Genomic DNA, 72,089 nt, shown 5'->3' on the forward strand with positions numbered 1-72,089 from the left:
TCTGTCATTTTTCAGGTGGTCATTAAAAAAAAGAAAAGTGCTCCGTCAGTAAATGTTTCCATATTTTGTCAGTAAAAAATGCTGCAGGAGATTTGGCAGCACCGCTTTGCTCACCTCGTGACTTGCTACAATGTTTCAATGTTGCAGTCTGACCACTGATGGAGGGGACATTTCCCCCTGCCTGCAGCAGACCGATGAGATCATTTCAGCCTAGGCAGAGTCACTAGACTGGAGATCAGTGTTGACTTTTTTTATTGATAATATTGATTGAATATTTATTGATATTAATAAAAGGAAAAAATTATTTTGTGACAGATCAGGAATGTACTCACGCCGTAAAATTAACGAGAAGTCGGCTTTAAATATTTTCTGCTGGCAGGGTGGTTTCCGGTAAATTTTGACTGGTCACCCTGCTAAACTCCAATACCTCGCGCTATCTCGGCCTGCCACCAGCTGCTGGTAACATATGGCGTCGGGGTGGCAGGTGGAAGATATGCTGAAGGAATGGAAACGGAGAGAAATATTATGCAATAAGCACAGTGACAGAAGGGGCGAGGACACACACGGGGTATTGATAGAGATATATACGTCTCTGGATCTTGCTGATGGCTTCAGCTTCTGATGCAGGCATTTATTAATAAAACAGCAGGTCATGCAAAACTGTTTTGGAAGGAGACAGCAATTAGAGCCGCGTGGAATGTTACCTGTGCGTAAGAAGGGATTTATGAAAAACTGCAACGGTTGCCTAACACAAAAAAAAAAAAAAAATCTGACTTCTTCATTGGAGTTTGGCGTTAGGGTTCAGCGTTCAGGTTATGAGCGCGGTGCTTTGGTTCAGTCATAAGGGGTCATGTCTTTACCTGGGAACGGTGATGCTATAACTCCGAGTCTCTGATTGTATAAATCAGTGGGCTCCAAACAGTGGCCGGGGGCCAGATGCGGCTCTTTGCTTGCTTTTATCCGGTCCTTGGGGCATTATTTCATCCACTGATACCAACAATGGGGCAGACCCCCCCTCCCCCACTGACCCCAATGAAGGTGCACAATTCCTCCCAATGACACCAACAATGGGCATGATTACCCACCCCCCCCACTGACCCCAATGAAGGTGCACAATTCCTCCCAATGACACCAACAATGGGGCATGATCCCCCCCCACTGACCCCAATGAAGGGGTACAATTCCTCCCAATGACACCAACAACAGGGCAAATTCCCTCCCAATGACAGCAACGATAGGGCACAATTCCTCCCTAAGACACCAATAATGGGGCAAATTTCCTCCCAATGACACCAAGGATAGGGCACAATTCCTCCCAATTACACCAACGATAGGGCACAATTCCTCCCAATGACACCAACAATAGGGCAAATTCCCTCCCAATGACACCAACGATAGGGCACAATTCCTCCCAATTACACCAACGATAGGGCACAATTCCTCCCAATTACACCAACGATAGGGCACAATTCCTCCCAATGACACCAACAATAGGGCAAATTCCCTCCCAATGACACCAACGATAGGGCACAATTCCTCCCAATGACACCAAGGATAGGGCACAATTCCTCCCATTGACACCAACGATAGGGCAAATCCCCTCCCAATGACACCAACGATAGGGCACAATTCCTCCCAATGACACCAACGGTAGGGCACAATTCCTCCCAATGACACCAACGATAGGGCACAATTCCTCCCAATGACACCAAGGATAGGGCACAATTCCTCCCAATGACACCAAAGATGGGGCATGATCCCCCCCCCACTGACCCCAATGAAGGGGTACAATTCCTCCCAATGACACCAACAATAGGGCAAATTCCCTCCCAATGACACCAACGATAGGACACAATTCCTCCCAATGGCACCAATAATGGGGCAAATTTCCTCCCAATGGCACCAAGGATAGGGCACAATTCCTCCCAATGACACCAACGATAGGGTACAATTCCTCCCAATGACACCAAAAATGGGGCATTGTACTTTTCCACTGACATCGGGACCTTTTCTACTCACATTGCCAATAGTCCGGTCCCCCCAAAAGTCTTAAGGACAGTAATCTGGCCCTTTGTTTGGCGATCCCTGGTATAAATCATTGGACTGAATCATTTAAAAAAGCAACCAATACTTTTTTTCTATCAAATGACCATATTTCTTCTATGCAGTGACAGGACAAGATCATCCAGTGCCCAGGGCAAAGTTGCCAAATTGTGTGAGCCCATGAGGAGGAGGGAAAGAGAGAGAGCACAACCTGCACCTCCTCCCATCTCTCTCTTCCCCTCCTTGCAGCTTACAGCACTGAGCTGACAGAAGTAGTGATCTCACTGTCACTACTCCTGTCAGCCCAGTGCTGGAAGTGACAAGCAGAGGAGGAGAGAGCCGGGTTGAGGTTCAGGCTGTGCTCTCTCCTGCTCCTCCTCATAAGTTCGCACATAATGAAGAGGAAGGGCACAGTTTGGCATCTTTTGCCCTGGGCACTGGATGATATTGTACCAGCACTGCATGGAAGAAGATGGTAGTAGAAGGATTTTGCAGCGTCCCATCCCTACAATACACACTGTGCCCAGGGCAGCTGACCCTTCTGCCCACCCCTTGTCCCGGCCCTGCTTCCATGGATTAAGGCTATCATGGTTACTTCTGTCTCTTTACGTAATCCAAAGCAGTCTCAATGTGAAATTAGGGCTCTTTGAGTGTGATACCATCTCTTTCAGGGTTCCATGTTCTTCTTTTTACTGAAGATAGTTCATTATGACTTGTGTAGCACGCCCCCATAGGGACTGCTGATGAATTGGATCACCTACTTCGGCCCACACCAAATTTTTGCAAGCACTGTAGAGTCAGAGAGCAGTCCGTTACTTTGCTATTTATTGAGGGTCAATCATTTGGATAGGGATGGGAGGTTATGGGATGCCCACTTGACTTACGCAAAACTTTAGCAACCACTTCAGGGACATCTTCCTATATACAGTCTATATACAGTCTCCTCAACGTTCCTCCTGCACACACTTGTTTGCTCCAGCTGAATCACTGTTAATTGATACAACAGGCTCTCAATCAGATTTAGCAATAGCCCTTTACAGGCAGGAACTCGTAGCCCCTTGTGATGCAGAAAAAATACAATTAAACAGTTTGTACTTCTCTTCTGTGGCTACTGATCCCAGCACCACCCAGCACCTAAGGGCCAGATGTATCTGGGGTGCACTACAGAGTGCAGGGTTCAGGATTACACTATGTACCGAGTGCAGAGTTTAGGAGTGCGTTACATACAGAATGCAGAGTTCAGGGGTGTCCCATGTACAGGGCGCAGCGATTAGGAGTACACTACACACAGAGTGCAGGTTTTAGGGGTGCGCCATACATACAGAGTGTAGGATTTAGGGATCAGTGGGGTTGGAATGCCAACCCCCTCCCCACCACCACTTGGCCCGGTTCTGGTAACTCCCTACTATGTAGGCGGTTCTAGTACAGCCCTGTGTAGGTGGCTCTCTCTACTACTCGGGTATTTGGCTTTATTATACCTTCCTGTGTAGGCGGCTCTGCCTCGCTTTGCAGGGAGATCTTTCTTGCTGTCACACTCTGGAGAGCTGTCCCCATTTTGTGCTCCATCATGAGGGATCTGTTACATCTGGAAGCCTTTGAAAGCAAAGCTGTCCCTTGTAAACACAGAAGGTAAGCTCTGGTTACAAGTGACAGCGGGAAGCGGAGCGTGAGATCATGAGACTTCATTCTGCCATGTTCCGGCTGCAAAACTGGGTGCGAGGGCCACATGACAAGGCCTGTGGGCCACATTTGGCCCACAGGCCTTGTGTTTGACATATGTGCACTAGACCACAATAGGCCCCCAAACTCCTTAAGTGTGTTCAAGTGTACTGGAGGGGGGGGGGGGCTTTTTCTGCTTCAGCATGATTAAAAATTTAACAAAGTCAGCTCTTTTAAAGTATGTTTTGATGAGTTTGTTGGAGAGCCCTGACCTTGACCCTTTTGAAAAGCTTTGGGATGAATTGGAATGCCTATTTAGAGCCATGTCCTCTTATCCAGCATCAATACTTGACCACACGAGTTCTCCTTTAGTTGAACGGGCAAAAAATCCCACAGCCAAAATCTTGAGGAAAGCCTTCTATGAGGAGTGAAGGCTTTTATAGCCACCCACAAAGGGGATGGCGTTGGGGGGGGGGGGACACACACCATATTAATGCCCATGGATTTGGAATGGGTTGCCCAATATATTCATATTGGTGTGATAGCCAGGTGTCCACAAACATTTGGTCAAGCCAGAAGCAGACTTTGGAATCATCTATGGGTCGGGTAGGTAGCAGCCAATTATTAATATTTTTAGATCTTGGAGGAAACTTTGAGATTCACACAAACAAGGTTAATAACCCCCATACTGCTGGCAAACTGCCTTCTGTTGTAGTCAAATATTTCAAATTTAGACTCATCAGTCTGGAGCAACTGCTGCCATTTTTCTACATGCAAGTTCTTGTGTTTGCAGGCATAGGCAATTCCATTGGGCTTGCTTCCATGCTTCCATGTTGGAGGTATGGTATTTTTAGCAGCAAGTCTGACATAATGTCTACCCAGAGTTTTCCAGAATTTAGATGTGTGTACCAGGGTCCCACTGGTTTTTATTTTTTTGTTTTTTGTTTTTGCCTGGTTTGAGTTGATGGTGCTACTGCGGATCTTCTAATTGCAAAGAAAGTCAGCATGATGTGTCTTTTATCTGCTGCACGATGTTATTGCCACACATTTTCGGTCCTCGATGTTGCCTGTTTCTTTGTGCTTCTGCAGAATACCTTGGGCAGCACATCTGGAAACACCCATCTTCCTTGAAATTCCTGTCTGTTAGAGACTCCGTTGATGCAGTAGAACCATCTTGTGTCTTGTTGCTGTGCTCAGACTTGCCAGTATGTATTACATTTTACAATGAGCTGTTATAGCCACAAGGGAGATGGCGAGGGGGGCAGCTCTGTATTAATGCCCATGATTTTGGAATGGGTTGCTCAATGAGCTCATGTTGATATGATGGCCAGGTGTCCACAAACATTTGGTCAAGCCAGAAACAGACACTGGAACCATTTGCGGGTAGGTAGCAACCAATTAATATTTTTGGATCCTGGAGGAAACCTTGATAGCCAGGAGAAAACCCATAGAAACAAGAAAAAACATCAAAATACGAAGAAAAGAAAACTACCGTTCTTGATAAATACCAAACCCAGAGCTTTCAAAAAAAGGCCTGCTAGTCAATCACCCCCTTACTGCTGGCTTTGCACAATCTAAATCCCAAAATGGAAACAGTTTTTTTTTTTTAGCTTTTAGAATAATTAGTGCTTCCTAGTCTTCTGTGGTTAGTTAGAATATACAAAATACATACTGCCAGATTTGGCATTAATTCAAAAACTAATTATCTCTAATATTTCCAGCTTTTCAGGCTTAAGAAAGTACATCAGACAGGAAATGTCCAAACATTTTAATTTTTTTTCCCCAAATCCAGGGCACATTGTCACGTAGAAGAAAATGACAAAATCTTCACGCGCTGTCCCTCAGATGTCCTGGCTTGTTCCAGGATCTTGCATCTCCTGTCACAGTGAACTTTTTAAAAAATGATAAAACTTTCATTACTTCCAGTCCTGCTGAGCTTTCTGCAAAAATAATTAATAATTATCGTCCGTAATGGTGTTTTGCCTGTCTTGGGTATAGAATTTACCCCAGTCAATTAGAGAGTACACATTTTACCATCCGGTTCAATTAGACCTCTGTTATATTTCAAACAGTGAACACCGGAGCCTGAAAAGTGCAGGGGAACATACTTTATGGAAAATGATAATTACGTTTTTCAAAGCGCTAATAAGGAGGAACGATTGAGCCTGGGAGCTAGGGGCGCACGCAGTTCAAAAGCGCAAGACGGTAACAAAAACAAATAAATAACTGGCCGAACCATAGAGGTCTTTGGGGTTGCAATGTCTCAGCTCTGTGCTGAGTGGCTGCCGGACCGGTCTGAAGCTCCAGGCTGGATGTCTGCTTTGCTTATGAACATTCAAATTCACCCCTTCTATCAATTTGCCTTAATTGAGATGCTGAGGCTGGTGATGAGATGGTGGAATCCAAGCAGCATCTTACTAATGAGTACCAAATAAATCATCTTTTACTTTTTTTTTTTTTAGACTACCTGACCTTATGAGAAATATCTTCTGGAAAAGTTGTGAATTTTTGACCAGCTTCCTTAGAAGTCTCTCAGTATAAATTGCTATTGTTAAAGCTGAACTTCGGCCTTCCCTTCGGTCTTCTACAGTTCCTCTACAGCTCCTCTCCTGTAGTACTGAAATTCATTACTCTGATTTTACTGCACTTTAGGGTTAATTTACTAAAAATGGAGAGTGCAAAATCTGGTGCAGCTGTGCATGGTAGCCAATCAGCTTCAAACTTTTAATTTCAGCTTGTTCAATTAAGCTTTGACAAAAAAAAAAAAAAAAACTGGAAGCTGATTGGTTTCTATGCAGAGCTGCACCAGATTTTACACTCCAGTTTTAGTAAATCAACCCCACCAGGCATGTACTGGCCATCGGGACTACCGGGAGATTCCCGGTGGGCCGATGGCTCAGTGGGCCAGTCAGGTGCGGTCCTGGAGCCGCTCCTCTATGACAGTGAGTGATCGCAATTTCACTCCTGTCAGGAGGAGCAGCTTCTGTCATATGCTGCTGGAGAGAGCATTAGGCGTTATGCTCCCTCCAGCCTGCAGTGGGAGATAGACCAATGGCAGACTTTCATTCCCCTCTCCCCTATCACTTATATAGTTACATAGTTACATAGTAGGTGAGGTTGAAAAAAGACACAAGTCCATCAAGTCTAACCTATGTGTGTGATTATGTGTCAGTATTACATTGTATATCCCTGTATGTTGCGGTCATTCAGGTGATTATCTAATAGTTTCTTGAAGCTATCAATGCTCCCCGCTGAGACCACCGCCTGTGGAAGGGAATTCCACATCCTTGGAGCTCTCACAGTAAAGAACCCTCTACGTAGTTTAAGGTTAAACCTCTTTTCTTTTAATTGTAATGAGTGGCCACGAGTCTTATTAAACTCTGCGAAAAAGTTTTATCCCTATTGTGGGGTCACCAGTACGGTATTTGTAAATTGAAATCATATCCCCTCTCAAGCGTCTCTTCTCCAGAGAGAATAAGTTCAGTGCTCGCAACCTTTCCTCATAACTAAGATCCTCCAGACCCTTTATTAGCTTTGTTGCCCTTCTTTGTACTCGCTCCATTTCCAGTACATCCTTCCTGAGGACTGGTGCCCAGAACTGGACAGCATACTCCAGGTGCGGCCGGACCAGAGTCTTGTAGAGCGGAAGAATTATAGTTTTATCTCTGGAGTTGATCCCGTTTTAATGCTAATATTTTGTTTGCTTTGTTAGCAGCAGCTTGGCATTGCATGCCATTGCTGAGCCTATCATCTACTAGGACCCCTAGGTCCTTTTCCATCCTAGATTCCCCCAGAGGTTCTCCCCCCAGTGTATAGATTGCATTCATATTTTTGCCACCCAAATGCATTATTTTACATTTTTCTACATTGAACCTCATTTGCCATGTAGTCGCCCACCCCATTGATTTGTTCAGGTCTTTTTGCAAGGTTTCCACATCCTGCGGAGAAGTTATTGCCCTGCTTAGCTTAGTATCGTCCGCAAATACAGAGATTGAACTGTTTATCCCATCCTCCAGATCGTTTATGAACAAATTAAATAGGATTGGTCCCAGCACAGAACCCTGGGGAACCCCACTACCCACCCCTGACCATTGTGAGTACTCCCCATTAGGGATGAGCTTCGTGTTCGAGTCGAACCCATGTTCGACTCGAACATCGGCTGTTTGATCGTTCGCCGAATTGCGAACGATATGGGCCGTTCGCGCCAAATTCGTATGGCGCGTCACGGCCCATAATTCATTGCGGCATCGCAGTGCATTGCTTGCTGATGATTGGCCAAGCATGCACTATGACCCGCATGCTTGGCCAATCACAGCGCCGCCTTAACAGAGAGCCATAATTGGCCAAAGCCAAGGAGGCTTTGGCCAATTATGGCTCAAGGGATTTAGTACACGCCCCACACTATATAAGGCCGCCTGCACGGCGGCCCTGTGCAGTGTGTTCCGGTGTGCTTAGAGAGAGAGAGAGACAGTGTCATTTCATTTGAGTTAGCTAGATTAGGCAGGACAGTCAGTCAGTTAGCTGCACTTAAAGTGTATTGTGTATATATATGCATCCCAGGTGTTGCATATATATATATATATATATACACTGTATTCAGTTTAGCTAGATCCGTTCCTGTTATCTTCTAGACTATTTACATTTAGTGCAGTGCGTCCTGCTCACAGTGTTCAGCTAGATCCGTTCCTGTTATATTCCTACTGACAGGCAGGCTTGTCTTGTTACAGTATTTTGAAGAAAATTACTGGTGTTCTTTTGATCCTATTAGTACCACAGTCAGGCAGCTAGACTATTTACATTTAGTGCAGTGCGTCCTGCTCACAGTGTTCAGCTAGATCCGTTCCTGTTATCTTCTTACTGACAGGCAGGCTTGTCTTGTTACAGTATTTTAAAGAAAATTACTGGTGTTCTTTTGATCCTATTAGTACCACAGTCAGGCAGCTAGACTATTTACAGTTAGTGCAGTGCGTCCTGCTCACAGTGTTCAGCTAAACCTACAAGTAAGTGGGGTGCGTCCTGCTCACAGTGTTCAGCTAAACCTACAAGTTAGTGGGGTGCGTCCACCTCACAGTGTTCAGCTAAACCTACAAGCTAGTGGGGTGCGTCCTGCTCACAGTGTTCAGCTAGATCCGTTTCTGTTATCTTCTTACTAACAGGCAGGCTTGTCTTGTTACAGTAAATACAGCTACCTGAAGAAAATTGCTGGTGTTCTTTTGATCCTATTAGTACCACAGTCAGGCAGCTAGACTATTTACAGTTAGTGCAGTGCGTCCTGCTCACAGTGTTCTGCTAAACCTACAAGTTAGTGGGGTGCGTCCTGCTCACAGTGTTCAGCTAAACCTACAAGTTAGTGGGGTGCGTCCACCTCACAGTGTTCAGCTAAACCTACAAGCTAGTGGGGTGCGTCCTGCTCACAGTGTTCAGCTAGATCCGTTTCTGTTATCTTCTTACTGACAGGCAGGCTTGTCTTGTTACAGTAAATACAGCTACCTGAAGAAAATTGCTGGTGTTCTTTTGATCCTATTAGTACCACAGTCAGGCAGCTAGACTATTTACAGTTAGTGCAGTGCGTCCTGCTCACAGTGTTCTGCTAAACCTACAAGTTAGTGGGGTGCGTCCTGCTCACAGTGTTCAGCTAAACCTACAAGTTAGTGGGGTGCGTCCACCTCACAGTGTTCAGCTAAACCTACAAGCTAGTGGGGTGCGTCCTGCTCACAGTGTTCAGCTAGATCCGTTCCTGTTATCTTCTTACTGACAGGCAGGCTTGTCTTGTTACAGTATTTTAAAGAAAATTGCTGGTGTTCTTTTGATCCTATTAGTACCACAGTCAGGCAGCTAGACTATTTACAGTTAGTGCAGTGCGTCCTGCTCACAGTGTTCTGCTAAACCTACAAGTTAGTGGGGTGCGCCCTGCTCACAGTGTTCAGCTAAACCTACAAGTTAGTGGGGTGCGTCCACCTCACAGTGTTCAGCTAAAGCTACCTGTAGAAGGTTGGTGGTGTTCTCATACTACAGGCAGGCAGTTGATTTTGCTAGCTGCAGTATCAGTACATATATATATATATATATATATATCCCAGCTTAGTGCAGCTACAGGCCATTAGTATGTCTGGAAGGCCAAGAAGGAGAGGCAGACAGTCACAAGCCAATAAGAGAGGGCAAGCAGGCTCTGTGTCTAGTGCTGGTCGTGGAGACGGTGCATCCTCATCAGCACGTGGCCATGGGACACGCTTGGCCTTTTTTTCGGCAGCTGGCCATGTTGAGCCGCAACATGCGGAAGACTTGGTCGAGTGGATGACCAAGCCGTCCTCATCCTCCTCATCCTCTCTCACCCATGCCCAGGGTACTTTGTCTGGCAAAGCAGCGGCCTCTTCCCTTGGCTCAATGTCATCAGTGACTCCTTCCCTAGCCCCACCATGTCCTCCTGAGGAGTCCCTCGAACTGTTTGACCACAGTGTTGGGTACATGCTCCAGGAGGATGCCCAGCGTTTGGAAGGCTCTGATGATGATACTGAGCTCGATGAAGGCAGTAACACGAGCACGGACAGAGGGGGTGCCCAAGAAGGACAGCAATCTGGCAGTCATGCTCCCCCTGCTGCAGCATACTGCCAGGTTTGCTCCAGTGATGAGGAGGGAGGGGATGATGAGGTCACTGACTCAACGTGGGTGGAGGAGGAGGAGGAGGAGGAGGAGGCGGCACATCACCAACGAGGCAGGATGCCCTCCAGGGGCCAGCCTAAGGGCAGCACATTGACTGCATCACACCCCAAAGCTCCACATGTGCAGGGCGCTGCAGTCTCTGCGCGTTATTCAAAAAGTTCTTTGGTGTGGGCCTTTTTTGAGACGAGTGCATCAGATCGCACCGCTGCTATTTGCAACATATGTCTCAAGCGTATCTCGCGTGGCCAAAACATCTCCCGCTTGGGTACCACATGCTTGACCAGACATATGTTGACCTGCCATGCAGTTCGTTGGCAAGCGTATCTAAAAGACCCACACCAAAGAACAAAGAGGACCTCTGCTTGCTCCTCATCAGCTGAGATTTCCAACCCCACTAGACCTTCAGTCCTCTCTGAGACCTGCACTGAGAGGAATGAAGGTGTAGAATTAGGTGTGTCACAGCCACGTACTTGTGGGCAATCTGATTTTGGTACACCGACGTCAGATTGTACCAGGCAAATTTCCCTGCCCCAGCTGCTGCACCGCCGAAAGAAGTTTGCTCCCAGCCATCCACATGCCCAACGGTTGAATGCTAGCTTGGCAAAATTGCTAGCACTTCAACTGCTGCCTTTTCAGTTGGTAGACTCTGCCCCCTTCCGTGAGTTTGTGGAATGTGCGGTTCCTCAGTGGCAGGTACCCAAACGCCACTTTTTCTCACGGAAGGCAATTCCGGCTCTCTACCAGCATGTGGAAGGCAATGTCCATGCCTCGCTGGACAGGGCGGTCAGCGGTAAGGTGCATATTACCGCTGACTCATGGTCCAGCAGGCATGGACAGGGACGTTACCTAAGTTTCACGGCGCATTGGGTGACTCTGTTGGCAGCTGGGAAGGATGCAGGACAAGGTGCAGTAGTGTTGGAGGTTGTTCCGCCACCACGCCTCCAAAATGCTAATGATTGTGACACACCTCTCTCCTCCACCCCCTCCTCTTCTTCTTCCTCCATGGCCTCTTCCTCGGAACCAGCGGTGCTCCGTAGTCGTTCAAGGGGCTACGCAAGTACGCAGGCCAAAAGATGCCATGCGGTGCTTGAGCTGGTGTGCTTGGGGGACAGGAGCCACACTGGGGCAGAGGTTCTGTCAGCTCTGCAGGGGCAGGTTCAGAGGTGGTTGACACCATGCCAACTTAAGGCAGGAATGGTGGTTTGCGACAATGGCACCAACCTCCTCTCTGCCCTCTGACAGGGACAAATGACCCATGTGCCCTGTTTGGCTCACGTCCTTAACTTGGTGGTGCAGCGGTTCTTGGGCAGGTACCCGGGCTTACAGGATGTCCTGAGGCAGGCCAGGAAAGTCTGTGTGCATTTCCGCCGGTCATATAATGCCAGTGCTCGGCTGACGGACCTCCAAAAGGAGTTTAACCTGCCCAAGAACCGCCTAATCTGTGACATGCCCACCAGGTGGAACTCAACGTTGGCCATGCTGCAGCGGCTGCACACGCAGCAGAGGGCCATCAATGAGTACCTGTGCGACTATGGCACTAGGACAGGGTCAGGGGAGCTTGGTTTTTTTTCCCCACGCCAGTGGGCCATGATCAGGGATGCATGCACTGTCCTGTCACCATTTGAGGAGGCCACGAGGATGGTGAGCAGTGACAGTGCATGCATCAGTGACACTGTCCCCCTTGTCCACCTGTTGGAGCACACGCTGCGTGGAATAATGGACAGGGTACTTGAGGCAGAACAGAGGCAGGAAGAGGAGGACTTCCTTAGCTCTCAAGGCCCCCTTTATCCAGACAGTGTTCCTGCGTGCCCGCCGATCACACAGAAAGAGGACGAGGAGGAAGAGGAGGAGGAGGAGGAGGAAGATTGTGTCAGTATGGAGGTGGAGCCTGGCACTCAGCATCAGCAGCAGTCTTTAAGGGATCAGTCCCAAGAAACACATGGACTTGTACGTGGCTGGGAGGAGGTGGCTGCGGACCATGTCGTCCTTAGTGACCCAGAGGACTCCGGACCGAATGCCTCAGCAAACCTACGCTGCATGGCCTCCCTGATCCTGCAAAGCCTGCGTAAGGATCCTCGTATTCGTGGTATCAAGGAGAAGGACCAATACTGGCTGACAACCCTTCTTGATCCACGTTACAAGGGTAAGGTTGCGGACCTTATCTTGCCATCGCAGAGGGAGCAGAGGATGAAACATCTTCGGGAGGCCTTGCAGAAAGGTCTGTGCAACGTGTTCCCAGAGACTGGGAGGTTACAAACTCCTGTTTCTGGACAACGTGTAGCTGAGGCTTCGGTCAGTCAAAGAAGGAGCGGTGGAGAAGGTGGCCGTCTGACCGATGCGTTCAGACAATTTTTTGGTCCGCAGCCCCAAGGTATGATCGGTTCCAGCAACCATCGCCAGCGTCTGTTTTACATGGTGCAGGAATACCTAGGGGCAAGATCAGACTTGGACACCTTTCCCACCGAAAATCCTCTGGGTTACTGGGTCTTGAGGATGGATCACTGGCCAGAGCTTGCACAGTATGCAATTGAGCTACTGGCCTGTCTGTGCATCCAGCGTTCTTTCGGAACGCACATTCAGTGCTGCTGGAGGCGTGGTAACCGATCACAGGGTGCGTCTGTCCACTGACTCGGTCGATCGACTGACCTTCATAAAAATGAATGAGTCTTGGATCACCACCAGCTACCAAGCACCTGATGCTGATGTAACCGAATAATTTTTTTTGAAATCTCAGATCCCTTCAAAGACTGCCTATGCTGATGCTGAGTGACTATCCCTGAGTAATTATCCTCTTCCTCCTCAATCATCACGCTGATAGCTTGTAAGAACATTTTTGGTTCTGGGTGCCACCACCAGTGCCTAAGGCACAATTTTTCAGCCCCTGTTTAACAGGGGCGTGTAATTACGATTTTTGATGTAATACTTTGCAGCAGGGCTCGTTCCTGCATTCCAACCAGAGTGTCTGTGAGGGGTTGCAGTGTTGTGGCACCAGCACCAGTGCCTAAGGCCCAATTTTTCAGCCCTTGTTTAACAGGGGCGTGTAATTACAATTTTTGATGCAATACTTTGCAGCAGGGCTCGTTCCTGCATTCCAACTAGAGTGTCTGTGAGGGGTTGCAGTGTTGTGGCACCAGCACCAGTGCCTAAGGCCTAATTTTTCAGCTCCTGTTCAACAGGGGCATGTAATTACAATTCTTGATCTAATATTTCACAGCAGAGCCCTGTGAGGGCTTACAGTGTTGTGGCCACAGCAACACCTAAGGCCCAAATTTCTGCTGAGTATATAGGGCAGGACCCTACTTTCAAACAACTAACTTACAAACGACTCCTACTTGCAAACGGAAGGAGACAACAGGAAGTGAAATCTACCCCTAGGAAGGGAAATTCTCTCCTGTAAGAGTTAATATGGGAAAAACATTTCTCCTTTCCACTGATGCTTTCCAATCCATTGGGACAAAAAGTGAGGTGAAATCTTCTGAAGAGGAGGAAAGACAGCAAAACAAATGTCACAGGGGTGATAACCCTTCCCTATGTTTTCCAAAAAGCTTAAAAAAGATTTTTTGGCTGGAGCTAAACACGTTAAAAGTGTACCCGTTCAAAATTACAAAGAGATTCTACTTAACAACAAACCTACAGCCTGTATACTGCTGTTCAGAGTATATAGGGCCTGGTGGCCCCACACCTTTCCTTATTTTAATTTGGGTGCGGGGTTCCCCTTAATATCCATACAAGACCCAAAGGGCCTGGTAATGGACTGGGGGGTACCCATGCCGTTTGTCTCACTGATTTTCATCCATATTGCCAGGACCCGACATTACATTAAACCCGCAAGCAGTTTTAAATGAGATTTTTTCCTTTAAAAATGACATTTGGTGCAGGGACTGTTCTAAACACGGGAAACACGCGTCACTTTACAGGCATACTATAGACACCCCTCAGGTACGATATTTAAAGGAATATTTCACTTTTTTTTTTTTACTTTAAGCATTATTAAAATCACTGCTCCCGAAAAAACGGCCGTTTTTAAAAGTTTTTTTTGCATTGATACATGTCCCCTGGGGTAGGACCCAGGTCCCCAAACCCTTTTTAGGACAATACCATGCATATTAGCCTTTAAAATGAGCACTTTTGATTTCGAACGTTCGAGTCCCATAGACGTCAATGGGGTTCTAACGTTCGTGCGAACTTTCGGTCCGTTCGCAGGTTCTGGTGCGAACCGAACCGGGGGGTGTTCGGCTCATCCCTACTCCCCATTTATCACCACCCTCTGAACTCGCCCTTGTAGCCAGTTTTCAATCCATGTACTCACCCTATGGTCCATGCCAACAGACCTTATTTTGTACAGTAAATGTTTATGGGGAACTGTGTCAAACACTTTTGCAAAATCCAGATACACCACGTCTACGGGCCTTCCTTTATCTAGATGGCAACTCACCTCCTCATAGAAGGTTAATAGATTGATTTGGCAAGAACGATTCTTCATGAATCCATGTTGATTACTGCTAATGATATCGTTCTCATTACTAAAATCTTGTATATAGTCCCTTATCATCCCCTCCAAGAGTTGTTATCACATGACTGGAGAGAGGAACGAGAAGCTGCCTTCAAAACTGTGAATACATGTGGGAGGGGGAGGAGAGGGAGGACACTGATGTGAAGTGCTGCTGATGGGGACTGTGATGTGAAGGGAGCTGCTGGTGGGGACTCTGATGTGAAGGGAGCTGATGATTGGGACACTCTGATGTAAGGGGGACGCTGTTGGGGACACTCTGATGTAAGGGTGACGCTGTTGGGGACACTCTGATGTAAGGGGGACGCTGTTGGGGACACTCTGATGTAAGGGGGGCGCTGATGGGGACACTCTGATGTAAGGGGGATGTTGTTGGGGACACTCTGATATAAGAGGGGCGCTGTTGGGGACACTCTGATGTAAGGGGGGCGCTGTTGGGGACACTCAAAATTAAAGTGGGCCAGTCATGAGGAAGTCCAGGGCCAAATTTTTGTCCCAGTCCAGCCTTGGGACGGATGCTGTTGGGGACACTCTGATGTAAGGGGGATGTTGTTGGGGACACTCTGATGAAGGGGGGACGCTGTTGGGGACACTCTGATGTAAGAGGGACGCTGTTGAGGACACTCTGATCTAAGGGGGATGCTGTTGGGGACACTCTGATGTAAGGGGGACGTTGTTGAGGACACTCTGATGTAAGGGGGACATTGTTGAGGACACTCTGATGTAAGGGGGACGTTGTTGAGGACACTCTGATGTAAGAGGGACATTGTTGAGGACACTCTGATGTAAGGGGGACGTTGTTGAGGACACTCTGATGTAAGGGGGACGCTGTTGGGGACACTCTGATGTAAGGGGGATGCTGTTGGGGACACTGATGTAAGGGGGACGCTGTTGGGGACACACTGATGTAAGGGGGACGCTGTTGAGGACACTCTGATGTAAGGGGGACGCTGTTGGGGACACTCTGATGTAAGGGGGACGCTGTTGGGGACACTCTGATGTAAGGGGGGCGCTGTTGGGGACACTCTGATGTAAGGGGGCGCTGTTGGGGACACTCTGATGTAAGGGGGGCGCTGTTGGGGACACTCTGATGTAAGGGGGATGCTGTTGGGGACACTCTGATGTAAGGGGGGCGCTGTTGGGGACACTCTGATGTAAGGGGGACGCTGTTGGGGACACTCTGATGTAAAGGGGGAGCTGTTGGGGACACTCAAAATTAAAGTGGGCCAGTCATGAGGAAGTCCAGGGCCAAATTTTTGTCCCAGTCCAGCCTTGAACCCCACTATGAGCTCCCAGGCTGGTCTATTATTTTTGAGAGAATATCGGTGTAGCAAATGCCTGGGTAAAGAAGTTGGTAGTTGGCTCTGTGAGGTAAGAAGTAGTTGGTCTGTACCAGGAGGACATTGTGATGGAGCTAAACACTTGGACCTCCATTAAAGCTACAGCAGGCATCTTCCCACTGGCCTAGGTGTAGCATTACTCCCTTGTGCCTGGAGATACTTGGGATAGAGAGGCCTCTCAAGGTGTTCCCCTGGCAGAATTGAACTATGGGGTAGTTGTGAGATATGGCCCAGCTTACTGACTGTCCTTTATCTGAAGTATCTTCAATTTGCCTTTGCAGAATTCTGAGGCTGCCAAAAGGGGCATAACAGGCCGACCCTTTTTATCTATCCATTTGTATGTTTAGACATCTTATGGAGGATCAACAGTAAAGGCAGAACTAAACCCATCAATTCAAAAGTTTAAAAAAACAGTTACATTCCCAGCATGCTGGGAATGTAACTGTCACATTGGTTGTGCTCGCAACCAAACTGTCAAACCATCCAATGGCTAGTGTCCTAATTGATCACATGCACAGCATCATGCCAGTTACAGATCCAACAGAGGCCAAGATGGCAGCTTCCTTGGTTGAAAAGGAAAGAAGGGTTTAGTTCCACATTAAACTTAATGTGGAATTAAAACCCTCCTATCGTTTTCAGCCAAGGAAACTGCCATCTTGGCTTCGGTTTACTCTTTAACTGCCATGGTGCCGCACATGTGGTCAGTTATGACACCAGCCATTGGATGGTTTGGTTGAGAGCACAACCAACATCACAGTTACATTCCTGGCACGTGCCGGGAATGTAACAGTTTTTTTTAAACTGTTAAATGGATGGGTTTACTTCAGCTTTAAAAACTCAAACACAGGGGAGGTTATATGACCTATCATACGCCATCACCTTAAAAAAAAATCCATTGACACAGACAGCAGGACTCGGCCCCGCCCCTGGCTCCCGTGTCACTGGATTTGATTGATTAACCTGCTGACCCCCCCATGTGTGCGAAACATGTAAGCCGTTCCTCCCTGGCTTGTACGTGTAGTGCTCTTCATGTTCTTCATGGTTTTATGCGAATAAAGGTATTTGGATCTCAGTTTTCTTGTGCAGCCATCCGGTTTTTTCATTTCATAATTGCTATATAAATCCTGTATAATAATATTCACTTAGTAAAGGAATTTGTTTGTCTGGGCCAGCTTGGCGTACACTACTTGAGGCAGCCAATTCTTAACCAGGGCCCCATGGAACCCTAGGGTTTCTCCATAGGTCGCTAAAGGTTCCTTGAGCTTGGGCTGATTGTTGCCCGGATAATTTCCAAGTCAGCAGCATGACCAGTTATTTTTTTTAATTGTTGGTAAGGGTGGGATTGTGACCACTACTGTAGGGGGGTATTCGTCTCACCAATCACCATGGGAAGGGGCATTTTTCACATTGCCCCTCGTTGAATTGATTTTAGGAGGGGCTAAAATCTAAAATCGATTTGTGGTAAAAAAGATTGACAAAGGCTGATTTAAAAAGACAGAAAATCTGGGCCTAGGCTTTAAAACATTAGTAAAGTCTGCTTTGTGATTTGTACCTATAGGTAAGCCTATAATTAAGCTTACCTTTAGGTAAAATGATTATCTCCTAAAAGTGCACCATTTAGGAGATAATCACTCTGGATGCAGCCGGTGACGTCACCGGCGCATACGCTCTGAAGGTCCGCATACCGTGCCGGATCTTCAGAGCAACTGTGCCATAACTAAGTGACGTCATCGCGGCTTCACCCACTCACACAGCTCTGCGAACTCAAAATGAAGACCGGGAGGGGAGATGGAAGCCCTCTCAGCTGTGACAGCGCATCACTGGGGGGCTACGTTTTAGGGTAAGTATTTCATAATGTGCTAGTTTGCGATGCATACTAGAACATTATAGTATTATTTTGCAGGGGAAAGGTTTTTTTTTTTTATTGCAGTGGTTTGCTACCGCTTTAAGCCTACCAAAATGGCACCATGCATCTGATGTCACGGTGCAATGTGCCATTGTGATGTCATTGCGTGCCATGCAGTGGACGTCATCACGCAGATCACGTACCATGCTCAAGCAACGTCACAGCTAGGGATGTACCGATACCATTTTTTTTTTACAACGAGTACGAGTACCGATACTTTTTTTTTAGTACTCGCCGATACCAATTACCGATATCTACCGCAACTGTTTCGTTTTCACTTCAGCTGTCAGCAACGGTACAAAGCATTGAAAAGTTATTTACAAATGAAATAAATAGATTTTTTTAAAATTTTGCACTTTTTTGCGAAATGTGTAAATATATGTTAATATATATGTGTGTGTGTAAAAATATTCACTAACAAAGCAAACAAAAAAAAGTTGTAATTGTTTATCGTTTATAAAATAGACGTGAACAACAAAAAAACAAAGCAGGAAAACAATTAAATGGAGGAGAATAGGGAGTTAATTAAGACTGATTAGAGTAAATTAAGGGTTAATAAGGGGTTAAACAGAGGAACATTTGTTTATCCCTTTGATCTGCAGATGAAGAAACAGAAAGATTCAAAAAGAAACAATTTTATTTATTTAATTTTTTTTTGTTTCCTTTTATTTTAGTGTTTCAGCAGCTGAGCAATGTTGTTAATAAACATTGCCGGCTGCTTTTTTTTTTTACAGCTCCAATTACCAGACTTCTTTAACACTTCAGCTGTCAACAGGAGAGACCCCACTGACAGCTCAAAGAACCGAACCTGAAAGCATCGGTTTCAGGTATCAATGCATTTGCACGAGCACCGACACCTGCGCAAATACTAGTATCGGTGCAACCCTAGTCACGGCGTTTACAAGATTGCACAATCCCCTCTACAAAGAAACCACCTTAGCTCAAATTTAATACAAAGTGCAACATCAAATACTAACAACAACAAAAAGTTTTTAGTTTATTTTTTACTGAGTTTTATTGGCAGCCTTATGCCCCGTACACACGATCGCACATTCCGACAACAAAATCCATCGTATTTTTTCCGACGGATGTTGGCTCAAACTTGTCTTGCATACACACGGTCACACAAAGTTGGTCGGAAATTCCGAACGTCAAGAACGCGGTGATGTACAACGCGTACGACGAGCCGAGAAAAATAAAGTTCAATAGCCAGTGCGGCTCTTCTGCTTGATTCCGAGCATGCGTGGCACTTTGTGCGTCGGAATTGTCTACACGCGACTGGAATTTACGCGAACGTAATTTGTTGTCGGAAAAATTTTAGATCCAGCTCTCAAACTTTCTGTGTCAGAAATTCGGATGGAAAGAGTCCGATGGAGCCCACACACGGTCGGAATTTCCGACAACAAGCTCCGATCGCACATTTTCCGTCGGAAAGTCCGATCGTGTGTACAGGGCATAGGCGTTGACATTGATACATTTTTTTTTCTTGGTTTTCGGTATTAATTTTGTGACGGCAATACCCTGAGCTTTTCTTCCTTAGGTTATTCTCTTAGCATACAACTGAAAACCTCCTCGGCAGGAATCGAGTGGAGACGCGCCACGTTAATTGTAGGGTCCAGGAAGCTGACAAACAATTGACCCTACACTAAACCATATCTCACAAAAGCTCCACGTTACAATAAAAGTCCCTCCTAAGACCCGCGTGCCCGCTTCTACAGCCTGCAATTAATTCAGCTCTCTCCAATTTCCTTATTACCATTTTCATCATCGCGCCAGTTAACAGGTTATCTGGTGTCATCGCTCGGGTAAATGACGATGTGTCTAACCAGCAGAGACAAGGTGACCCGCTCTGCCGACTGAAGGGCTGCCTGTTTGGCGGTGTCATTAAACGGGGACGGCGCGGTGCCCTTGCTTTGCATCTCAAGCCTGCAAGGTCTGACCAGCTGAGCGCGATAATTTTGAATATATTTAGAAAGTTTTACTTTGCGGGGCTTCTCGACCTTTTACCGAACAACACGCGAGTTCTAAACCGACGCTTCTGCCTTTTCTGCAATATCAGTACCGTATCATTAAAATGTTCTGGCTTGCCTTTAATCACCTGTGTCGGTGTTGATTTTTTTTTTTTTTGGACACATTTTTTTTTTTAAGCCGCTTTGTCTTCTAAACTTGTACATTTTTTCTGCAGGAAGAGTTTTTAAAACTCAGTGACGCCAATGCCAGATGTGTGCGATGTGCAAACGATGTGCATCGGGTAGTGGTGGTGACATTCATTTAGAATGGCAAGCCAATGCACTTGTAACCAAATTTTGAAGTGTGTGTGTGGGAAAGGTTATTACTGAATATACGGTATCTCAAAAAAGTGAGTACACCCCTCAAATTTTTGTAAATATTTTATTCTATCTTTTCATGTGACAACACTGAAGAAATGACACTTTGCTACAATGTAAAGTAGTGAGTGTACAGCTTGTATAACAGTGTAAATTTGCTGTCCCCTCAAAATAACTCAACAAACAGCCATTAATGTCTAAACTGCTGGCAACAAAAGTGAAAATGTCCAAATTGGGCCCAATTAGCCATTTTCCCTCCCCAGTGTCATGTGACTCGTTAGTGTTACAAGGTCTCAGGTGTGAATGGGAAGCAGGTGTGTTAAATTTGGTGTTATCGTTCTCACTCTCTCATACTGGTCACTGGAAGTTCAACATGGCACCTCATGGCCTAGGCTATAAGTAGATTGCCAAGACCCTGAAACTGAGCTGCAGCACGGTGGCCAAGACCATACAGCTGTTTAACAGGACAGGTTCCACTCAGAACAGGCCTCCCCATGGTCGACCAAAGAAGTTGAGTCCACGTGCTCAGCGTCATATCCAGAGGTTGTCTTTGGGAAATAGATGTATTAGTGCTGCCAGCATTACTTCAGAGGTTAAAGGGGTGGGGGGGTCAGCCTGTCAGTGCTTAGACCATATGCCGCACGCTGCACCAAATTAGTCTGCATGGCTATCGTCCCAGAAGGAAGCCTCTTCTAAAGATGAAGAAAGCCCGCAAACAGAATGCTGAAACCAAGCAGACTAAGGACATGGATTACTGGAACCATGTCCTGTGGTCTGATGAGACCAAGATAAACTTATTTGGTTCAGATGGTGTCAGGCGTATGTGGTGGCAGCCAGGTGAGGAGTACAAAGACAAGTGTGTCTTGCCTACAGTCAAGCATGGTGGTGGGAGTGTCATGGTCTGGGGCTGCATGAGTGCTGCCGGCACTGGGGAGCTACAGATCATTGAGGGACCCATGAATGCCAACATGTACTGTGACATACTGAAGCAGAGCATGATCCCCCCCCCCTTCTGAGACTGAGCCGCAGGGCAGTATTCCAACATGATAACGACCCCAAACACACCTCCAAGATGACCACTGCCTTGCTAAAGAAGCTGAGGGAAAAGGTGATAGACTAGCCAAGCATGTCTCCAGACCTAAACTCTATTGAACATCTGTGGGGCATCCTCAAACGGAAGGAGGAGAAGCCCAAGGTCTCTAACATCCACCAGCTCCATGATGTGGTCATGGAGGAGTGGAAGAGGACTCCAGTGGTAACCTGTGAAGCTCTGGTGAACTCCATGCCCAAGAGGGTTAAGGCAGTGCTGGAAAATAATGGTGGCCACATAAAATATTGACACTTTGGGCCCAATTTGGACATTTTCACTTAGGGGTGTACTCACTTTTGTTGCCAGCAGTTTAGACATTAATGGCTGTGTGTTGAGTTATTTTGAGGGTACAGCAAATATTTCCAAAAATGTTAAAGGTGTACTCACTTTTCTCTGCAGAGCTGCACCAAATTTTGCACTGTCCAGTTTTAGTAAATCTCCCCTATACTGTACACCAGTGCCTCTGGAGCTCTTCAAAGCAGAAACGTTTTTAGTGATTGGAAACCTTTAATTGTAATGTACAGTCTTCAGGATTGGTGGTAGCCCAGAAAAGGTCTATATCCCGCATCTTCTATAGAGAGATCATTTTAGTTTACGGAATTGATGGTGTGTTGGAGTACAAGCCGTCATTTGTGAACACCTGAGCCTAAATTTCCCGCGCCTTGCACCTGTGTCTGTGAATATGTGGAAAGACACATCTGTTCACAATAACATTTTCTTCCGGTTGAATCGTTGGATTGTATACATTTTAATTGTTTGCATACTTGCAGTAAAAGGCTCCCTCGTGTGGCTAATACTCTACATACAATAAATGTTTTTTTTTTATTTTTTGATTCATGAAGCTGTTGGAGTTGGATTTGCAGATTATTATAACACTTTCCTATTGACTAACCACCTAAATACCAGCATATTACACCCCCTTAATTACCAGGCCGTTTTTCATATTTCAATGCTGTGGTACTTTGACTGACAGCTACTCCGTCATGCAACACTGTGCCCAAATGAACTTTATTCCATTTTTGAGGCAGACAGAGATTTCTTTTGTCAGTATTTATAAACCACTGTTTTTTTTTTGCTTTTTTGTTTTTTTTTACTATACATAGAAAAAAAGACTAAAAATTTTCTGTCATATAGCATATCCAATAAAATGCCAGGCTATCACGAACACCCCCAGAATGACCCCTTTTGGAAAGTAGACTGACATGGGAATTTATAGATAGGCAACTCCTATCCTCATATTGATTAGTGGTTCCAAATTAATAATAACTACTGCAGTAGGGAACAGACACAAAAGATACACTCTGCATCTTTCCAAATAACTGTTCTGCCTTATTATGACGCAAGTGAAGGTTTATGGTAACAAGGGGCGTAACATAGGCAGAACAGTTATTTGGAAAGATGCGGAGTGCATCTTTTGTGTCTGTTCCCTACTGCAGTAGTTATTATTCATTTGGAACCACTAATCAATATGAGGATAGGAGTCATCTATCCATAAATTCCCATGTCAAGACCAAGATAAAAAAAAATTTTTGCTACAATTTTTTTTTAAATTATAAAATATAGTGAAGTGGTTAAGGTGTGCTTAGCAGTGGCGGCCTGTCCATAAGGGGCGCATGGGCGCCGCCCTCCCCGTCCATGCATCCGGCCCCCTAATCTGCATGCAGGGTGCATGAATTCCAATGGGGGGGTGTTTTCTTTTGAAGCACATGATTAGAGCCAGAGGCTCTAATAGGCTTCGAAAAAGGGTGGGCTCGGGGCGCAGAGCACTGCGCCCCGAGCCCACCCAGTTGTGTGACAATAGTGAATGGATATTCGCTATTGTAACACTGATTTTTGCCTCCAAGCCAATCAGGAAGAGGGTACTGAGACCCGTTTCCTGTTTGGCCAAAAGGAGAAGCTACCCTATTGGCCGAGGGAGGAGGAGGGAGGAGAAACATGGCGAGGACACCGCCGTGATGCCAAGAAGGAAACACAGGGGAAGATGGCCACCCGTCACTCCGGAGGAAAGCACAAGTGACTAAGAAGGCATCTAAGCTTGTGAACCCGATGCGCAACAAAAGCATAAAACGGGGACTGGCCCCAATCGTAAGAGCATACAATTCAAAAATAGAGAAGGGAAGAAGTGGAGAGAGAAAGGGGAGTAAAAGAGGGGACCTGCTTAAGCGGAACCTAGGTCCCAGAGGAGGAAAAAGACAGAGAGTCAGAATAAAGAGGGGGAAACCCAGACGAAGAGCCTGCATTATCATCAAGAAACCAGGAATCCAGACCAGGGTCTAGAAAGAGAGCTCCTACAGTTCAATATTAAAATAGTGAGCCCATGGCTGCCAACCCTTCTTAAACCAAGGTACAGAGTCATTAAGCTTACTTGCAAGGTGCTCATGGAGCCAGTGGTGTATTTAGGTTTTGTGCTGCCCTAGGCCTGACTGAGCTTGCGCACCCCCTAATTTAAATATGCCCCACCCCTTCCTGTCAAGGCCACACCCCTTTCTTTTAAAGATCCGCCCTGTCATCTTCATTGGAGGAGGACAGAGGGACGCCGCGGGAAGAGGACAGAGAGGCATGTGGCATCTTTTCATTTGGGGGGTAAGGGGATATGTGCTAGTTGCTTTGGGAGGGGAGGATCAGACCCCCCTCACTAGCACATATCCTCTCCCCTCCCAAAGCACCCAGCACATATCCCCTTACCCCCCTTCCCCTCATCCATGTGTGCATCTGTTATCTGCCCCCCTTCCCGGTTACTGTGTCCCCCTCCACTGTAAACTATACACAGACCTCAGACTGGCAGCGCGGCTCTTGCACTGAAGTCGTGTCCCTCCTCTGTGGCTCCTTCTCCTGGCTGTGTACACTAGAACATTGGAGCCGAGAAGGAGGAGGAGCCGAGGAGTGTGTGTGGCTGACAGTGGGGAGAGAGGTGGCGGCTGCTACGGAAAGCCGATCGCCGCTTGTGGGACCCCAGGTGGCAGATTTCCTGGGTGCCCACGCTAGCGCACTCTGGCTGCCAGTTACCGAAGCTCAGTGCCGGAACTTGTTGTGGGCTCCGGGACAGTGGCGTCACTAGGTTTGGTGTCACCTGGAGCTGTAAAAATTGTGTCCCCCCCCTTAATTTTTGGACTGGAGGCCCAGCGTTGGAGCTCATTGTGGCGGTCAACAAGGCCTAGAGGATATCAGGTTAGGCACTTCCTAATGGCTCAGTCCCTGGGAACAGTAATGGATAATGGTCAACAGGCTCTCTTACCAGACCCAATGAAACCCCAACAGTGATCCCTCCAGCTGGACGTTCGCTCACTCTGGGTTGCCCAGGCGGACTCTGGTCAGTAGTGTAGCATGTCTGTACCCTGGCAGTGGCTTTATCTTTCTCCCCCTCTGGTGGTGCGGGTACAGCGTGGCTCTCTCTTTGGTGGTGCAGGAACAGTGTGGCTCCCTCTCTGGTGGTGCGGGTACAGCGTGGCTCTCTGGTGGTGCGGGTACAGCGTGGCTCTCTGGTGGTGCGGGTACAGCGTGGCTCTCTGGTGGTGCGGGTACAGCGTGGCTCTCTCTGGTGGTGCGGGTACAGCGTGGCTCTCTCTGGTGGTGCGGGTACAGCGTGGCTCTCTCTGGTGGTGCGGGTACAGCGTGGCTCTCTCTGGTGGTGCGGGTACAGCGTGGCTCTCTCTGGTGGTGCGGGTACAGCGTGGCTCTCTCTGGCGGTGCGGGTACAGCGTGGCTCTCTCTGGCGGTGCGGGTACAGCGTGGCTCTCTCTGGCGGTGCGGGTACAGCGTGGCTCTCTCTGGCGGTGCGGGTACAGCGTGGCTCTCTCTGGTGGTGTGGGTACAGCGTGGCTCTCTCTGGTGGTGCGGGTACAGCATGGCTCTCTGGTGGTGTGGGTACAGCGTGGCTCTCTGGTGGTGCGGGTACAGCGTGGCTCTCTGGTGGTGTGGGTACCTCGTGGCTCTCTGGTGGTGCGGGTACAGCGTGGCTCTCTGGTGGTGTGGGTACCTCGTGGCTCTCTGGTGGTGCGGGTACAGCGTGGCTCTCTGGTGGTGCGGGTACAGCGTGGCCCTCTGGTGGTGCGGGTACAGCGTGGCCCTCTGGTGGTGCGGGTACAGCGTGGCTCTCTGGTGGTGCGGGTACAGCGTGGCCCTCTGGTGGTGCGGGTACAGCGTGGCCCTCTGGTGGTGCGGGTACAGCGTGGCTCTCTGGTGGTGCGGGTACAGCGTGGCCCTCTGGTGGTGCGGGTACAGCGTGGCTCTCTGGTGGTGCGGGTACAGCGTGGCTCCCTGGTGGTGCGGGTACAGCGTGGCTCCCTCTTTTTCTCTTCTAACACCCCCCCCCCTCCCTCCCTCCCTCAGCAGAGTGCATGCATGCTGGGGGCTGTAGCATGTCTGTTGACACACAGGGCCGCCATTCTTCAGGGACTATTTTCCCATGATGCCCCCCAGAGTCTTCTGATTGGCCCTCTGCTGTGGCCAATCATGGGGATGAAAACAGCAGTCAGGAAGCTGGGCGGCGGCATGGTGAAACTAATGCTCTCTCTCTCTCTTCTCCCTTCAGCTGACAGAAAGGGGAGGGGGGGCGAGCGGGGGAGATACACAGACAGCCCGCATCTCTCCTCTCCCTGTCACAGCGCTGCTGATCCATTTGCCAGAGAACTCCCCCACTCGCCCCCCCTCCCCTTTCTGTCAGCTGAAGGGAGAAGAGAGAGCGGCTCTAATTGGTTTCGCTGTGCCGCCGCCCAGCTTCCTGATCGCTGTTTTCCTCCCCATGATTGGCCACAGCAGAGGGCCAATCAGAGACAGATTTACAGCTTTACGGAGGGGCGGCTTGACAGTTCTTACTTTACTTTCTAGCCCCCTCCGCACCCGCACTGCTAAGCTGTACTCCCCAGATGGTGGCCCTGCTGTGCGGGAAGAGGGCGCCGCTGCCATTTTCGGGGGGGGGGGGGGGGCGGCTTTTTGCCGCCCCCCCCCGCACAGTGCCGCCCTAGGCCTGGGCCTTGTTGGCCTAGGCCAAGACACAGCACTGCATGGAGCATGATCCAAGAAACCTTAAGCCTGAACATAGCAATGTGAACCGAGGAGCTCTTCCAGGAGCAAGCTATAGTAAGTTTGGCTGTTGTGTGGAGCGAGAGACATCAGCAACTTTTTCATTTAGTAGAGCAATATGGGGTAATTGAGGAACGGGTGTTTCCGTGACCTTCCGCATTATCACAAAGACTCTGTTACAGAAGTCCCAAATTCTAGGGCATTCCCACCAAGTATGAAGCATAGTTATTAAAGATTGGCAGCCTCGGAAACAGTAAGGTCGAAAATAGCCTGGCGAGACCAGCCGGGACCATATACCATCTAGTGAGGACCTTGATACTCGCTTCCACCAGAGAGACATTTAATATGCCCCTATAGGCAGAGTGGAAGGAGGCGTGCCATTGGTCTAGGTCATTTTCTGAAGCCAGATCCCATAAGTCCCACGCACGCATATAAGGTAATTTGACAGAGGAATCAAGCAAGAGCCGGTAGATAATAGAAATCCCTCCCCTCTATCCATCTTCCTGTGCACGCCAACTTTCGTAAGGGGTCACTCTAGGGTCCTTCAGCACCTCTGGGCCTGATGACTGTAGGAAATTGGAAAAAATCTGAAGGTTTCAGACGTCGGCACCTTCAACCGTGACTTACAATGTGCTAACGTGAAAGGGCCTCTGGGAGTAAGAAAGTGACCTATGTGATATAAACCTTTGTTGAGCCACCAGCGAAAAGCTTCTGGGTCCAGACCCGGTGGGAATGCTGGATTATTAAACAGGTGGGAAGGGGTTAAACTGTGATGGTTGTAATTTTGAGAAAGCCCAAGGTCAAAGACCTTCCAGCTCATAGAAGGAGCTAGTCAACACAAATCACAGCTGTTTCAAATTTAAAAAGTTTTATAAAATAGTAACTAAAAACTAAATGCATGGACAATGTGGCCCCTTGCAACCAATAAGATCTCAGCATACTGAAATTTGAAAGAGAGAAATGCTGATTTGTTGTAGGTTACTTCCTTTTCAACCTCGGGGTTGAGAAGCTGATTGGTATCACCGTCCTATAGCTCACGCCAGGTCCTGGATAATAGCCGCTACTCCTATGTATTCCATAGTGTAGCGAAATACAAAATTACACAAAAGCACTGAAAGAAAAGGTCATCTGACCTCACATATATTACTTCTGTCAGTTTACACCGGAGGATTGCGTTAAAATTGATGCCTGTACAGCCATGTACATAACTAGGGGCTAGTGACTTCTTTAAGCAAACATAAATAAATTAGTAAGCAGTGCTGCGGAGCGACGGCCTGACATGTCAGGGAAAAAAAAAAAAAACGTTCCCTCCATTAAGGGTTGCGCCGTGTGAACCGCAGCCCTCGGGCGGGAGTGGGAAGCCGGCTGTGAAATAGCCAAGTGTTTCTGAAGAAAGTGATTACATTGTATATAGCTTGCAAGGCAAACATGGCAGGAGGCTGCAGAGTGGTGGGACTGGCGATCCCAGCTGTACTAATGGTATTGCGAACACAGTCACTCCCATAGAGTTATGAAATTAATCACCGTCATCGGCAAACAGGAAGGATAAAGATGTGTGAAAAATATTAATAAATTAGATTACCAAATGTTTATGTGATAACATCATACAGTACAGGGGGGGGGGGATGAGGAGAGCGGCACTGGGGTCCTCAGAGGATCAGAGCTGTAATAACAAACTCTTTCCTTCCCTTCACCACTTCCCTTTAGTTTTACTAAACTGTTCTAGACATGTGCAATTCGTTTTCGTTCTGAATTCTTTTTTTTTTTTTAACGAATTTCGACAAATTAGTTAATTCAGAAATATCCGAATTAACAAAAACCCGTTTCACAAATTTTTCCCGAATATCCGTAAAATTTGAATATTCTAAAATTCTATAATTCGTAAATGTGAAAATTAGAAAATTAGAAATTTAGAAATTAGAAAATTCGGAAACCCAAAAATCTTAAAATCTAAAATAATAATTGAAAATTCCTAAATTCCTAAATTAGAAAATTAGGAAATTCGGAAATCCGAAAACCCAAAAATTCTAAAATCTGAAATAATAACTAATAATAACTTAACTATAAGGAACTATTGAATTATAGGTATTGGAATTTCCTTTTAAATTTGGCTGTTAGTGAACGTGGCGAATACAAATTTATCTGAAGTTACAAATTATCCAAAATAACGAATGCCGCATCTAAACGAATGAAACGTAACAAATTAATAATAATAAATATCAATGATAATAATAAAAAGTTTTATTATTATTATTGTTTTTGTTATTTATTATTGATTCTTTTCGTTCCGTTCCATTCATTTAGATTCGGCATTCATTATTTTGGATAATTCGTAACTTCGTATTCGTTAGGTTAACTAAATTTGAAAGGAAATTCCAATACCTATAATTTAATAGTTAGTTATTATTAGTTAGTTAGTTATTCTTTTGAATTTTTGGATTTTCAAATTTTCGTACTTACAAATTTTCGAATTTACGAATTGCGATCATAACGAATGACCCGAAAAACAAAAAAAAACAAAAAAAAACAAAACAAATGAAACGAAAATGAACACATTTTTCGTCAGGGCACATGTCTAAACTGTTCCTTCCTTGTCGCTTCTCTTCCCCTTACTTTCTTTGTCCTCTTCTCCTGTGTCCTTCCTCTCCTCCTTTCTTTCTTTGTCCTCTTCTCTTGTGCTCTTCCTCTCCTTCGCTACTCTCCTCTTCTCTCTTCTCCTCTGCACTGTTGTCCTCTCTTCTCTCCCATTCCCTCCCCTCCAAAAGTGCCAAACGTGTGACCAGTCATGGTTGGTTCATCAGCAGGATGAAAAATAAAAAGAATATACTCCCATAGCGTAACCCATAAAAAAACATTTGTTCAAAAAATAACAAGTGAAACTTGCAAAGGGAATCACACTAAGCCGGGGGGTCGGCAACTTGTCGATCGCGGTCCACCTGCAGGTGACAGGTGGACCGCAAACTGTTTCCTGCGCTGCTGTCCCCCGCCTTCTAAGTGCCGGTCCTTGCCTTTCCTCCCAGCCGGCTCCGCCGTGCCGTCCCATACAGATCTCTCTCTCCCTCCCACCTCCTCCACCACGTTTTCCATGGCCGGGACCCTCTCTCTCCCTCCCGCCTCCTCCACCATGCTTTCCATGTCCCGGACTCTCTCCCTCCCGCCTCCAGCCTCCTCTGCCGCTGTCATCAGTAACCAGGGGAGACCGGGAGGAAGCACAGCTTAGGACTGAGGGCGGGAGGAGGAGCCGGCCAAATGAACTTTTTAAGTTAAACTGCTGGTGATTGGTTGCTAGGACACAGGGTGGTGCTAAGCAACCAATCACCAGCTTACTAATATGAAAAACTCTGCCAGCTCCCGCCCTCTGTGCAGAAGTGTGCTGCTTCGTGGTCTCCGCTGTGGAAAAAGGTAAGACACTGCTATGGGAGGGGGGCCTGAGGTTACTGCTATAGGGGAAAGGGGGGGTCAGAGGACACCACTGTTATGGGCAGGGTCACCCCTATAGCAGTGTCCTCTACCACCCTACACATCACCCCCCCCCCCGAACCCTGCATTCTGAGCCTAATACACTCCTTAACCCTGAATTCTGAGCGCAACTCACTCCCAATCCCTGCATTCTTACCATATTGCACTCCTTAACCCTGCATTCTAAGCATAATACATTCCTTAACCCTGAATTCTGAGCATAATACACTCCTTAACCCTGCATTCTGAGCCTAATACACTCCTTAACCCTGAATTCTGAGCGCAACGCACTCCCAATGCCTGCATTCTAAGCATAATACACTCCTTAACCCTGCATTCTGAGCCTAATACACTCCTTAACCCTGAATTCTGAGCGCAACTCACTCCCAATCCCTGCATTCTTACCATATTGCACTCCTTAACCCTCCATTCTAAGCATAATACATTCCTTAACCCTGCATTCTAAGCATAATACACTCCTTAAACCTGCATTCTGAGCCTAATACACTCCTTAACCCTGAATTCTGAGCACAACGCACTCCCAATCCCTGCATTCTAAGCATAATACACTCCTTAACCCTGCATTCTGAGCGCAAGGCTCTCATGATCCTAAAGCCCTGCACTGTCTTGTAATACTTATTTTATTTTAGTTCTGAGTAAAAATATTTTATCAAAAAAAAAAAAAGTGGGGGCTTACTGTCTTTTTTTTTTTTTGGGGGGGGTGGAGGAGCTGGTAATCTTTGACTTCATCAGTGTTGTTCAAGTAGATCTCCATCTCTCTAAGGTTGCCCACCCCTGGAATAAGCAAATCCTTGGGCAATAGGTTTAACAAAACTTGCATATAGCAATAAAAACAGATACAATTGCTCTCCCAAAAAGCAGCAGGCTGTGTGGCTGCACCGAACTCTCCCACCGGTCAGCAAACGTGCATGATGAGGAAGCATCACCAATTTTCTACGACGCATCACGCAAGCTTGCTCCTTCTTAGGCGATGTAACATGCGTATTTAACCATACTATATGATGGTCCACAGGATCTGGTACAAGGCTTTAATACTTGGTGTCACCTGGTGGTAGAAGCACTATGAATTGTGATTGAGGGGACACTGGTGGAGCAAATGAATCGTGGATGATTTGTTTCCTGTGGACTTTCTTGTTTCCTTTTTAGCCCTTGTGAATTGGCTCTTATGGACACTTATTTACATATTTGGTGTGGTTTCTTTATAACCGTTTTTTCACCTAATAAGTTTGATGTCATTATATGGATTCATTTTTGTGTTTCCTGTACCTTCCCTTCTGCTCTCCTGTCCCTCATTGATACTCTCTCCTCTTCTATTGCTACCCTCTTCTCTCCCTCTCCTCCTCTACTCTTTTCTGCTCTCCTCTCCCTCTCCTCCTCTACTCTCTTCTGCTCTCCTCTCCCTCATTGATACTCTCTCGTCCTCTCCGATTCCTACCCTCTCCTCTCCCTTTCCTTCTTTTTTCTGTGTTGTTCTCCTTTCCCTCTCCTCCTCTACTCTCTTCTGCTCGCCTCTCCCTCTCCTTCTCTACTCTCTTCTGCTCTCCTCTCCCTCTCCTCCTCTACTCACTTCTGCTCTCCTCTCCCTCATTGATACTCTCTCATCCTCTTCTATTCCTACCCTCTCCTCTCCCTTTCCTTCTTTTCTCTGTTCTGCTATCCTCTCCCTCTCCTCCTCTACTCTCTTCTGCTCTCCTCTCCCTCTCCTATACTTTCTACCGCTCTCCTCTTTCCTCCTCCCTTTCAATAACCCTTCTCCTCCGCTCTGTTCTTACGCTCTTCTCTCCTCTTCCTTTCCATGATCCTCCCCTTCTCCACTCTAATCTGCTAATCTGCTCTCCTCTCCCTCTATTGTACTCTGCTCTGCTTTTTTCAGCTGTTCCCTCTCCTCCTCCTCTTTCCATCTCCTGTACTCTCCAGGTCTGCTCTCCAATCACACATTTTGTCCTGCTCTTCTCTCCTATCCTTCCCTGTACCCTCTTCTGTTACACTCTACAATACTCTCTTGCTCTGCTGTTCATTCATACACTCTTTCCTGCTCTTTCCCCTTTTCCTTTCAGTCTCCATAACCCTCTCCTCCACTCCTCTACCTTGCTCTCCTCACTCTCTTTCATGTGCTCTCTCTCTACTGTACCCTTTCCTCTCCCTCTCACTTACTTTCCCCTGTCCTCTTCTCCTCCTACCATACCCTCTCCTCCTTTCCCCTGCTTTCCTCTCTCTCCTCTAATCCCTCTCGCTTTCTTCTCTCTCTCCTCCTTCTCATTTCTCTCCATGTACTCTCTTGAGCCCTTGTCTCCCATTTTCCTATCTCCTCTCTGTGACAGACCCAAACAGGACAGGGGCTTTTGGAGGGGACTGCAGGCTAGCCTCTTACCTACTGACTATGGGCCCTGGCATTCGAGAGAGCTACAATCATTTAGGAAGATGTCTTGTTATATAATGTAGGAGGACATTTTTACATTTAAAGCAGAAGTATACCCATCGATTTAACAGTTTAAAAAACTGTTACATTTCCGGCATGTGCCAGAAATGTAACTGTCACAATCAGTTGTGCTCTCAACCAAACTGTCAAACCCTCCAATGGCTGGTGTCATAACTGATCACATGTGCAGCATCATGGCAGTTGAAGATCAAACAGAGGCCAAGATGGCGGCTTCCTTGCCTGAAAACGATAGGAGGGTTCACTTCCACTTTAAAAGTCAAGGAAGTCATGATGGTCTCTGCCAACTTGAAACTCAGTAAGCAGATGTATGTAAAAAAAAAAAGTGGGTTAATGAGATTTGGCCAGCCCTGGGCCTTCTTGAATACTGGTGCCAAACTGTCTGGGATTCCCGAATAATCAAAGCATTGTCTAGGTGTGAATTCCCATTCACCAATTGTTTCTGTCTGTTGGCTAATTTGACTAACTCTTGGAGGTATCTATGATGGGATTGGCCTGGTGTCAGCTCTACCTCGTTATCTAAACCAGTTTGTGATGTTTTTGGGTAAATATTTGTTTTTTTTGTTAATGTGAAGACTGACCTACTTTTCAAGTGTATAAAAAGCCTGTATTGCTCTTCAAAAAGCAGTTATTCCTTTTTTTTCTTATCCCAGCATCTTGTCTGTGTGCGATGCTTGGGATAACAGGGCTGGTATTAGCTCTCGGTCTGCTGGAACGCTTTGGAGGGCAGGAGGCACTGTTTGACGGAAGTACCTAATCGGGGTGCCAAGAAGCTCTGTCACACTCTCCCCATACTCTCTTCTGTTCTTCTTTCTTCCTCTCCTGTACCATCTCTTTCTCTCCCCTTGTCCATCTTTTGTTCTTATACTTTGCCTACTCTTCCTTGTGTTATATTAAATATTCCCAGGGCTTTATACAAGTGACAGCTTGCCTCCCAAAGGAGATCTGATCTCTTCAGCAGCTCCCACTTAGTGCAGGATGGGTCCAAGGCAGGTGCCCAGGGTGGCGTGTGGATGCGGACTACCCCATTGGATGATCTCCCTGCATGTGAAGGAGACTGAGCCACCTGCATTGTGTGGGGAGGTACTAGAGCCGGCTGGGTGCTTCAGCTTAATACAGCAACAAAGAGCTTTAAAGGGACGGGGGGAGATAGGGGCAGTGGAGAGGGGGTTTCATGCAGAGGTCAGAGCTGAAGAGGAGTGAAAGTGAGATGTTGATGGGGGGATGCAGAGGTTGGCAGCTGTGGAAGAAGGATGAGCCCTGTATTTTTGTGTAACGCACCCCTGAACTCTGCATTATGTATGCAGCACACCCCTAAACTCTGCAATGTGTGTAACACACACCAACACCCCTGAATTCTGCACTCTGTAAGTAATGCACTCCTAGTATTTAATACCCCTGTAAGACCCCCTTGCTGTTAGTGAAATTTGACCACACCCACTATTTGATGAGGTTTGGGGGTGTGTGTGTGTGTATGGGGGGGGTTAGGGGGTCGTGGTTGAGTTCCTGCACCCGTTTTTTAATTCTATTTTTTATTGTAGATCTACCACGTGTGATTCACACACCACGAAACGCGTAGTGCCAATATATGCCGTTTATTGTACCAATCATGTGGTCAATTTAATTTTTTATAATCATGTTTATCCATATCAACTTTACTGGGAATAGTAAGGCCATGGGCCATGCAGGCATTATCTTGACATTATGTTGTATACATATAAAATTTGTTGGATCCTAGTGATTTATTATGTCATGCAACTGATATCCATATTATTATTATTATTATTACTATGTGGGATTCATTACTTTTCTCTACATATATTATATATGTATATCAGTGTTTTGTACCAATAAATACTTTTTTACATGTCCACCCAATACCTAGTTGCTGCTACGTGTTTCATTCAAAATCCCACCCTCTTGCCCTCATTTTTTGTACCATATTGACAGGGATGGAAGCACGTGGCCTCACCAGGCCACGGCTTCATTTAAAGTCCCATATTCCCCTTCTCCTTCTAATGTTCTTTAGATCTCTCCTCTGCAAGAGCAGTTGGCCGTCTTGGGTACCTACAAAGGCCTTTCATATCTTCAATGTGGGTTATATCAGCTCCTGCATTCATTTGGTGATTTTAGATGCAAGAAGGCGGCCCCTGACAATGAAAGGGTTACAGAAGAAGTTAAGTTTGTTTATTTTTACCCATCGTAGATTAATTATTTATTCACTTATTTTTCATGTCTTCTATTTCTGAGCTTCTGCGAAACATTCCCAGTCTTGATAGATGAATAAACAAGTCTTGTTTATTAAGTGATAGAAAGTTTGAAATGCTTAGCCTTCTTGCAAAAAAAAAAAATGCTGCTTTGGGCTCCCTCCAGTACTGCTGATGTAAATCCATACCTTGACATTTGGATATGTGATCTCCATTGAAAGTGATAATCACAGTCCTGGATGAATAATCCACATTTCTGGCAGTGATCATGTGAGCCAACACCTAGGCCTTTGGGTATTTGAGCAAGGACTGGAAGGAGCATGGGGCAGCATTTTCTCCAGGAAAGGTAAATAATTTACAGTATATGCCTTATGTTACTGTTGCCAATAGCAGAAAAATGTTAAACGTAACTATATTAGCATGTTAAAATAGGCCTGCTTTAAGTCATTGACTGTCAAGGACGCATCCTATACAATATGGCAATCAAGCCTGCTTTAAGTCATTGACTGTAGGGATTAGTGCCCTGTCGTTGTTGTTAGTGGGAGGCATAGTGCCTCATCATTGGTGTCAATAAAAGAAATAGTGCCTCATCATTGGTGTCAGTGGGAGGCATAGTGTCCCATCATTGGTGTCAGTGGGAGGAATAATGTCCCATCATTGGTGTCAGTGGGAGGAATAGTGTCCCATCATTGGTGTCAGTGGGAGGAATAGTGTCCCATCATTGGTGTCAGTGGGAGGAATAGTGTCCCATCATTGGTGTCAGTGGGAGGAATAGTGCCCCATCATTGGTGTCAGTTTGAGGAATAGTGTCCCATCACTGGTATCAGTGGGAGGAATAGTGTCCCATCATTGGTGTCAGTGGGAGGAATAGTGCCTCATCATTGGTGTCAATGGGAGGAATAGTGTCCCATCATTGGTGTCATTGGGAGGAATAGTGTCCCATCATTGATGTCAGTGGGAGGAATAGTGTCCCATCATTGCTGTCAGTGGGAGGAATAGTGTCCCATCACTGGTATCAGTGGGAGGAATAGTGTCACATCATTGGTGTCAGTGGGAGGAATAGTGTCCCATCATTGGTGTCAGTGGGAGGAATAGTGCCCCATCATTGGTGTCAGTGGGAGGTATAGTGTCCAATCGTTTATATCAGTGGGAGGAATTATGCCTCATCGTTGGTATCAGGAAAGTGCCTTGTATGGGAGGAACATTGCCCCAAGGACCAGATAAAGGCAAGCAAAGGGCCACATTTGGCCCACAGGCTGCAGTTTGGAGGCCACTGCAAGTGAACCCAGCTCCGATGCAGATGCATTGCAGTGTACAAAAAGCAGAGTCATGCACTACCCTGCATTGTGGTGCACTGCTTGGTCACAATAATGAATGTCTACTTTTTTGGACATTTGAATGAGCTGCCTTAATGCCACACATGTTAATGCACAGAAGAAGTCCTTAAGGTACGTGTCGTCTGACGCCACTCATTGCTCCAGAAAAGAACCCGGCCTTAGTATACAGATTTCAGACTATTGAAAAATCTACCAGTTTAATAATCTGCAGACCTTTCCTCCTCCTTACATGTCCATTATGGCGGCTTCCTCTTCCATTATCCATGTATATCTCCATATATATTTTTTTTATGCCAGCGATGTATAATTTATATCCACTCAACATAATTTGATCTGTAATTATGCTTTTAGCACATTTCCACCTGCACTAAGTCCTGTAACACTTTCCTAGACCGTGACGTTCCCCCGTACAGGAGGGGAGGGCAGCCTTGGCCGCAGAAAGGAGAGAAGGAGAGCGAGCGGATTCCGAAGGGTAGGGGAGCGCTTCCATACTTAATGGAATTTTAGATGAGCAATAATAAGCCAGGAGCTCTGCCTGGCAGCCAAAATATGTATTTTTCACTGTTTCATTCCCTTTATTTATTCATTCCTTTTTGTAATAAGGCCCTTTCTGCGCCACATTAAAAGTAATCACTCAAAAGGAAGGTACAAAATGGCCGCTCACTTTCTTTGCCAATGTAATTATCTGTACTTATGCGTTTCAACATCTATCACCAGCAGATTGTACTGCCTTCCCTTTTTTTTTATATTTCTTCTCCCGTTCCGGGAGTGTTAGAGAAGTCTTATGGAGGAGAATTACTACAAAGGTGCCTTTTCTTTGCCGGCAAGATTGGGAAACGGCCTCGTGATTATTGCCGGCTCAGAGAAGGCAAAATCTTTGTTTTTGTGTAATGGCGGTTTATCTTACGAAGAGATGAGAAATACCAGATTACCATACGCTGCGCACCTTGTAATGTGTGGAGGACTGGAGGACGGCTGATACAGATTGTCTTCAAGTTTAGTGACTTACAAGATGCAAAAAGAGAAGTCTTCGTGAACGGGGAGAAGGTTAAAGCTGAACTCTGGGCAGATATAAAAGATACAAATGAATACAGTTCTGTATTAATACATCACTAGTTATTATTATTAGTACTACTACTATTACTACTACTACTACTACTAATAATAATAATAATAATAATAATAATAATAATAATAATAATAATATTAATAATAATAATAATAATAATAACATTAATAACATTAATTATTATTATTATTAGTAGTAGTAGTAGTAGTAGTATTCTTACTAAAAACAATAATGATTATGATAATAATAATAATAATAATAATATTAATAGCATTATTATTGTTATTATTATCACGCTTACTAAAAATAATGATGATGATAATAATAAATAATACTTCTACTAATTATAATAATATTAATAGCAAGAGAAGTCTTTGTGAATGGGAAAAAGGTTAAAGCTAAACTCTGGGTAGATCTAAAAGTTACAAGTTCTGTAATAATACATTACTAGTTATTATTATTATTATTATTATTATTATTATTACTACTACTACTACTACTACTAATAATAATAATAATAATAATAATAATAATAATAATAAAATTAATAATAATAATTATTATTATTACTATTATTAGTAGTAATATTCTTCTTACTAAAAACAATAATGATGATGATAATAATAATAATAATACTATTAATAGCATTATTATTGTTATTATTATTATTACGCTTACTAAAAAGAATGATGATAATACTACTACTACTACTACTACTACTAATAAAAATAATAATAATAATAATAATAATAATGATGATAGTAATAGCTGTTGTTGTTGTTGTTTTTCATCTTCTTGCTAATATTAATAGCAAGAGAAGTCTTTGTGAAAAGGGAAAAAGGTTAAAGCTGAACTCTGGGCAGATATAAAAGATAAAAATTAATACAGTTCTGTATTAATACATTACTAGTTATTATTATTACTACTACTACTACTACTACTACTACTACTACTACTACTACTACTACTAATAATAATAATAATAATAATAATTATTATTATTATTATTATTATTATTATTATTACTATTATTAGTAGTAATATTCTTCTTACTAAAAACAATAATGATGATGATAATAATAATAATAATAATAATAATAATAATAATAATAATACTATTAATAGCATTATTATTATTATGTTTACTAAAAAGAATGATGATGATAATACTAACACACTACTACTACTACTACTACTACTAATAATAATAATAATAACATTAATAATAATAATAGTTATAATAATTATTAGTAGTAGCAGTAGTATTAGTAATATTCTTCTTACTAAAAACAATAATGATTATGATAACAATAATAATACTAATAATAATAATACTCCACTTTACATGTATGCTTAGTGTATATAAAATATAATAATATTTTTTTTTTAATAAGTATAATATCATTCACTTTACATTGTATGACTTGTGTAAATAAAAGATATTATTACTACGACTACTATTATTATTATTATTAACCTTCTTAGCTGAACTCTGGGCAGATATAAAAAGACACATTGCATCAGAGTTGCCCATCATATCGGAGGTCTCCATCACATCAGGGTCCATTCTTCATGTCAGAGGTCCCCCTTTACATCAGAAGTCTCTCTATCACATCAGAGATCCCCATCACATGAGAGGTCTCTCCATTACATTAGACTTCTCCATCACATCAGAGTCCACCCTTCATGTCAGAGGTCCACTTTTACTTCAGAAGTCCCTCTATCTCATCAGAGTTCCCCCATCACATCAGAAGTCCCTCTGTCACATCAGAGATCCTCCCATCACATCAGAGTTCCCCAATTACATCAGAGGCCCCCCTATCACATCAGAGATCCTCCCATCACATCAGAGATCCTCCCATTACATCAGAGATCCCCCTATCACATCAGAGGTCCCCCCTATCACATCAGAGGTCCCCCCATCACATCAGAGATCCCCCCATCACATCAGAGATCCTCCCATCACATCAGAGATCCCCCATCACATCAGAGATCCTCTCATCACATCAGAGATCCTCTCATCACATCAGAGATCCCCCACCACATCAGAGGTCCCCCCTATCACATCAGAGATCCCCCATCACATCAGAGATCCTCCCATCACATCAGAGATCCCCCTATCACATCAGAAGTCCCCCATCACATCAGAGTCCCCCCTTCACATCAGAAGTCCCCCTATCCCATCAGAGACCCCCCCATCACATCAGTGATCCCCCATCACATCAGAGTCCCCCCTTCACATCAGAAGTCCACCCCTCATGTCAGAAGTTACCCTTTAAAAAGATTCAACCCCATCACAGCCAAGATCCCTCTATCACATCAGAAGTCCCTCTTTGCATCAAAGGTCCCAATATCACATTAGTGCCCCTCCCCATCACATCAGAGGTCCCTCTTTACTGAGGATGGGCTCAGGCGTGTCCGTAGCTCCACATGCCCGAGCCCGCCAGAAAGTTTACACTGCTCAGTGCTAATCAAAGGCAGTGAGACATTTCCTGATCCGCGGCTGCACAGATCGGGAAATGTCTCACTGTCTGTGATTAGCGCTGCGCAGTGTAAGCTTCCTGGTGGGCTCGGGCATGTGGAGCTGCAAACACGCCTGAGCCCATCCTTACTCTTTACATCAGAGTCCCCAATAACATCAGAATGCCCCTTCACATCAGAGGTCCCCTTTTCAAATCAGTGGTCCCCCATCACGCTGTTGATGGCTAAAGAACATCCCGCATTATCTAGCCCTGAATGTCCCTGGCCCACCCCTTTCATTCATTGGATATCAGTTCTGTCAATCACGGAGGCTCAACATCACATGTGGTCGGTACCTAGGTGTGTCTTCATGCAATTGCAGCCTGCCTAGGAGCACCCACTCCCCCCAGACTGACATCCACTCATTAAGGCATTTTGATATTCACAAAGCTCCTCCCAGGAGCCAACCCACTGCTTGCATCAGGACCGAGGGCTCTTCAGAAGAGTGTGGAGCAAGGGTCTCATGATGTTTTCAGGAAACTATGTACAGAATACCCTGCCAGCCCTTCCCACCAGCTATGATCTGCCTACCAGCCATGATCTGCCTACATTGCATAGGCATAGCTCCCAACTGTCCCTGATTTTGAGGGACTGTCCCTGATTTTGAGGGACTGTCCCTGATTTGGAGCAATGTACCTCTGTCCCTCATTCCTCCTCATTTGTCCTTCATTTTGGTCAGATCTATAGACATGTATATAAAATGCACTTTTTATCTATCAAAAAGTGTTTTCCAGCGCTAAACCTTTCATCCGATTTCTAAATTGCTGCATTTGTAAATTCCAAAAGCCAATATAAAGGAATAGTAGTGGTAAAAAAAAAGCACTTGACCAATCTTGTTTTTTTTGTACAATTCTCCTTTAAGGGGGCGTGACCATAGCTCCCAACTGTCCCTGATTTCGAGGGACTGTCCCTGATTTGGAGCAATGTCCCTCTGTCCCTCATTCCTCCTCATTTGTCCCTCATTTTGGTCTGATCCACATAGTTGTATATAAAATGCACTTTTTATCTTTCAAAAAGTGTTTCCCAGTGCTAAACCTTTCATCTGATTTCTAAATTGCTGCATTTGTAAACCTTAAAAGCCAATATAAAGGAATAGTAGTGGAAAAAAAAAAAAAAAAAAGCCCTTGTGGATTTAATTAACCTTTTTTTTTTTGTTAATTCACCTTTAAGGGGGTGTGGCAGGGGGCGTGTCCTATGACTACATATGTTTTCTAGCAGGTGTCCCTCATTCCCATCTCAAAATGTTGGGGGGTATGGGCGTGGCAGGGGGCGTGTCCTATGCCTACATACGTTTTCTAGCAGGTGTCCCTCATTCCCATCTCAAAATGTTGGGAGGTATGGGCGTGGCAGGGGGCGTGTCCTATGCCTACATACATTTTCTAGTAGGTGTCCCCCATCTCAAAAAGTTGGGAGGAATGCATAGGGGAAGCGCAGAAACCCAGTGATCTGGGTCTAATATAAAGTATGTACTGAACAACATAAAGAATTATGTTATAATGCCATTAGCATGTCGTTGAAGGGGATTAAACTTCAGTTTTAAGCTAACGTAGGCTGCAAAAAACTCAAGGAGTCTCTTAAAAGCAAATAAATGAAACGCAGACGTCCTGCAACCTGCAAAAAAAAAAACGTATTGCTTATTGTCATTACTTGTCATTATTTCCTTGCGATTAGCGGGAGCTCACCCACCAATATCGATCGGCTCTCCGGAAGAATAAAATAAATTTTGCAACAAACTTTCATCTGTTAATTATCATCTCCCTGCTTTATCCCCGGCAAGTAGGCCCGTCATTAGCCAAACACAATAACAGAACGCCAACCGCCACGATCAATAATTACGTTTTTTTTTTTTTTTTTATTTTTACTTGCGTATCGCAGCGTAGATGTAACTTCAACAATAGCCTGAAATCCCGACAGCGCTCCCGAGCATCCGGTCGCCATGACGAAGGCGAAAGTTTGACGCGTGACTCGAGAAGGGAGGAAATTAACTTGTCTTTTTTTTACTTTTTTTTTTTTTTTAACTTGTCATTCTTTTAAGTGACATATATAATATAGCATTTCACAGATAGGGATTCGGCTTTGTCGTCTTCACCGCGCATTGTTCCTCTGGTTGTTGCCGCATTATAAAAAAAAAAAGAAAAAAAAAAAAGAAAAGGAGATTCTGAGATTTCTGCCTGTTCCAATAAAGAGTCTTTTGTGCCGCGGCGTCAATCTCTTAGGTGAATTTTTGACACGACTGTAACAATGAGAGAAACAAAGCCCTGTTTATTTAGACAAAGAGCGGTTTGATGGGTGATGGAAGGGATAATTGGTAAGTAGGCAGGAGGATAAGTGTGCCCGGGAATATTTATTTGTTAAACTTTACCGAACGCCGTGGATGCTTTCATTTCCGCTAGGCTCAGCAAGCCAAAAAAAAGCAGTTAAAGTAGAACTAAAGGCAATTTTTTTTTTTTTTTAACATTTTGGCCGGGTACAAGTTTGCAGCGGCACAGGGTGGTTCACTGAGCGAGCAAACTACACTCACCAGCCAGAAAAAGCAAGAGCTGGTGTGGGACGGGTAGAGGTATTGCCTCAGTCCCATTTTATTAGGTCCACCTGGCTTGTACCGGGTTAAACCCCCTTTTGTCTTCAGAACTGCCTTCATTCTTTAGATTTAACAAGGTGTTGGAAACGTTCCTCAGAGATTTTGGTCCATAGTGACATGATGGCATCACGCGGTTGCTGCAGATTTGTCGGCTGCACATCCATGATGCCAATCTCCACCACATCCCAAAGGTGCTCTATTGGATGAGATGTGGTGAGTGTGGCGGCCATTGGAGTACAGGGACCTCATTGTCCAGTGGTGAGATGATTGGAGCTTTGTGACATGGTGCATTATCCTGCTGGAAGGAGCCATCAGAAGATGGGGACATTGTAGTCATAAAGGGATGGACATGGTCAGCAACAATACTCAGGTAGACCGTGGGGTTTAAACGATGCCCAATTGGTACTAAGGGGTCCAAAATTTGCCAAGAGAATATCGACCACATCATTACACCTCCACCACCAGCATGAACCGGTGATACAAGGCAGGATGGATCCATGCTTTTATGTTGTTTATGCCAAATTCTGATCCCACCATCTGAAAGTGCAGCTGATCAGCTCATCAGACCAGGCAACGTTTTTCCAATCTTCTGTTGTCCAATTTGGTTGATCCTGTGTGAATTGTAGCCTCAGTTTCCAGTTCTTAGCTGACAGGAGTGGCACCCGGTGTGGTCTTCTGCTGCTGTAGCCCATCTACTTTAAGGTTTGATGTGTTGTGTGTTCAGAGATGGTATTGTGATCTTTCACAATATAAAAGAAAATTGGGCTAACTTCCTTCCTTATTTTTCTTTTCTTTACCTTCCTTCCTTCCATCTCCTTCCTTCCTTCTCTTTCTTTCCTTCCTTCCTTATTTTTTCTTTTCTTTCTTCTCTTCTTTCCTTCTTTTCCTCCTCTTCTTTTCTTTCCTTCTTTCATCTTTTTTCTTTATTTTCCTCTTCCTTCCTTCTTTTTTCCTTCCCTTCTTTCCTCTTCATTCCTTTCTTCTCTTTCTTTCCTTACTCATTTTTTTTCTTTTTTTCTTTCCTTCTCTTCCTTCTTTTCCTCTCCTTTCTTCCTTCTTTCTTTTCCTCTCCTTTCTTCCTTCTTTCTTTTCCTCCCATTCTTTTCTTTCCTTTTCCTTCCTTCCTTCCTTCCTTCCTTCCTTCCTTCCTTCCTTCCTTCCTTCCTTCCTTCCTTCCTTCACTTTCCTTCCATATTTTTTCTTTTATTCCTTCTTTTCTTTCCTTCTCTTCCTTCTTTCCCTCTCCTTTCTTCCTTCTTTCATTTTCCTTTTTTTCTTTTATTTTCTTTTCTCCTTTCCTCTTTTTCCTTTACCTTCCTCTTCCTTCCTTTCCTTCCTTCCTTCTCTTTTCTTTTTTTTTTCTTTTTTTTTCCATCTCTTCTTTCCTTCTCCTCATTCTTTTCCTCTCCTTTCTTCCTTCTTTCTTTTCCTCCCCTTCTTATCTTTCCTTTTCCTTCCTTCCTTCCTTCCTTCCTTCCTTCCTTCCTTCCTTCCTTCCTTCCTTCCTTCCTTCCTTCCTTCCTTCCTTCCTTCCTTCCTTCCTTCCTTCCTTCCTTCCTTCCTTCCTTCTCTTTCCTTCTTTATTTTTTCTTTTTTTCCTTCTCTTCCTTCTCTTCCTTTTTTCCCTCTCCTTTCTTCCTTCTTTAATGGGCTGAAGCCCATCCACTTCATGGTTCGATTGTGTTCAGAGATGGTATTCTGCATACCTTGGGTGTATCTAGTGGTTATTTGAGTTACTGGAACCAGTCTGCCCATTCTCCTCTGACCTCTGACATCAACAAGGCATTTTCTTCCACACAACTGCCGCTCACTGGATATTTTCTTTTTTTTTTTTGGACCATTCTCAGTAAACCCGAGAGATAGTTGTGCATGAAAATCCCGGTGGATCAGTTTTTGAAAATTTTTGACCAGCCCGTCTGGCACCAACAACCACGCCACGTTCAAAGTCACTGTAAATCCCCGTTTGTCCCTGTTCTGATACTTGGTTTGAACTTCAGCAAGTCATCACTACGTTTAGATGCCTAAATGCATTGAGTTGCTGCCATGGATTGGCTGATTAGCAATTTATGTTAGCAATTGAACAGGTCTACCTAAAAAGTGTCCGGAGAGTGTAAAACAAGCTCCTGTGTCAATGGAAGCGAAAAAAAATTCCTCTGGTGTCAGAGGACATTGGAGGGGAAAGAATGCCCGATGTCCAAAAAAATGTAAATGACCAAACCAGCTCCCGACCATTCAGCAAAGACTTCCTCGTAGTTCCAGTTCTGTTTACTAAAAGTCCTTTTTTTTTTTACTCCTTCCCTCCCTGTTCCCTTTGAATGAATACAATTACCAGGCTAGCCTTCATTCTTATGCAATTAATTGCCCGTCACACGCGGCTCCTGAGTAGGCTACTTTAAGCGCCGCTTTTCATCGGCGGACGCCATTCAAAAGATCTAAATTCTGGCGACTGATAAGAAATTATATTTTTTTTGGCGAATGCAGTTTTAGAGGATTTGCTAGGATTTTTTTTTTCTATTGAACTGTAAGTGTTGTACTTGTCGCTCACAGTGTGCCTCCGCTCGGCGGGAGTTCGTCGCCGGCATGCCGCAAGGTGGTAGAGAGCACCGGCAACGCTAAGTCAAATTGCAGCTTTTTACAAAATATTTATTTTAAAAAGGCACTTATTTTTCAAAGTGTTACAGAACTCCATAATACCATTAAAAGCAATAATAAGCTTTCCGAGGACAAGTTTCTAAGAGGAGCTAAAAAAAAAAAAAAAAAAAGTGGAGGAGAATTTTGTATATTTCACGTATCCCTCTACATGGTGATTTCTGGATAATTGGTTCTATTAGATGATTTATAAAGAGTAAAAAATATGTGTAATGTAGATAAAAGGTGAGGGTTATCCTGTCGGAGCATTCAGGGTGTTCAGCCTTCCAAAGCCCCGTACACACAATCGGATTTTCTGACTTGAAATGTGTGATGACAGGCTGTTGGAGGAAAATCTGACCGTTTGTACGCTCCGTCGGACAATTGTCGGATTTTCCACGGACAAATGTTGGATGGCAGGCTTATAAAATTTCCGCGGACAAATGTCTGTTGTCAGATTTTCCGAGCGTGTGTACACAAGCCCGTCGGACAAAAGTCCAAAGTACAAACACGCATGCTCAGAAGCAAGGACGAGCCGGAAGCGGTCCATCTTGTAAAGTAGCGTTCGTAATGGAGAATTAACATTCGTGATGCGGAAAATTATGAAATCTCCAAATGCAGCGCACAATTCTCTTCTTCTTTAATGGGATAATAATGAAGCTGCTTTGCTGGTGATACTGATGGAGTTATTGCAAATGAATTTTCAAAGGCTTTTTTTTTTCTAGTGATATAAAGAATAATAATATTATGCTTGTTATTTATTTTTTTTTATGCAAGTTACCACAACACCATTATCCCGTAGTTTTTAAGATCAAAGATACAACTATGTTGGTGTCCCTTGTTAATTTTACATTGTATTTTTTTAAAATGTAACTGCCTACTCCCAAACTGTCATTTGAAGTAAAACACATAGCCAAGTATTATTCTACACAATTTTTTTATTGTGCATTAAAAAAAGAAAACAAATAAAATTAGACATGCTATCTGCCAATAGAACTTAACCAAAAAGTGCATTCTATGCATCAAAGAATAAAGAAAATATAACAAATCAAATCATTATTATTCAACCCAAAAAATAAAATAAAAGCCTCATGCATGTGTCCTGCTTCTTAATATAGGGGGTCAACAATGCCAAGAGTTGATGAAAGCAGGGATCCGTCATCCAGAGATAATTCTGAAAATCATCCGGATTATTCTCCTGGAGCTCCCGCAGCAAAGGCATATGACAGAATTGGTCACGATTAATAAAGCAACCAATTTTTGGTCCAAGAACTCCTCCTCCTCCTGTTCCTGGATGGACTTGGGTCAAAGCAATAACTCCAAGGCCAATAATAAATAACACGTTATCTCCTCCGATTCAGCAACATGTCTGGTTGACGAACGGCCGTTCAGAAACGAACTGAAAAGTGCGAAATGAAAAGTGCTAAATGAAAAGCACAAATCAACACTCACCAAACTAACACGAAATTAGCAGAAGGAGCCCAAAGAGTGGCGCATGACAATTGAACTTCCTCTTTATCGGCTCGTAGTACGTCACTATGTTCGTGTTTGTTGGCCGACAATTGTGTACCATTTGTTTGCAAGACAAAATCCAGTCACACGCCTTCGGACAAAAGTCAGAGGTTTTGTCTGCGGAAAATCAGATCGTGCATACGAGGCTTTAATCTCAGTGTGCAAAGAAACCAAATCATCCACCAATCAATCAATGCAAGGAGGGAAAGAACATTAAAGTGGAACTCCGAGCTAATTGAACCCTTCTTTCCTAGCACTTCTGTCTTGCACTGAGGTCCTTTAATTCCCAACCAGAACACTATCTACATGGAGTTTACATGGCCCCCCCCTGTGGTTTTGTGGGCTTCCCCCGGGTACTCCTGTTTCCTTCCACACTCCAAAGGTATGCTGGTCGGTTAATTGTCCCCTGTCTAAATCGGCCTTAGTATGTGTGTGTGAGTACTAGAGCTACACGATTCTGTTTAAAATGAGAATCACAATTTTTTTTTGCTTAGAATAATCCCTTTCACGACTAAGCCTATTTCTGACATTTGTTGCTTGCAAATTAAAATCCATATTTTTTTGCTAGAAAAATACTTAGAACCCCCAAACATATATATATATATATATATATATATATATATATATATATATATATATATAATTTTTTTTTAGCAGAGATCCTATAGAATAAAATAGTGATCATTGCAATATTTTATGTCACACAGTATTTGCGCAGCGGTCTTTCAAACACATTTTTGTGGGGAAAAAAGACACTTTCACGAATTTAAAAAAAAACTAAACAGTAAAGTTAGCACAATATTTTGTATAATGTGAAAGATGATGTAACGCCGAGCAGTTAAATACCTAACATGTCATGCTTTGAAATTGCGCACACTCATGGAATGGCAACAAACTACAGTATCAAAACATCTCCATAGGCGACGCTTTAAAAAAATGTAATGATTACCAGGTTAGAGTTACAGAGGAGGTCTTCTGCTAGAATTATTGTTCTCACTTTGGCGATCGTGGCGATACCTCACATGTGTGATTTGAACACTGTTTACATTTGCAGACGCGACTTACGTATGCGTTTTCTTTGTTGCGCGAGCACGTGGGGACGGGGCGCTTTAATTTTTTTTTATTATTATTTTTATTTTATTTTTTTTTTTTTTTCTTCTTTTCTTTCCTTCTTTCCTCTTTTTCCTTTACCTTCCTCTTCCTTACTTTCCTTCCTTCCTTTTCTTTCCTTCCTTATTTTTTTCCCTTCTCTTCTTTCCTTCTCTTCCTTCTTTCCCTCTCCTTTTTTCCTTCTTTCATTTTCCTTCTCTTCTTTTCTTATTTCCTCTTTTTCCTTACCTTCCTCTTCCTTCTTTTCCTTCCTTCCTTCCCTTTCCTTCCTTATTTTTTTTTTCCTTGTCTTCCTTCTTTCCCTCTCCTTTCACCCTTCTTTCATTTTCCTTCTCTTCTTTTCTTATTTCCTCTTTTTCCTTACCTTCCTCTTCCTTCCTTTCCTTCCTTCCTCCTCTTCCCTACCTTATTTTTTCTTTTTTTCTTTCTTTTCTTTCCTTCTCTTCCTTCTTTCCCTCTCCTTTCTTCCTTCTTTCATTTTCATTCTTTTCTTTTCTTCTTTCCTCTTTTTCCTTTACCTTCCTCTTCCTTCCTTCCTCCTCTTTCCTTCCTTATTTTTTCTTTTTTTCCTTCTCTTCTTTCCTTACTTCCTTATTTCCCTCTCCTTTCTTCCTTCTATCTTTTCCTTCATTTCCTCCCCTTCTTTTCTTTTCTTTACCTTCCTTCCTTCAATTTATTTCCTTCATTCCTTAATTTTTTTTCTTCTCTTCTTTCCTTCTCTTTCTTCTTTCTCATTTTTTGCTCTTTTTTTTTCCTTCTTTTCTTTCTTCTTCCTTCCTTCCTTCCTTCCTTCCTTCCTTCCTTCCTTCCTTCCTTCCTTCCTTCCTTCCTTCCTTCCTTCCTTCCTTCCTTCCTTCCTTCCTTCCTTCCTTCCTTCCTTCCTTCCTTCCTTTCTTCCTTCCTTCCTTCCTTCTCTTCATTCCTTCCTTCCTTCTCTCTCTTCCTCCCCCCGCCCCATTCTCTCTCTTCTGGTATTTGTGGTCCTCCAAGTCCCAGGTCACCTTCATCTGTAGTTCAGTTCCACACAATAGCCTGTAGAAGAAATCTCATGTTTAATTCTATAATTATGACGCCGGCTGCTCTCCTTACAAACCTGAAGATTACAGCTGCGACGGCTTTTAAGCTTCGTTCCTGCTAACAGTGAGAAGGGGAATCACAGTTGCGATCTGCTGACTTCCAGGACGGAGGAGATTAAATACCACTACTTTAAATTGGCAGCCTAACCCCCAAGACCCTTAAATGGAGCAGCCAGCGATGGCGAACCATTGATCATGAATTCTGATCACTACTGGTGGCAAATGGAGTGTGTAATCTGAGAATATTACACTTTAATAACCCTCATTAACCGCACGGTGAATTTAGCATGCCACATTAGGTGAAACTGGGCATAAAAGCGCCCAAAGTGCGTTCTTTCCGCTCGCTAACAAGCAGTTAACAGGTCAGTTAAAAGGTCCAGTAATTGAAAAGGTCCTTAACAGCGCATTAAGTAGTGAGCGGCTGTAGTACGTCTTGGAGGGGAACCGCACTTGACACAAACACTTGCGCCGCTCCCCGTAACGCCATATGCTCGGAGGGGGGAGTGGGGGGGGGGGGGCTCATTCGGCCATAGTCTAATAACCACATCTTCAATTTAATTTACTGTGAAATAACAACAATAAAAGTATTCTTTATAGACCAATAAAGTAAATCTAACAGATTATTTTGCCCTGGTTTCTGGCTGTTTTAATCATTTTTACATTTTTCAGAGCATTTCATGTGTAGAGCATGGCAACTCGGACTTATGCCAGCAACTGTTTAGATAGGTACATACATAAAAAATAAAAAAATGTTAAAAATAAACATACACATTTTAAGTAAGAATATCTAAATCTAAGAACAAGAAATAGTATGTAATGTAATATTTCACAGTTTACCAGTCCTTGGATGTTGGTAGCTGCATTTGTTTTCTTTTTTTTAAAGCTTTTTTCTTTTTTTTTCTTTTCAACTGTAATCATGCCAGTAACACACTTCTGGTCCATGGGTGACAGCACTTACAGTACTGCATCTATAGAGGAGCAGAATTGTAACTGATAAGAATGCAGCGTAGGAAGTTCCTATCTAAATGACTTTGAATTTGCTAATAAAACCCCGGATATCGGCCCACGAAGGGCGTGGCTGCCACATGGGCTCTGCACAGCTTTCCACTGCAGTTCCCTTGTCTCTCACCATGGGATTAGACGGAGAAATCAGAAGCAGAAAGCAGGACTTGGAAAAGGACCATATTGGTCAGCAGTGAGCCTGTGCCGGGGACCTGTTTGTTGGAATCAGGAGAGATTCTGCGGCTGTGATCGGGGGAACAGATTGCAGGTGTGTTCCAGTGAGAGACAGTGGAAATTTCTCCAGGAGAACCACCTGGAGTTGCTGTGGGATGCCGGCTTGAGATGAGGAACTTTTGCTGGCCTTCATGGGACTGCCAGAGACCCAGAGACTAACTACAGTGATGAGAGGCTTCTTGGCTACTGACCTTTTTCTGGATTTACCTTGACCCTTTCCTTTAAGAGTACCCCTTCCGTATTTGGGATTACAAGAATTTTCCACCGAACAATTATGGTCCCCAAAACCGTCCTGATTGGATTGTGTTGTACTGGCCGGTAGGGTAGTAATGGATTTTGTTCACCTTAGTTAGCTCATATGGTTAATCGTCTGTTTTAGAGCGCTTTACCCAAAGACTATGGGCCCCAACGCCGGCCTAATTGGGTTTGTTCTACGTAGAGCAGTAATGGATTTTGTTCACCTTAGTTAGGTCATTTGGTTAATCGCCTGTAATGGAGCACGCTACCCAAAGACGATGGGCGCCAACGCTGACCTAACTGGGTTTTGTTCTACTGGTCAATGGGGTAGCAAAAGAATTAGTTCACCTTAGTTAGCTCATTTGGTTAATCGCCTGGTTAAGAGCGCTTTACCCAAAGACTATGGGCCCCAACACCGGCCCAACTGGGTTTTCTTCTATTGGTCAATGGGGTAGTAATAGATTTAGTTCACCTTAGTTAGCTCATTTGTTTAATAGCCTGTTATAGAGAGCTGTACCTAAAGACTATGGGACCCAACACCGGCCTAACTGGGTTTTGTTCTGCTGGCCAGTAGGGTAGTAATGGATTTGGTTCACCTTAGTTAGGTCATATGGTTAATCACCTGTTATAGTGCACTCTACCCAAAGTCTAGGGATCCCAATGCTGGCTGATTGGGTTTGCTCTACTGTACAGTAGGGTAGTTGTAGATTTTGTTTATTACTTAGGTCAGTGATGGAAAACCTTTCTGAGCCTGAGTGCCCAAGCTGCAACACCAAACCAACTTATTTATTTCAAAGTGCCAACACTGGTGATAATCGCCCAGCCCAAGAGACATTGCAGTCAGCTCAGCACTCACGAGGCCCCCCTGCGGTCAGTGTCATGTGCCTGGCAGCAGCTTCTCTATTTGTTGGTGCCTGTGATCACCCTCCTCACTCTTGATCGTGTCCACTCAGCACCTCTCAGCACTGTCCTCCTCTCTGGCTGGCTCAACTCCAGGGGCTGTTGTGGCTTAGGCTCTCTCTCTCCTTTCCGAACCACCTCAGCCTCCTTTCACTCTTGTCTCCACACTCCTCTCACCCTTGCTCTCCCTTTTCCTTCAGCCCTTTTTTTCCCAGGCTCTAGGCCAGTGATGGCAAACCTTGACACCCCAGATGTTTTGGAACTACATTTCCCATGATGCTCAACTACACTGCAGAGTGCATGAGCGTCATGGGAAATGTAGTTTGAAAACATCTGGAGTGCCAAGGTTCTCCATCACTGCTCTAGGCTGTCCCTCCTCATATTTTTACAGGGCATGCCGGGGCTGTGGTTTTCCTTTACTTAATTAAAATGGAGACAAAGGCTTCCAGGACTACATGTCCCATGGTTGCACTTGTTCTGGTTCCTCATTGGTCCCTGGCTGCAGCCAACTAGGAGTCCTCTTGTCAGCTCTTTACTGCAGTGCACAGCTGAAAAATAAAAGGCTTGTATTATGTTGCTATGGGCAACCACTCAGCTCTTTCCACACATCCCAGGCAGCCCTACTGGGCACCAGCCAGAACTCTGGGAAACTTCTGCCCTGACCTGATGGTAAACACCTGGGACACTCTTACCACCTCCCCATTGGCTGGCCAGCATTGTTGATTTTCCCCTGCTCAACTCCCCCCCACCGAGCCAACCCAGAGCCGCAGATTGGCCGGGGCTACGGACGCACGCTCTGGCCAGGCTCCAATGACTGACACCTGTGCTGGCCAATTGCCTCCTTGCAAGGGGACCTGGGCATCTCGGGGAAGCCAATAGGCGAGATGCATAGAGGGGGGAAGGGGGCAGGACTGCAGGAGACCGTGCATGCCCTGCTGGTAAAGCCTGAGCCGAGTCAGTAGACTGAGCACAAGCATATATTTAATGGGCACTCTTCTTCTGTTACGGACAGGAGAAAAGATGGCAGCCCCGCTCACGTGCCCACAGAGAGGGCTCTGCATGCCAGCTGTGGCACACGTGCCATGGGTCCGCCATCACTGACTTTTGGTCGTTTAGTTAATCACCTGTTTTTGAGTGCTCCACCCACAGTCTATAGGCCCCAATGCCAGCCTTATTGAATTTGTTCTACTGTCCAGTAGGGCAGTAATGGATTTTGTTCACTTAAGTTAGGTCATTTGGTTAATTGCCTGTTATAGAGTTATTCACTCAAAGACTATAGGCCCCAATGCTGGCCTGATTGGGTTTGTTCTACTGGCCAGTAGGGTAGTAATGGACTTTGTTCATCTTAGTTGGGCCATTTAGTTAATCGCCTTCTATAGAGGGCGCTACCCAAAGACTATGGGCCCAAACGCTTGTTCTAGAGGTCTGATTGGGTTTTGTTTTTACTGTATTCTCTGTTGTGGTATTATACTGTTGTTGCTGCTGTAACCCAATTTCCTCCTCCAGCTTTACGTTTTAATAAAGCCCATTGAAACCCACAAGGTCTGAGCAGCGATGGATGCCGCCAATCCACCTGGCAAATGCACAACGCAGGCTGCATATGTGTTTAAATACAGCAAAACCCACAGTGGGTGTTCCATTAGGAATTGATCATTTGCACCTAAATATGACCCAAGGTCTTGTCTTGATTGTCTGTTTCTGATCAGTTACTGAACTTTCAGATTAATTGTCTTCCAGTGCTTGCAGAATCAAGAATAAATAAATAAAAGACCCCTATCCCCCCCCCCTTCTCCCCCCTCCTTGATATTGTAGAACAAGGGTGCATGTAGATAGGAAGCAAATTGCTCACAATGAAGTCTGCCTTTCATGTTCTGCTTTGTTAGAGCTGCAAATATTCCATTAGCTCAGAACAAATGACTTTCTAAACAGCAAACAAAACAGAAACAGCTAATAATACTACCTCGCCTAATAAATTACTGTTAATAAGCATTAGAAAATAAGATTGAAAATGGAAATTTACTCATATAATAAGGCTATTGTCATGGCGACTGTCTGCAAAAAAAAAAAAATCCACACCTGGATAAAGGGACTTCACTAATAATGGCTAAAATTGGTTGTTGTAACCATCAAAGGTAATTTTTTTTCCGTGTATTAAAAAAAAAAAAAAGTCGCTGATGACTTTCAATATTTAAAAATAGGTGCTGTTGATTTTACTTATTGAGAACTACTGGCAAACAAAAAAAATAAACGAACTATGGCCAGCAAACGAATTACCGCTTGCGTTATCCCAATCACCAATCAGAATTACCAGCATTATTTCTAGCTGAAACCTAATCCAGGGCAATTTACAGAGTAAAAAGATAATTCACATCACCCTCGGCCCCAGAAGAGCTTACAAAGTATACTCTACTACTGTACTCCCAAAAAGTCATAAAGGCAAGCACTACTGTAATGCCCCGTACACGCGATCGGACTTTCCGACAACAAAACCGTGGAATTTTGTTCGAAGGTTGTTGGCTCCAACTTGTCTTGCATACACACGGTCACACAAATGTTGGCCAACAATTACGAAGGTTGGAACGTGGTGACGTACGAGGCGTATGACGAGCCTAGAAAAAGGAAGTTAAATAGCCAGTGCAGCTTCTTCTGCTTGATTCCGAGCATGCGTGAACTTTTGTGCGTCGGACACACGACCAGAAATTCCCGCAACAACGTTTTGTTGGCAGAAAATTTGAGAACCTGCTAGCCAACATTTGTTGGCGGAAAGTCCGACATCATATTTTCGATGGAGCATTCACACGGTCAGACTTTCAGCCAACAAGCTCACATCCAACATTTGTTGTCGGAAAATCCGATCGTGTGTACGGGGCATAAGACTAACTCAGTGGTCTCCAAACTGGTGACCGGATGTGGCCCTCTGCCTGCCTTTCTCTGGCCCTTGGGACACCTTCCACTGACACCAATGATGGGGCACTATTCCTCCAAATCACAAAATCACACCAACTATGGGGCATTGTTTACTCTCACTGACGTTTGGGAATTTTCTAATTCCACTGGACACAGTCTGCCCCCCCCCCCCCCCCAAAGCTGAAGGACAGCAAACTTTCCCTTTCTTTGGAAAGTTTGGAGACCCCTGGACTATCTAAATGGACTCATGGCCCAGAAGACTGAGGTGTGAGTCTCTTCTCTAAAGAGTAAAAGTGAACTGATTTATTCAGTTAGGCAAGCTTCTCACATGGCTTCTTGGTGTTGTGCAACCTCTCCCTCAAGCTTTGAGTCAATTTACTAAAGAGAAGAGGGTGAGCTGACATTAAGATTCCCTTGAACCTAAGATTATGGACTTCAAAACCCCAATCAAACATGTAGCGGCACTCCAGGCTCCACTGATTCAATCACCCAGTGATTCAACACTTGTTGGGGGCGACTCCCACAGGCCTCGTCTTGCCCAATTGTCAGCAATGCAACTTACAAAGGAGAGATGGAAGTGCACACTGAAAAACGCTCAATTTCATGTATGACAAGAAGGCCTTAGTTCAATCTTCTCCCAAACCATCCCCCCTAACGTGTTTCACCCGTCATGGGCTTCTACTTTCAAGGTAGCATTCATCATCCTCCTCTCCCTTGATTGCCTGCCTCAAGAGGACCAGAACAACTAGGCAATTAGGGTGTTTCAGTGACAGGTCCACTTAGTGCGTTCTGTCTTCAGAAAGTTACATGGAGCAGGATTAGCATGGAATGGCCATACATAACTTTGGTTGGTTACATGGCACCGCAGCATACCTCAGGTTTCTCCAACCAGGAGAACATATTGTTTGGATATATCAATATGCTAGCATTTAACCTCCCCCGCCCCCTCCCCCCCCCCCCACACACACACACACACACACACTCCATGTCCCTCAATGTGAATACCTTGGTGAGGTATTAAGTTGTATTCGCATTCCATTTGGGCATATGAGAGAGCTTGGTTTAAAGGGAAATTCCACCTTTTGCAAAAAAATTATAAATACACCCACGCGGATTTAAAAAAAGTGTGCATTTAATACATTTTTTTTTGCATTTAAGCCTGCATAGAGGTTGCAACGCGCAGTCTCCTGTAGACCATTCCTTCAGCAGCAGGTCCATATCTTCAGTTGCAGGGCTGGATAAGCATCAATGTATTTGCATTAGTTGCATTAAGAGCTATGGGGTTGCAAATAGACTGAGCACTTTGCGAAGTGCAGTTGCACTCTTTAAGAGCAGTTGCTCCAGAGCTTGGTAAATGAGCAGAAGCTCAGCTGGTTTTCCATCATTCTATCACGTGCAAGCAAAAAAGCAGGTTTTTTTTTTTTCGTTTTCCTTTCACGTGATTGGCTATTCTTTGCAAAGTGAAGTTTTACCTCATTTACTAAGCTCTGGAGCAACTGCCCTTGCAGAATGCAGCTGCAGTTTGCAAAGTGCACAGTCTATTTGCCTTTAGTAAATCAACCCCCCATGAGTCCTTCTGCCACTGTGGAAGATGGGATTTGCAGTCTCTCCGTTTACAGGTTTAATGAATTGATGATGCAGCTGTTCCTTGTAAATGGATGACAGCCATGCCAAATAAAAAAAAATAAAATAAGATGAAAAATGGTCAGTAAGGCGGACTTCGTTTTTGAGGAAAACCATATGTTGGGAAAAAATTAAAGTGGCATCAGGTAGACCATGGGCCAGCTCACACACAAAAAAATAAGTTCTTTGTGTTTCAAGTCATTCCTTAACCAGGTGGACAGAATCTGTTTTAACCAGTGCTGTGCAACATCCACATACTGACTCCGCAGGGGCTGGTTTAAGGGAGGGAGTGGTCAGCTTAGGCCAGCCCACATGGATTCAGCTTGTTGACACTATACAGCTCTGGTTAAAGCATCACTGGCACCATAGGTTTTAAATATAGCAGGTCCAGGGGCAAGCCACACAGTGCAAATTGGGGCACAAGCACACTATTGTGTGTGCGTGTTGCATCCCGCATTTGGTCCCAGCCTACCTTTCCTCTTGTTATGGTTATCCTTAAAACACCTCTTAAAGTAAATGGAAAAAGCAAATCCAATAAAAGCTGTGGATCTAATATGAATCCACTGTAAATTGTTTCTTACATGACCTCTGGGTGTTGCGCAACCTCCCTCTTAGTCTTCAGTTTGTGCACATGGATGAGTCTGCTGAGGATTTAGAGACAAGATGGACATCAGAATGAATGTATATATATATATATATATATATATATATATATATATATATATATATATATATATATATTGGTTGATTCTCCTGTCTGGAGACAGCTACGGGGATTTAGCTAGCTGAGCAACCAGGTGTACAAAGATGAATGCAATCCTAGAGCCACAAATCTGTCGGTTTAAATACAGCGTTAGCATGTAAGAGTGGAGTGGACCTTTAAGAAGAAAATTATTTCTAGCCCTTAATAGGATCCACATCCTGGAAACAAGTACACTGAATCTCCACAGCCCGCTGAACAGGGGCCAAAGCTGCACACTTAAAATTCATTAACTCTCTTCCAGTAACTCACTTAAATTGCCTGTTTTAGAGTTTAATTCATAGTCTATACATGATATAAAAATACAGAAATCTCAGTTTAGACAACTCATTTTCAGAAGCCAATTAACCAGATATTCATAATCTTGACATCAGATTTTCCTTGGAGGCTGAAAGAGAAGAAATTCCAAACGGCGGACTTTACACCTTCTGAATATGAGATTATCTTGATAAGCTGCTAGGTTGCAATATATATATATATATATATATATATATATATATATATATATATATATATATATATATATATTCATAAAATAAATAAATATATACACACACCCCCTGTCCATTCACTATAAATGAGTGACATCATTGAGAATACAGCTTATCCATTCACTGGAAACTGATGGTGTCACTGACAATGCATTCTATCCATTCACTAGAGACCAGTGACATCACTGAGAATGTAGCCTATCCATTCACTAGAGACCAGTGACATCACTGAGAATGCAGCCTTTCCATTCACTAGAGGCCGGTGACATCACTGAGAATGCAGCCTATCCATTCACTAGAGGCCAGTGACATCACTGAGAATGTAGCCTTTCAATTCAGTAGAGAACGGTGACATCACTGAGAATGCAGCCAATCCATTCACTAGAGACCGGTGACATCACTGAGAATGCAGCCTATCCATTCAGTAGAGACTGGTGACATCACTGAGAATGCAGCCTATCCATTCACTAGAGACCAGTGACATCACTGAGAATGCAGCCTATCCATTCACTAGAGACCAGTGACATCACTGAGAATACAGCCTATCCATTCACTAGAGGCCAGTGACATCACTGAGAATGTAGCCTATCAATTCAGTAGAGAACGGTGACATCACTGAGAATGCAGCCTATCCATTCACTAGAGACCGGTGACATCACTGAGAATGTAGCCTATCCATTCACTAGAGACCAGTGACATCACTGAGAATGCAGCCTATCCATTCACTAGAGACCAGTGACATCACTGGTAGCCTATCTATTCACTAGAGACCAGTGACATCACTGAGAATGCAGCCTATCCATTTACTAGAGACCGGTGACATCACTGAGAATGCAGCCTATCCATTCACTAGAGACCGGTGACATCACTGAGAATGTGGCCTATCCATTCACCAGTCACAGCAGGAAATGATTGGACCCTGTGCAAAATAGAAATCACATCACTTTATGGGAGATCTGTACTCCTTTCAGCTTGCCATGAACCAACTTGCCAAAATCCCATTGCCAGAATCTTCTGCTTCACTGACATTTTGACATAGGAATGCTATTTATAATTAAATAAAGTTTTACATTCATGAAATATAAACAAGCATATCAGTGATTTGGTAATTTCTCCTGAGTTCTCCAGAGCATAGAGATAATATTCAGGAAAGTTCTTGTTTTCCTTCTTTTGCATTCACGTCTGGATGTTGGTGGACACTTAAGGACAGTTGCCGTTTCTGGAGTAAATTGGAAGGAAAGGCAATGCAGTTTGTGCACAAACTTGTTTTCATCCATTCACCAGTCCAATGAGATCACCAAGATGGCCCCACTATGAACTGTGGTACAGATCTTAGCCATGTTTTGCTACCACTTACCCGGATTGAGCTATTTCAGCAGCCTCCGGTACTGACAGATCATGAGGGAAATGGTCTACCTGTGAATTTTAAGTACATGTAGGACAGTTTACACAGGCTATTAAGGCATCCACTCAATGAAATGTACTTTTCTGTTTCCCCTGAAGGCGCAGGTAATTGTTTTTCGATTGCTCCTGTATAGAAAATACCAAGTGAGTTTTGTTTTTAATAAAGCTGTGCAAACACAGTACCTGCAAGTAGTACTGGAGATGGAAAATTACATTGGCAGTTTTGTAACGAACCGGCATGTTCTTTAGCAGACATGCATTATATTAATAACCTGTTATGTTTGTCCATCTCTGCCTTCGGTGGTTTTGTCTGGTGGCATACAGTGGAATATCTAGGATCCTTTCAATTGTTTTAGACTTCCATGTCTTTCTTAAAGTGAACCTGTGACCTCCCCTTACCTTCTAGGGCTTATCCAGGTCCTTAGGACTAACAACGCAGATCAAGTTGCTAAAAAGACACTTGCCCATTTAGTACAACAAAAAGACAAAAATAAATCAATTAAAAACCTGCACATTCATGTAGCACGTCCTCAGCCACAGGTTGGTAAGTGAAATCCTACTTCCTGGCTAGCTTCCTAATCAGGCAGGTATGATGGGTTAAAAACGACATTTCACAACTCAGAGCTCACCTCTTTCCAGCTTCAATGCTGACTTTTAGGAAACTTACTTATGACAGGCCTTTACTGCTTTAGGCATCTGCTTCCAGTGTTTTCTTCCATCCTCAATATATTTTTAACTGCTCCAAGGGACCCACTGCACACCAAGGCTAAAGAGATGGAAAGGCTCTTCTTTGGTGTCTACACAAGGACACAGAAAACCTTCTTTGGTGTCTACACAAGGATACAAAAATCCTTCTTTGGTGTCTACTTCTATCCTTGGTATATCTTTGACTGCGACTGCTCCAAGGGCCCACTGCACACCAAGGCCATGGAGATGAAAAAGCTCAAGGTTTTAAGGTGTAACATTAGGCATCTGCTTCCAGTATTTACTTCCATCCTCAATATATCTTTAACTGCTCCTAGGGACCCACTGCACACCAAGGCCATTGAGATGAAAAGGCTCAAGGTTTTAAGGCGTAACATTAGTGAGGGGAAAACCTAATACCTCCTTGGTGGAGCCCTTACTCCCTAAAATGGCAATCCACAACTGACTTAATATCGGGACCTCTAGTAGCTGTCTTAAAGTCTTCACCACACCAGGAAAATACAATAGGGCCCTGTACCGAAGCCTAATCCTGCAGTTGATCCAGAGGAAGGCGAAAAACACCCCTTGAAAAGCATTCAGTTTTGTTCAAAAAGGACACAAAAATCCTTCTTTGGTGTCTACACGAGGACACAAAAATCCTTCTTTGGTGTCTACTTCTATCCTTGGTATATCGTGGATGCTCCAAGGGCCCACTGCACACCAAGGCCATAGAGATGAAAATGCTCAAGGTTTTAAGGCATAACATTAGGCATCTGCTTCCTATGTTTATTTCCATCCTCAATATATCTTTAGCTGCTCCAAGGGATCCTATGCACACCAAGGCCATTGAGATGAAAAGTCTCAAGGTTTTAAGGCGTGTCATTAGTGAGGGGAAAACCTAATACCTCCTTGGTGGAGCCCTTGCTCCCTAAAAGGGAAATCCACGACTGACTTAATATGGGGACCTCTAGTAGCGGTCTTAAAGTCTTCTCCACACCAGGAAAATACAATAGGGCCCTGTACCAAAGCCTAATCCTGCAGTTGATCCAGAGGAAGGCGAAAAATACCCCTTAAAAAGCATTCCATTTTGTTCGAAAAGGACACAAAAATCCTTCTTTGATGTCTACACAATGACACAAAAATTCTTCTTTGGTGTCTAGTTCCATCCTTGGTATATCGTTGACTGCTCCAAGGACCCACTGCACACCAAGGCAATTGAGATGAAAAGGCTCAAGGTTTTAAGGTGTAACATTAATGAGGGGAAAACTTAATACCTCCTTGGTGGGGCCCTCACTCCCTAAAAGGGCAATCCACAACTGACTTAATATCGGGACCTCTAGTAGTGGTTTTAAAATCTTCACTTTAATCCACACCAGGAAAATACAATAGGGCCCTATACCGAACCCTAATCCTGCAGTTGATCCAGAGAAAGGCAAAAAATACCCCTTAAAAAGTATTCAGTTTTGTTCAAATAGGACGCAGATATCCTTCTTTGGTGTCTACACAAAGATTCAAAAATCCTTCTTTGGTGTCTACACAAAGACGCAACAATCAGTTTTCAAAAAGGGTCATGTATGTTTTTCCATTCATTATAGTGCATTGGCAGCCCATTTATAATGATAGTCCATTTATAATGATAGCCCATTCACAATCAAGGCACCGCAATGGATTACTCAGGAGTGAATTGGCCGTTAAGGTCAACCGGTATCCTGATCGTCTGAACACAAGAATACACAACCAGTTTTTTCCCTGAAACTTATAGCCTGAGACTTGTATATTATACACTCCTTCACAGAGAAAATATCAATTTTAATATTGATCGTTTTTCTTTTTTCCCAGAGTAATCTGAAATAAATAAGTGCTTGAAATAAATAGGAAAAAAAAAGCACTTTTAATTCTGTCGATATGAATTAAAGTTTCATTTTTACAAGAATGTCATGTTGCCGTGATTGATTTTTTTATAATCGACAAATGGCTGATAACAAAAGCTCAGGCGCCATATAGGTAGACGATTAAAATAAAGACAAATTAAGGGCACGCCACTATTCTTAAAGCTGTGTAGCTAAATACCGAATACATTCACTATATTGTCAAAAGTATTGGGACACCTGCCTTTACACGCACATGAATTTTAATGTCATCCCAGTCTTAGTCCGTAGGGTTCAGTATTGAGTTGGCCCACCCTTTGCAGCTATAACAGCTTCAACTCTTCTGGGAAGGCCGTCCACAAGGTTTAGGAGTGTGTCTATGGGAATGTTTGACCATTCTTCCAGAAGCGCTATTGTGAGGTCAGGCACTGATGTTGGATGAGACGGCCTGGCTCACAGCCTCCGCTCCAATTCATCCTCCAAAGGTGTTCTATCGGGTTGAGGTCAGGACTCTGTGCAGGCCAGTTAAGTTTCTCCCACCCCGAACTCACTCATCTGTCCATGCAACGCAGTCTTTTATATTAAACAAAAAATTGGATATATTATTGTGTTTCGTTGCACTAAAATGAATTTTAGTGTATTTTTTCCTGAAAATAACTGTGCAAATATTGTGTGGTATAAAAAAAATTTCAACTACCACCCTTTTATTCTCCAGGGTCTCTGCTTATAAATAATAAATACTTTTTTTTAGGGGTAGTTACAGTAATTTTAAGAAAAAAAATGCTGATTTTAACAAGTGTGCAATTTTTTTTTTTAATTGCCCAGGTGAACAAGTGATTAACGATCTGGCTCCTGTCTCCTGTCGATGGAAAGGGCCTAAAGGCTAATAACATTTCTTTAACATTTCACAACCACAGGGCTTTTTTTCAGTGGGAACATGGGGGAAAGCCAGTTCCGGCACCTCCAGAACTGAATGTATGTAATGGCAAGGGATGCTGGGGTGTGCTAGAGGGTCTATTGATTCTGGAGACCAGAAGATATCTATTTTTGCAGAGGAAGGGGGTCTATTGTCGCTGGGGAAGTCTTATTTTGCTCATGGGGATCTATTGTTGCTGGGGAAGTCTTATGTTGCTCATGGGGATCTATTGTTGCTGGGGTGAGTCTTATGTTGCTGGGTAGTCCGTTTTTGCTGGGAGGGATTTACTATTGGGGGGGGGGGGGGTCTTTGTTTCTGGCTGCTAGAGGGTCAATTGATGCTGGCTACTGGAGAATCTATTGTTGCTGGAGGGGCTCTATTTTTGCAAGGGGGGTCTTTTGTTGCTGGGGATGTTCTATTGTTGCTGTGGTGGGTCTTATGTTGCAGGGGGTTAATCGTTGCTGGGAAGGATCTACTGTTGAGGAGAGGGTTTCATGTTGCTGGTTGCTGGAGGGTCTATTGATGCTGACTGTTGGAAGTGCATTGTTGCTGGGGTGGATCTATTGTCGCTGGGGTGTCCATTGTTGCTAGATCTATTTTACTGCCTTTCTTGTTATCGTCAACAAATTACATACAAAATACTACCACAAAATTATATTTGGTTCAGTAGTCTCTAGAAGGGGTGGTACTGGGAGGTGCGTAAGGGGTGGAACCAAGGAATGGTGCTCGGGGGTGGGTAGGGGGAAGGGTCAAGGGGCGACTCAGAAGGGAGGAGTTCCTGCACCTAAACAATATAAGCCCTGCTCAACCATGTACCTGTTCCTGGTGGTAACTCAGAAAGTGCTGAAGTACAGCATCATCAGCCAGAAAACTAGCATTTTCAGAAGGAAGCTAACTATGTCATTCTTTTGTATTTCCTGAACCGCAATTTCACTTTTGAACGTTCTGCAACATTTTTGCTTTACCGAGAGAAAATAGATTCTCGCCGGGAAATAATATTTGTTTTATCGACATGCATCAGATAAAAGCGACTGGAGGAACTTTGGAAAAAACTGATGACCCTGTCATATTAGAGCTAGATTTTATCCACCCTCCGTTAGTACATCCACGGCGGAGTCACAGCGAGTAAAATTCATATTTGTATTCACTAGGCAAGACATGCACAGCAATCTCGAAATTCACCTTATGGAACGTTTTTGCACTAATGGGCCCATAATTCTATTTTCTGGACGTCTTTTGTTGCACGGAATGAGATAAAATTTTAAGATTAGCTCTGCTAAGGACTATTTGCATCTAAACCAGCCACATGACATGATGTGATACTGGGGTTCTACAGGGTTACTGCTGCAAATACGTACAGTCCCTGCACACTTGTCACTGACACCTTTCCCTGCAATGGCACAAGGGGGAGTCAGGGACAGAGGGGGGAAAAGAGCAAGACAGTTTTTGATAATTATTGCCAAAGGGCATCCAAAGGCTTGTTCACACCAGCATTGCCTTACTGCAGTTACTTGAGCTTATCCTCATAAACAGCGCCCCACTTAATGAAATCCAGTATATTTCTGGTAACACAGGTGAACAGCTGGAGGCATCCAAGGCCCAAGAACACAGGGGGGCTCCCCACTGGAATTGCAGTATTCCAGTAGCAATTGCGGAAGGGCTCCCCACAGTAGCTGGGTCTTCCGGAGATACTGGGAACTATTAGGTTTCTACCTGGCTGCCAGTCGTTGTGCAAAACTTCCTGGTAAAGCATTGCACCTGCATTGCAGCATACCACAATCAATGCCAATCTTTTACTGGGAATAGTATTGCACTACTGCGGCCAGCTGGGTAGAAACCTAATAGCTCCTAGCTTCTCTGGAAGACCCAGCTACTGTGGGGAAATGATCCCCGATAACTACTGGAGCATTGAAGTTCCAGTGGGGAGGTCCCCTGTGTCCTCGAGCCTTGGATGCCTCCAGCTGTTCACCTGTGTTACCAGAGATATACTGAATTTCATTGAGTGGGGGGCTGTTTATGTGAATAAGTCCATGTAACTGTTTGGGTATCTTTACACCACATGCAGTGAGGCTATGTTGGGTGACTATTTCAGTGCAGTCCCATTGCATGGACAAGGAAAATTGCGTTGACTCCTCTGCATTGACACCTTTCCCTGCAATGGCATACAGCAGATAGGGAGGAGAACAGCAAAACTATTTTTGGTAACTATTGCCAAAAGGCATCTGAAGGCTTGTTCACACCAGCATTGCCTTACTGCAGCATGCATTAATGCACTGTGCATGAGGTGTTGAACGGCAGTCCCTTTGAATGGTAAACTGATGGAGGAGCCAATTGGAGGGATCCAAGGCCCGAGGACACAGGGGAGGCTCCCCACTGGAATTGCAGTATTCCAGAAGCAATTGGGGAAGGGCTTCCCACAGTAGCTGGGTCTTCCAGAGAACCTGGGAGCTATTGGGTTTCTACCCGGCTGCCTGTGGCTGTGCAATACACTTCCCGTTAAAGCGTTGCACCTGCATTGCAGCACACCACAATGCATGCCATTACTTTACCGGGAATTGTATTGCACTACTGCAGCCAGCTGGGTAGAAACCTAATAGCTCCTAGCCCCAGCTACTGAGGGGATATGATCCCCGATAACTACTGGAGCATTGCAGTTCCAGTGGGGAGGCCCCCTGTGTCCTCGAGCCTTGTATGCCTCCAGCTGTTCACCAGTGTTACTAGAGATATACTGGATTTCATTGAGCGGGGTGCTGTTTATTTGGATAAGTCCATGTAACTGTTTGGGTATCTTTACACCACATGCAGTGAGGCTACATTGGGTGACTATTTCAGTACAGTCCCATTGCATGGACAAGGAAAATTACCTTGTCTCCTGTGTGTATGATTCACAGCACTGCGGTGACACCTTTCCCTGCAATGGCATACAGCAGATAGGGAGGAGAACAGCAAGACCAAGGGTTTTCCACAGTAGCTGGGTCTTCCAGAGAAGCTGGGAGCTATTGGGTTTCTACCCAGCTGCCCGTGGCTGTGCAGTAGACTTCCCGGTAAAGCGTTGCACCTGCATTGCAACATACCACAATGCATGCCAATCCTTTACCGGGAAATGTATTGCACTATTGCGGCCAGCTGGGTAGAAACCTAATAGCTCCCAGCTTCTCTGGAAGACCCAGCTACTGTAGGGAGCCAATCCCCAAAAGCTACTGGAGCATTGCAGTTCCAGTGAAGAGGCCCCCTGTGTCCTCGAGCCTTGGATGCCTCCAGCTGTTCACCTGTGTTACCAGAGATATACTGAATTTCATTGAGTGGGGAGCTGTTTATGTGGATAAGCCCAAGTAGCTGTTTGGGTATCTTCACACCACATTCAGTGGGGCTACGTTGGGTGGCTTTTTCAGCGCAGTCCCACACATATACTTGCTAGCAGTACTGTTTTAAAAGAATCTTTTTAGTTTGTTGCTAGCTGTAAACATTTATTTACCTCCGGGAAGTACAGAGACCATCTTCTGGTGCATTCTGTGCATCAAAACCTTTGCAAAGTGTCTCTACTTCCTACGACCACATTACCTTTTTTATATTTTATGGAACTGCACAGGCCATGGCTGGCTGAATTTTTCACCTTATTACCGACACCTGACTACCCTTTGAATCTTGTATGAACATTTTATTATCTTCTCAAAACTTGATCGTTCTCTGAGGATCCCTCACACCGCCACATTCAAGCCGCCTGCGCCGGACAAGAGAATTAACTTTATAAAGTTTATTACTTCCAAATCCAACTATTTATAAAGCATTATCTCCCCGCCAGGATTAACGCAGAAACATCTTTCACGTTGCAAGGCGAGGATGGTAGCTTTTGATGTTGCTCGGTTTTATCCCCCCCCCCGCAGATGTGAAGAAGCGGCGTTCATTCCATCTATGCGCATGGATATTAAGCGATCTCTGATGACAGCGGAAACATGAAATATGGCAGCGCTGTGGTCCTGATGGTAGTCCCATTGCCTAAAATGGCTATTATTGCGGCTAATGTCTGTTTTGTTAGTGTGTTAACCTTCGCTGTCGGAGCCCCAGGCCATATAATGACCACATATTAGTTCCGCATGGTAGCAGCATGCTGTACTGGATTATCGCTTGTATGACTTTCAGAGCGAAGGAAATGAAAAGATACGAAGCGCAATGCATCATGTAAATCTCTGGTGTTAAATGTTGGGATGTTGTGCGAGCGGCTGCTCGTACTTCAGAACTTAATGTATATTGATATTTTTATATTACGAGTCCAGAAGGCTATGAATTATAACTCCAGCCAAAGCACTTTATTTGCTGTCTGACCGCCACTTGTTATTTTTAACTATTTCATCCCGGTCGAGCCCCCAAGTTTCATCGGTTACTTTTGCGACTCACACTTTGCCAAATAAAAGTAAACTGGACCTATTACACTTAGCAGTCTAGTTATAAAACAAGTTTCAGACTTTTATTTATTACAGGTACTTGCTGTATATAGCACTGACAATTTACGCAGCATTTCGTATATATATATATATATATATATATATATATATATATATATATATATATATATATATATGAAATGAAGTGCTGTGTAAATTGTAGGTATATATATATATATATATATATCCACTTTATTTTGTACGCCTTGCTAGTACCGGGTTGGACCCCCTTTTGCCTTCAGAACTGCCTTCATTCTTCGTGGCTAGGGATGAGCCGAACACCCCCCGGTTCGGTTCGCACCAGAACCCGCGAACGGACCGAAAGTTCGCACGAACGTTAGAACCCCATTGACGTCTATGGGACTCGAACGTTCGAAATCAAAAGTGCTCATTTTAAAGGCTAATTTGCATGGTATTGTCCTAAAAAGGGTTTGGGGACCCGGGTCCTACCCCAGGGGACATGTATCAATGCAAAAAAAACTTTTAAAAACGGCCGTTTTTTCGGGAGCAGTGATTTTAATGATGCTTAAAGTAAAAAAAAAAAAGTGAAATATTCCTTTAAATATCGTACCTGGGGGGTGTCTATAGTATGCCTGTAAAGTGACGCGTGTTTCCCATGTTTAGAACAGTCCCTGCACCAAATGTCATTTTTAAAGGAAAAAATCTCATTTAAAACTGCTTGCGGGTTTAATGTCATGTCGGGTCATGGCAATATGGATGAAAATCAGTGAGACAAACGGCATGGGTACCCCCCAGTCCATTACCAGTCCCTTTGGGTCTTGTATGGATATTAAGGGGAACCCCGCACCCAAATTAAAATAAGGAAAGGTGTGGGGCCACCAGGCCCTATATACTCTGAACAGCAGTATACAGGCGGTGCAAACAAGACAGGGACTGTAGGTTTGTTGTTAAGTAGAATCTGTTTGTAATTTTGAACATTTTTAACGTGTTTAGCTCCAGCCAAAAAATCTTTTCTAAGCTTTTTGGAAAACATAGGGAAGGGTTATCACCCCTGTGACATTTGTTTTGCTGTCTTTCCTCCTCTTCAGAAGATTTCACCTCACTTTTTTGTCCCAATGAAAAATGTTTTTTGAAAATTTGGGTTTTTTTGTGGAACAAGGATTGGAAAGCATCAGTGGAAAGGAGAACTTGTTTTCCCATATTAACTCTTACAGGAGAGAATTTCCCTTCCTAGGGGTAGATTTCATCTCACTTCCTGTTGTCTCCTTCCGTTTGCAAGTAGGAGTCGTTTGTAAGTTAGATGTTTGAAAGTAGGGTCCTGCCCTATATACTCAGCAGAAATTTGGGCCTTAGGTGTTGCTGTGGCCACAACACTGTAAGCCCTCACAGGGCCCTGCTGTGAAATATTAGATCAAGAATTGTAATTACATGCCCCTGTTGAACAGGAGCTGAAAAATTAGGCCTTAGGCACTGGTGCTGGTGCCACAACACTGCAACCCCTCACAGACACTCTAGTTGGAACGCAGGAACGAGCCCTGCTGCAAATTATTGCTTCAAAAATTGTAATTACACGCCCCTGTTAGACAGGGGCAGAAAAATTGGGCCTTAGGCACTGGTGCTGGTGCCACAACACTGCAACCCCTCACAGACACTCTAGTTGGAACGCAGGAACGAGCCCTGCTGCAAATTATTGCTTCAAAAATTGTAATTACACGCCCCTGTTAGACAGGGGCAGAAAAATTGGGCCTTAGGCACTGGTGCTGGTGCCACAACACTGCAACCCCTCACAGACACTCTAGTTGGAACGCAGGAACGAGCCCTGCTGCAAAGTATTGCATCAAAAATTGTAATTACACGCCCCTGTTAGACAGGGGCAGAAAAATTGGGCCTTAGGCACTGGTGCTGGTGCCACAACACTGCAACAAGCTATCAGCGTGATGATTGAGGAGGAAGAGGATAATTACTCAGGGATAGTCACTCAGCATCAGCATAGGCAGTCTTTGAAGGGATCTGAGATTTCAAAAAAAATTATTCGGTTACATCAGCATCAGGTGCTTGGTAGCTGGTGGTGATCCAAGACTCATTCATTTTTATGAAGGTCAGCCGATCGACCGAGTCGGTGGACAGACGCACCCTGTGATCGGTTACCACGCCTCCAGCAGCACTGAATGTGCGTTCCGAAAGAACGCTGGATGCAGGACAGGCCAGTAGCTCAATTGCATACTGTGCAAGCTCTGGCCAGTGATCCATCCTCAAGACCCAGTAACCCAGAGGATTTTCGGTGGGAAAGGTGTCCAAGTCTGATCTTGCCCCTAGGTATTCCTGCACCATGTAAAACAGACGCTGGCGATGGTTGCTGGAACCGATCATACCTTGGGGCTGCGGACCAAAAAATTGTCTGAACGCATCGGTCAGACGGCCACCTTCTCCACCGCTCCTTCTTTGACTGACCGAAGCCTCAGCAACACGTTGTCCAGAAACAGGAGTTTGTAACCTCCCAGTCTCTGGGAACGCGTTGCACAGACCTTTCTGCAAGGCCTCCCGAAGATGTTTCATCCTCTGCTCCCTCTGCGATGGCAAGATAAGGTCCGCAACCTTACCCTTGTAACGTGGATCAAGGAGGGTTGCCAGCCAGTATTGGTCCTTCTCCTTGATACCACGAATACGAGGATCCTTACGCAGGCTTTGCAGGATCAGGGAGGCCATGCAGCGTAGGTTTGCTGAGGCATTCGGTCCGGAGTCCTCTGGGTCACTAAGAACGACATGGTCCGCAGCCACCTCCTCCCAGCCACGTACAAGTCCATGTGTTTCTTGGGACTGATCCCTTAAAGACTGCTGCTGATGCTGAGTGCCAGGCTCCACCTCCATACTGACACAATCTTCCTCCTCCTCCTCTTCCTCCTCGTCCTCTTCCTGTGTGATCGGCGGGCACGCAGGAACACTGTCTGGATAAAGGGGGCCTTGAGAGCTAAGGAAGTCCTCCTCTTCCTGCCTCTGTTCTGCCTCAAGTGCCCTGTCCATTATTCCACGCAGCGTGTGCTCCAACAGGTGGACAAGGGGGACAGTGTCACTGATGCATGCACTGTCACTGCTCACCATCCTCGTGGCCTCCTCGAATGGTGACAGGACAGTGCATGCATCCCTGATCATGGCCCACTGGCGTGGGGAAAAAAAACCAAGCTCCCCTGACCCTGTCCTGGTGCCATAGTCGCACAGGTACTCATTTATGGCCCTCTGCTGCGTGTGCAGCCGCTGCAGCATGGCCAACGTTGAGTTCCACCTGGTGGGCATGTCACAGATTAGGCGGTTCTTGGGCAGGTTAAACTCCTTTTGGAGGTCCGTCAGCCGAGCACTGGCATTATATGACCGGCGGAAATGCACACAGACTTTCCTGGCCTGCCTCAGGACATCCTGTAAGCCCGGGTACCTGCCCAAGAACCGCTGCACCACCAAGTTAAGGACGTGAGCCAAACAGGGCACATGGGTCATTTGTCCCTGTCGGAGGGCAGAGAGGAGGTTGGTGCCATTGTCGCAAACCACCATTCCTGCCTTAAGTTGGCGTGGCGTCAACCACCTCTGAACCTGCCCCTGCAGAGCTGACAGAACCTCTGCCCCAGTGTGGCTCCTGTCCCCCAAGCACACCAGCTCAAGCACCGCATGGCATCTTTTGGCCTGCGTACTTGCGTAGCCCCTTGAACGCCTACGGAGCACCGCTGGTTCCGAGGAAGAGGCCATGGAGGAAGAAGAAGAGGAGGGGGTGGAGGAGAGAGGTGTGTCACAATCAGCATTTTGGAGGCGTGGTGGCGGAACAACCTCCAACACTACTGCACCTTGTCCTGCATCCTTCCCAGCTGCCAGCAGAGTCACCCAATGCGCCGTGAAACTTAGGTAACGTCCCTGTCCATGCCTGCTGGACCATGAGTCAGCGGTAATATGCACCTTACCGCTGACCGCCCTGTCCAGCGAGGCATGGACATTGCCTTCCACATGCCGGTAGAGAGCCGGAATCGCCTTCCGTGAGAAAAAGTGGCGTTTGGGTACCTGCCACTGAGGAACCGCACATTCCACAAACTCACGGAAGGGGGCAGAGTCTACCAACTGAAAAGGCAGCAGTTGAAGTGCTAGCAATTTTGCCAAGCTAGCATTCAACCGCTGGGCATGTGGATGGCTGGGAGCAAACTTCTTTCGGCGGTGCAGCAGCTGGGGCAGGGAAATTTGCCATGTACAATCTGACGTCGGTGTACCAAAAGCAGATTGCCCACAAGTACTTGGCTGTGACACACCTAATTCTACACCTTCATTCCTCTCACTGCAGGTCTCAGAGAGGACTGAAGGTCTAGTGGGGTTGGAAATCTCAGCTGATGAGGAGCAAGGAGAGATCCTCTTTGTTCTTTGGTGTGGGTCTTTTAGATACGCTTGCCAACGAACTGCATGGCAGGTCAACATATGTCTGGTCAAGCATGTGGTACCCAAGTGGGAGATATTTTGGCCACGCGAGATACGCTTGAGACATATGTTGCAAATAGCAGCGGTGCGATCTGATGCACTCGTCTCAAAAAAGGCCCACACCAAAGAACTTTTTGAATAACGCGCAGAGACTGCAGCGCCCTGCACATGTGGAGCTTTGGGGTGTGATGCAGTCAATGTGCTGCCCTTAGGCTGGCCCCTGGAGGGCATCCTGCCTCGTTGGTGATGTGCTGCCGCCTCCTCCTCCTCCTCCTCCTCCTCCTCCTCCTCCTCCTCCTCCTCCTCTCTCCTATCAGGCACCCACGTTGAGTCAGTGACCTCATCATCCCCTCCCTCCTCATCACTGGAGCAAACCTGGCAGTATGCTGCAGCAGGGGGAGCATGACTGCCAGATTGCTGTCCTTCTTGGGCACCCCCTCTGTCCGCGCTCATGTTACTGCCTTCATCGAGCTCAGTATCGTCATCAGAGCCTTCCAAACGCTGGGCATCCTCCTGGAGCATGTACCCAACACTGTGGTCAAACAGTTCGAGGGAATCCTCATGAGGACATGGTGGAGCTAGGGAAGGAGTCACTGATGACATTGAGCTGAGGGAAGAGGCCGCTGCTTTGCCAGACAAAGCACCCTGGGCATGGGTGAGAGAGGATGAGGAGGATGAGGACGGCTTGGTCATCCACTCGACCAAGTCTTCCGCATGTTGCGGCTCAACATGGCCAGCTGCCGAAAAAAAGGCCAAGCGTGTCCCATGGCCACGTGCTGATGAGGATGCACCGTCTCCACGACCAGCACTAGACACAGAGCCTGCTTGCCCTCTCTTATTGGCTTGTGACTGTCTGCCTCTCCTTCTTGGCCTTCCAGACATACTAATGGCCTGTAGCTGCACTAAGCTGGGATAGAACACCTGTAATTTTCTTCAAGTAGCTTTATATACTGTAACCAGACAAGCCTGCCTGTCAGTAGGAAGATAAGAGGAACGGATCTAGCTGAACACTGTGAGCAGGACGCACTGTACTAAATGTAAATAGTCTAGCTGCCTGACCGTGGTACTAATAGGATCAAATAGAACACCTGTAATTTTCTTCAGGTAGCTTTATATACTGTAACCAGACAAGCCTGCCTGTCAGTAGGAAGATAACAGGAACGGATCTAGCTGTACACTGTGAGCAGGACGCACTGTACTAAATGTAAATAGTCTAGCTGCCTGACCGTGGTACTAATAGGATCAAATAGAACACCTGTAATTTTCTTCAGGTAGCTTTATATACTGTAACCAGACAAGCCTGCCTGTCAGTAGGAAGATAACAGGAACGGATCTAGCTGTACACTGTGAGCAGGACGCACTGTACTAAATGTAAATAGTCTAGCTGCCTGACCGTGGTACTAATAGGATCAAATAGAACACCTGTAATTTTCTTCAGGTAGCTTTATATACTGTAACCAGACAAGCCTGCCTGTCAGTAGGAAGATAACAGGAACGGATCTAGCTGAACACTGTGAGCAGGACGCACTGTACTAAATGTAAATAGTCTAGCTGCCTGACCGTGGTACTAATAGGATCAAATAGAACACCTGTAATTTTCTTCAGGTAGCTTTATATACTGTAACCAGACAAGCCTGCCGGTCAGTAGGAATTTAACAGGAACGGATCTAGCTGAACACTGTGAGCAGGACGCACTGCAT

This window comes from Aquarana catesbeiana, linkage group LG02 (genome assembly GCF_042186555.1).
Source record: "Aquarana catesbeiana isolate 2022-GZ linkage group LG02, ASM4218655v1, whole genome shotgun sequence".
Classification (NCBI taxonomy): domain Eukaryota; kingdom Metazoa; phylum Chordata; class Amphibia; order Anura; family Ranidae; genus Aquarana; species Aquarana catesbeiana.